At 46.2% G+C, this 71,481-nt stretch overlaps 2 protein-coding genes across 7 annotated transcripts; one reads left to right on the forward strand and one right to left on the reverse strand.

Annotated features, from left to right (window-relative positions):
* Positions 1–8,678: 8,678 nt before the first annotated feature.
* Positions 8,679–13,726, reverse strand: DRD1 (dopamine receptor D1). 4 transcript variants are annotated; one of them, XR_012489889.1, is made up of 2 exons: positions 9,964–12,758; positions 8,679–9,312 (listed from the first exon to the last, which is right to left on the reverse strand). XR_012489889.1 is itself a non-coding variant. In XM_074313907.1 (2 exons), the coding sequence occupies exon 2, from the start codon at positions 11,716–11,718 to the stop codon at positions 10,378–10,380; it is 1,341 nt and encodes a 446-aa protein (XP_074170008.1). In that variant the 5' UTR covers positions 11,719–12,167; positions 13,179–13,726; the 3' UTR covers positions 8,679–10,377. The 4 variants fall into 4 exon arrangements, 3 of the variants coding, with proteins under 3 accessions (XP_074170008.1, XP_074170009.1, XP_019571776.2); XM_074313907.1 differs by adding an exon at positions 13,179–13,726 and having other exon boundaries at positions 8,679–12,167; XM_074313908.1 differs by adding an exon at positions 13,074–13,171 and having other exon boundaries at positions 8,679–12,167.
* Positions 13,727–29,416: 15,690 nt separating this feature from the next.
* SFXN1 (sideroflexin 1) lies at positions 29,417–54,454 on the forward strand. 3 transcript variants are annotated; one of them, XM_019716208.2, is made up of 11 exons: positions 29,417–29,576; positions 36,248–36,420; positions 41,189–41,359; positions 42,206–42,304; positions 43,484–43,559; positions 44,418–44,503; positions 45,439–45,566; positions 48,112–48,161; positions 50,881–50,930; positions 51,343–51,390; positions 52,318–54,454. In XM_019716208.2, the coding sequence occupies exons 2-11, from the start codon at positions 36,257–36,259 to the stop codon at positions 52,412–52,414; spliced, it is 969 nt and encodes a 322-aa protein (XP_019571767.1). In that variant the 5' UTR covers positions 29,417–29,576; positions 36,248–36,256; the 3' UTR covers positions 52,415–54,454. The 3 variants fall into 3 exon arrangements, with proteins under 3 accessions (XP_019571767.1, XP_019571770.2, XP_019571768.1); XM_019716211.2 differs by having other exon boundaries at positions 29,460–29,576; positions 41,209–41,359; XM_019716209.2 differs by lacking the exon at positions 29,417–29,576 and adding an exon at positions 31,399–31,513.
* The last annotated feature ends 17,027 nt before the right edge of the window (positions 54,455–71,481 follow it).

The following is a 71,481-nucleotide window of genomic DNA, read 5'->3' on the forward strand; positions in this document are numbered from 1 at the left end:
TGACGATACTGTAATGCTGGATATACGGCATCATGCATTTCTCAAATCCCCTTGAACTTTACAGCACAAAGTATAGAAATTTTAAAAAATCACTTGAGAGGTCAGAGGATTCCAGGATGGAATGCAGACTGTGGTAAAGAAATCAAACTGTATTATGAATGTGTGACATAACCTCACAGAAAGGGGTAGAGGTAAAAAGGGCTGACCTAAGTAACTTTGGCAAACAGTGGGGACAAACAGACAAATCCCAATGGAATTTGGGATACAAAGCACCTGAGCAGTCCCCCTCAAAACTTCCAAGTCACCGAGTGTCACAGCCAAGGGAGTCTAAGGAGACACGACGACTAAACGTAACATGGGACCCTGGATGGGATCCTGGAAGAGAAAAGGGACATTAGGTAAATACTGATGAAATCTGAGTCCACTATGGATTTTAGTAAATAAGAATATATCGATACTAACTCATGAACTGTGACCATACTAATGTAAGAGGTCAACAACAGGGCAGCTCTCTGTACTATCTTGGCAATTTCTCTGTTCATCTAAAACAATTCTAAAATAAAATTTTTACTTTGACCAAGTGAGATGCCAGTTCTTATTTCCTGACAACTCACACGCTCTTTCCTCGGCCAGCTCTCCGTCCTCCTCCACGGCCCTCCAGCCACCCCCACCTCCTTCTCTGCTGACTCTGGACTCTACCAAATGCACATCTCTAGTTGATTAACCATCAGGGTGAAAAACAAGAGAAATAAAGCTGGCCACCTACTTCTCACTGTTTGTCACTGTGAAGCCAGAGGGTGTCTAAGCAGAGGTCCTGGGACATGTCACCTCCATCTCCCCACAGTGGTCAGCCATTACCGTGAACTGGTGCTCTGAGCAGGTCCCCCAAAGAGCTTGTGTCATACAAGTGTGTGTCTGAAGTAGCTTAGCATTGCGACTGAACAACCTGTATCTACCTGTGATGATTATCCACCTTTCCTCATCCATGTGTGACCTCAGCATCCCCCTGCACGGGACACACTGTGCTGGTCTCTTGTAGAACCCCAGGCTTCACACTCAAATTTCTTCTGAATAAGAGCAGAAATAAGGAAGCCGCTTCCCTTCAGTCCTGCCCTAAGGGCTTTCATCCTCACACTCGGAATTTACCACCTGAACCCTTCACCTCTATTCTCTGGGAACGTCTAAAATGAGCCTGCCGGAGTATTTTACATAAAAATATCACTAAAACATGTAATATCTATGACAATGACGAGAAAAATAGAATGTGAAAAACTCCCCAAAGGTTAAACCTAAGAACAAACACGAGGGTGTTTTTGGTTTTGAAGAGTGGTTTGTATCGCTTGTAGATTGCGTTTTAGAAAAGGTCCTACTACCTGTGACAGCAGTCTCGACAGAGAGTAAGACCTGGACAGGGAGACGACAGTGGCCTCTCCTGCCCCGCCTCCTAGCACACGGCATTTCTGGCCTCAAAACTTGGAGAAAACGCTCACTGTAGTTTGTTCGAGGCCCAGGGACTAGAGGTCCCCAGGGCTCTGAGCTTTACTTTACAGGAGCACCCCAGAATATTTGAGACCGGAGGGGGAAATTCATTGGTTCCAAAATATGACAAAGAAACTGCAAAACTGAAATGACGAATGATTTCAAAACAACATTTACAAATCCTTACTTTTGCAGCAATAAAATTATATTTACAAGGGTTGTGAGAGCATTTTAATACGTCAGATGGATGTGCTGTGGGACCCCACAGTTAAGAGTAGGTAGGTCTAGCGAGGTCATAACTCAGTCCAGGGCCCTGCGAAGAGTTGCTTCCTGTCCCCTGGGAGGACGTCAGATGGGCTCTCACTAGTGACCTGGGATCCCCAAGGAACACCCTGTGAGTGCTTTTCATCATGTCCCAAAAGCCGAACAGATAAAAATGCTGTAAACTGTCACAAGGCTACACGGCCTATTATTTACTAAATAGATGCATTTGATCAACAAAATTATTTGAAATGTGGATTCTGTGGAAACTCAGTAATAAAGGACCTTTAGTGTGAGGAAACTAAGACCCCATGTAGTGGGGGAGGAGGGTCCCATCCAGGGGCAAGGGGGAGGGGCTTCGGAGCAAGCAGCCAGGAGTTCCCATGGTGCACCGGTGTATGGGCTCACCCTCTGAGCTCCACAGCCAGTCCCCACCTCCCCCAGCCTCAGCCAGGCCGGCCTCTGACATCCAGCCAGAGACGGGCAACCTGAGCACCTGGTCCACACAAGGTGTCCAATCACTGCTCATTCATTCAAGGACATGCTCAAGACCCCCACCCCACAGCAACCACAACTACAGCTCTATTTGCCTAACGCCCAGTTCAGCACTCTTCCTTAAAACAAGTTTTTTAATGACATGTGTGACGTATATAAACACAAGCTGCTTGTAAAAACCAAGAATTATATAAAGCCAAAAGTGAAAGCGGCCTCCTTTGCTCTCCCCAAAGCTCACCCATCTCCCCAGAGCTACCAGTGTTTGCAGGGAGGTGGACATTTTCCCACATCTTTTTCTATGTATTTACATTAAAAAGATATACTTCTTACATTCTTTCAAATAAAAGGGACGGTTTAGTCCATATTGTTGTGTAACAATGTGCCTTTGCACTTCACGAAAATCCTTCCATAACAAGGCACATGCACTTACCTCGCTTTTTAACTTCTCGTACCATAGTCACCCTACATTTTAATTATTCGCTCCCGTTACTGGACACTTGGTTGTCTCTGGCCAGCTTTTACAAGCAAGGCTGCATCCTTCCCAGGCATCTCTGAGCACACAGGTGACGGCGTATGGAAGCCAGACTCCAACATGTGGGACGGCTGGCTGAACTGTGTGCACGTTTTCAAGTTTGGTCGTTACCACCAAACTTCCCTCCCTGCTGGCTATATCAGCTCACGCTCCTGTGAGGGGGGCAGGAAAGCATATGTTTCCAGCCCCCAACCCAGAAGATCTGCTACTGTACTTGATAGAGTGTCACCGAAGTACATGCATTCCAAATTGTAGGGTCCCAAGAGCAAGCAAGGACGCTTTAATTTCAATATGGGTGCAAATGACATTACAATTTGCACTTGACAGTATTATGACCAGGCTTCTTAAAGGTAGTGTCCCCGTATTGCCCCTGTCTGTTCTCAGGGTACATCCTCTTTAATCTTTATAACACTCAGGAGCACGCTGCTTTATAGCCACCAGACCATCAGGCTGGGAAAAACCCACATCTGTTTCCACAGAATTAGGATGGCGCTACCTCTCCCCCCCCCCCGACCCCCCAGTTTAACAGCAAACATCAGTGTGTGGTAATGCAGCATCTTACCAATGGGGCTGGACATTATCTTAATTACAGGCAACATGTTTGTAATGCAAAATACATCTGACCTAAAAACTCAGTCTCAAAACAGCGTGCACATGGCTAGATAATCTCAGAACACATTGGTGACATTTGGTTGACATTTCCTCTCTCTCCTGTGTGAAAGGGTTCATCACTCGCTGTCCATGCACGTCCATAAGAGAGACAGCCTGAGTTTGCCATTTACGGACCGTTCCAATCATTTTCTTGCAATTGTGTCAGTGATGGAGAAACAGAACTTAGCAGAGAAATCAGCCTTTATAACCTCAGCAGAGTCGACCCCTCAGCGAAAATTAAGGTGCACAAGCAGCTACTTAAACCTTTCATAAAGTTAGTAAGTCACCCATTCACTTAAAAACTGTATTAACTGGGCACCTCCTGTGTGCCAGGTGATGCTAGGCACAGGGAACAGTGTTGTAACAGCCCCTTCCCCCCCAAACAGGAGACAGGACGGCAGAGGACAGGATGCCGGCCCTTGCAAGTGGCGCCACTCCAGCCTGGGGAAGGAAGGTCCTGGAAGGTTTCTCCGTGAGGCTGACACCTGGGATGAGGCTCAAACAGATGAAGATGACAGGAGGGAGGTGTCCCAATGGGAAGAAGAGCAAAGGACACCACCAGTAAACAGGGGCAGGGGCTGCAGGGAGGGTGTGAGGCAGGGATCATCACCTTACCGGCTGATTAATTATCCAGATGCACCGAAAGGGGCCCCTGCAGAGGTGACATCATCCCCAAAGGAATGAATCTGACAGCCTGTTGGACCTCATGTGGACCAAACTTTCAACTGAGTTTAAATTCATCGCAGCTCCATGTCCTGCATCCAGAAAACCCATCCAGCGCCCGTTCCCCAGCCCCACCTTTGCAGGTGCTGCATTTCCTACCTCAACTGTTCTCACTTCTGGTCTGTTTCTGCCAAACTCCAGGCCATCCCTCAAAACCACGTCCATGCCACCTCCTTCCCAACCCCTGCCCCATTCCCACACCCCTCCTGGGGAAGCATCTTCCCCATCCTGCCACATCTCATCCCCCCGCCCTCCACCCATCCCAAAGCAGCGGCTGAGCACCAGGCGGGTGTAGATAAATGTTGGCTGAATTAAACTGAGGACGTGTGCCCTGATCAAATTGATCCCCAAATACAGACCATTTCAACTATTGAACAAGCCATCTCCCCATTCTCTTCTCTGAACCCCATAGCGTCATGTTTTGGAAAAATAAGTGTCTTCTTGGCTCTATCCAAAGATCAGACCTGCCACTGTCATTGCTCAAAGACTATCAACTTTAGTCTTGCTGATGTTTGAAACTGGGTCATGGGATGGATACACGAGCGTTTATTGTCTACTTCTGTATACAATTGAACATTTCAATAATAAAGAGTATTTTTAATCCGCCAATATTTGAGGTGATCTACACCCCCCCCCCAATGAGTTACTCACTTACTTGGTTAGGACTAGTTCCTGGTAAACACAACAGGTCATGACCAAAGGAATAAGCTTTGAAGTCAGACAGGCCTAGATGCAAACCTGCTCCATCGTTCACTAGCTGTGGACACATTACATGTTCTCTCTGAAATTCACGAGTTTGATATGTCAAATGGGTCTGATACTAACGGCGCTCGCTTCACAGAATGGCTGTGAAAACGGAATGAGATCATGAGTAGACAGCACTCGGCACGATGGCAAGTAGAGAGTTACTGGGACTCAACAGAATGGAACTCTTGGCATCACCTGGAAGGAAACGTTTTCTTTCTTCATCCACTTTACTTTCGAAACCTGCTTTGGTGATGGTTTATTTGCATATATAGCTCCTGTTTAAGCTCCTCAAACATTGGGATAATGTTTGATTCCTTTCTAGCATCCAGCACATGGCCTGAATCACAGAACAGGCTCACGAGAGGTTACTGATTGCAAATGACATCGATGACATACATGAGCACACACGTGTGTGTGTGTGCCCGCACACAATGACCTCTGCACAAGCATGTCTGACCCCAGGGAACAGCAGGCACCACGTGGAGATCGTGCCCAAAGAGGTCAGCGGGAACCTCGCAGACCTACACATACACACCTCCCACCCCAGAAATAAACGTCACTAAAACTGTGGCTCCAGCCTTCCCTGTTTTGACTTTTTCATTCTTTCATTCACGGAACAAAGGTTTAACGAGCAACTCCTATAAGTCCAGCCTTGTGCTGGATGTTTAGGAATATAGAGAGAGGGAAACAAAAGAGATGGCTTTTGCTCTCAACGTGCCCATAATCTAGGGAGAAAGGTCACAGGGCCTGATCACGAAGGACCCGGCAGGAACTTGGTTTTTTTCATTCCTGAAAGTAACTGGGAGTCACTGCAGAGTGTTACACAAGGGCCTAATACAGTCCTATTGGCATTTTATAAATATCACTCTGTTCGCTTTCTAACAACAAAGAGAACGGAGACTGGAAACTCTCAGGGGAAACCATCAGGTTCTTGTTTTGCCCATAATGGATCTCATACTAGCACTGTCAAGCCAAAAAAAAAAATTAAAAATCATCTCTTCTAACCCCCTTGTTGTAGAGATGAAAAAACTTATTTTCAAGCAATGTGGTTTCTCCAAGCTATCTATCTTTTAGAAAACAAAGTTTTCATGAAATAAGAAACTCTGCCCTACAATTGAGCCCTCCTAGGACTGCCACCTGCCACGTCGCTGGCTGGCATTTCTGCTGGTGGAGGCATGGAAGCTGGGCTCACTTCTCAGGACACAGCTCAGGGAAGGTCCTTTCCAACGGCTGAAAACATTCACCAATTTTGAGAGCTGGTATACTATGAGCATGAGAAAAAATTTAACTGGTTTTATACATTTTCTCATAGTGATTAAAAAGTTAAACCCTTTTAAATCAGAGATTATTCTTGAGCCTCTAATCCTATTTAAATTACAACTCCCAAATCTTGAATGATGTAACAGACTCAAGACCAAATGCTGCTTTTTAAAATTCTGTACATCACGTGGAAGTTACTTCACCTGACAGACGGCGACATGACCCGATTGGCCTGGTAACCAAATCTTAGAGGGGTTCTCTGTGCTGTAACGCTTGTGAATCCCTCTGTCCTCTATAAAAACAAACAGGTGGGTGTTTCTCTCCAGGAAATCTCAGAGACTTCCCAGAGGTACATCTAACCTAGATAAGACTACAATCTCATCATCCACTGGGCCAGTTCCTTCAAATGACCACAGTAAGCAGTGGGGCTCCAGGTCCCAGGTTGAACAACGCAGAGCTGGCCAGCCATTAACTCATTATTCCTGAAACAAATTCTGCAAGGTACGTAGATTTCATAGATGAAAGCACTGTGGACAGATTTATTTAGTCTGTCTCTAGTGCTCAATTAAGTCAATTGTCATAACCATGCAGACATAAAAAGCCACTTGCTTCTGGGATACCAGGTAACCACAGCCACCGAATATGGTGTCTGGGAGAATCCTAAACTCTCAAAGTCCTTTCCATGCGCTTCAGGTAAATGTGTGAGAAAGCACACGCACAGCAGTGTCATTGGGACTAAGGCAACAGATATTAAGTCATCAACCCCTTCCAAGGAGAGATCTGGCCAAGAATCAGCGAGCCCAGCAGCTCAGCTTCATTTAAACCCTCGCACAAACCCTCATGTTTCTTTCCATTTCGCAAACGGGTACACAGGCTCAGAGAGGTACAGACATTTGTGGACTCTCACACAGCTTGAAAGCGGTAGCTGCATGGTGAACCCATGACTGTCTAAAACAAAGCCTGTTTTGCTTTCTGCGTTCCAGGCCCCCCCCACATAGACTGGCTCCTGGGCGTGGAAAGATCAAGCTGAAAGGCTGCTGGTGCAAATCTAGGGGGGACATGATGATGGAGGGAGAATTCAGCAAGTCCCTGAGGTTGGACGCCCTGTGCTTTCCGTTTTGGAGTGACGCCTCACTGAAGAAGTTAATCCAGAGGTTTTGCTCCTCCCATTCAATGGAGCTGAACAGCTGAGCCTCAGAGGCTGGTACTTACTTAGATACCAAGAGAAACCAGTGACGAAGAGACCCCAAGTCTACGGATTGAAGCCCAGCGCTCAGTCTCCCTATTGTGCCGTCACCAATAATAGTTCTGCATCTATTTGACCAGGAAAGATATCCTCTTCCATGGAGAGAGAAAAAGAACACCTCTTTTAAACTGTCTCCGTCTTACTCAAGTGTTCTACAGATATGTAGCATTATGAAGGCTCGTCACTCAAGTTAAAAATGAAATGAAAGTCATATTGTCATTCTGCTTTTATGGTTGTAAATGAAATTCTCTGAAAGATTCTTTCAGTAAGGTTAACATTTTGTCGCAATCCAACATGTTGGGAACCCAAAGCATAGCCCTATCCACGGCATACTGAATTTTATGAGTATTTGATATAATTTCCAGATGTATCATTTATTTTTCACTCTTTGCCAGCAAGGTAAAGGGTGAACGCTTTTGTGCCGTGTGTCACTGGTTGGACAATGACACCCCTGAAATTATAGCTGGTGTTGCTGGACTTCCAATTAAAGAATAAAATGCAACTGCAAAGAATAAAGATATCCAGAAAGTTATGAAGCAGAAAGAAGAGATATCGTGCTTCATGGGTATTCATTCTAGATATGTTCACTACATACCAAAGCCTGGGGATGGCAAATACGGAATTTAAAAAGACACCATCTGTTGTGTGACGTTCCAAATTATAAACTTAACCCTTAATTTCTACGTTACCTGATGTTCAGACATTCTTCCAGATAAATACAGGGGGTGGGGTGGGGGTAGCATAGTAAGCAAGCAGGTTCGATGGATGTGCCTGGAAGACATTTTCATAAGCCTAGCATTACAGCCTGTAATTTTCTCCAGAAAAAAATTCCTGTTCTGTTTTACTCTCAAAACAAACACTACACACACACACACAGTGGCTGCCCTAAACTGAGTCCAAAACAACCCCATAGTGAGCCACAGCATTTTCTGTAATGTTTACAGTATTTAAAGTCCCTGGGCTCTCTGAACTAAAAAGCAGAGAGTTGAGGAATCTTTCAAATCTGTGAAAGGGAAAGTAGAGTAATTCCTCCAGTAAAGAAGGGTTTCTTAAAAAAAAAAAAAAAGTCTTTAAGACAGAAGGAAAATGAGAGTGCATAGCCCAAATCAAAACCATTTTCCTGTTTCAATATTCAAAGGCAACACGTGGCACCCATCACAGGAGAAATTTCCACTAAAAGGAAGAAAAGTGACATAGCCTTGAAAATGGCCACGTTTTCTTACTTGTGGGTCTGAAATACCTTCGCTTTTTAAAACAAATGCAACACGGCTCATTCAGGGTGGATTCGAGTTCACAAAATAATTTTATTATTTGTAAGAAAGCGTACAGGCAATCAAATCAATGAAACATTCAAAGGCAGCAATAACACAGCCGGGACCCAGGAGAGACACTGTTCAGCAGATGTCTTTCCGGTGACCCATTTCATCTAAATGTTGAGTAAACTGCTCCCCCACATGAAAACTTCGTCAACATTTCAAAGGAATTCTCTTGCAATGCCCCCCATGAATTAGTATCTCGCAGGGGGAGATTATGGTACTTTTCACAGTCCGGGTGATGATGCAGAAAGGAGATTCCAAAGCACAGACACAAGGTCTGCATTTGTCAAAGAATACTGATGGCTCTGGGGTGCCTACCACACTCACAGAGAAGGGGTCTCCTGTTTTTCCCAACAGAAGTGCCTTCCTCAAGGACGAGAAGGAGGCACTGTTCATTAGTCAGTACACCACTAACATTTAGACTTCTATAAAAATCAGTTCTAAGTTCAGATGGAAGCACTACAAAAGTAGCTTGGTTTGACCTAGTAAGATGGAGGCGCAGGATTTGACCTCTGTCCGTTGGTGAGACTGTTGTGACGTAAGAATTAAGGAAAGCCACTGTCTTCACCAGGACAGCCGTTTGTCTGGTTCCGAAAAGCTATCTGATGTGTGAAATGAGAAAAGACACAGAGGGCCAGTTATTTCACATAAATACAAAGTGGCATATACTTGTTATTACCGCCTAAGAGCACACATTTCAATTGGTGTTTTCTTAAGCTGGCTTTTATTTAAGATATTTACAGAACTGCCAGTCAATCTCCGAGGAAGTGGCGGTCATTTAAAACATTCGAAATGCAACAGTAGCTATGCTTTTTAAAGTTTTCCAATATCATTTTAGAAAAAATAAAACACAAAAAACATTCACAGCATTTGTCAGTTCTCACCTCGTCTTTATTTATGCCAATGAATTTTAAGGAATGATCACAGCTTCATTTCCTATCCATCTCAGCTGCATATCTAGAAGCCATACATGAGCATTTAGAATCTCAGAGACTGCATGTTTGTTTCATTGGCTTATAAAGTGCTAGTTACACGGACGAAAATGTGACCGTGAAGTCACAGATAACTCATTGGTTTATCCTATTAAATATGATAAATATAGATTCATTATAATAAATTAAAAATAGCCATATAATACAATAGATAAATAAACCTAATATCCTCAATCATCTCTCGATTCTGAGAAAGCAACCCCACCCGTACTGTAAGGCTCAATTATTTTTCAGAAATAATTTATGAAGGCATGCACCTACCTTTACAATCTGAAAACTTTGCTTGGACCAGTGTTAGCACCTGTTTGTACACAGCAAACTCAACCCTTCTCACTTCCTTCCCAGAAAGGTTTAATTTTTAAGTGAAGCTGTTCATGGTTGATTCTTTGCCCTATTTTTTAAGTCCTAAGAATCGGTTTCTAAAAATAATCTTGGAGCCAAAGACAAGTCCCTTGTCACACTCGCTTGATGTGTGTCTCTCTGATTCACTGCACAACACAGAAAACACACTGGAATGGGTTTTCAAATAGAGTTAGTTGTGTGTTCAGGGAAAGCAGCAGAGCACGGCTTGCCTGACACCTCGGCGTCTCCCCACACCTTGGTTTCCTAACAGCAAGCCCTGGGGAGATCTCTAGCTTTGGGGGTGAGCGTGGCTGGCAGGATGCACCTTGGAGTTCAGGTTGGGTGCTGTCCATTTTGTGTGATGGGCTGGATCTTTTCTAGAGAGACATCAGTGTCATGGTCCAAAATGACAGACAGGGCCGGGGACAGCTTCTCCAAGGGTTTGGCTATTGCGCCTGCCTCCTCCTTCTTCAGGTCCTCGGAGGAGCCCACAGCGTGCGGGATCAGGTACAGCAGATTGCAGTCCTTGGAGACGGAGCCCCGTGGCTCGTGATGGCTGGAAAACACGACGCCCCCGTTATTATTGATGCTCACCGTCTCTATGGCGTTATTCGACGTCGGGCAAATTCTGTAGCATCCTAAGAGGGTTGAAAATGCCTTCCGAAAATCAGCATTAAAGGCATAAATGATGGGGTTCAAGGAGGAATTAGCCCACCCAAACCACACGAACACGTCAAAGGTGATGGAATCTATGCAGAAAGGCTTCGTCTCCCCGGACCCACAAAAGGGCACCATACAGTTCAAGATGAAGAAAGGGAGCCAGCAGCACACAAACACCCCCATGATCACCGACAGCGTCTTCAGAACCTTAGTTTCTCTTTTGAAGGACATCTTAAAGGAGCTTTCCGGTTGAGAACACTCCACGGGGTTCCCATTCCCTGCAGTGGTCTGGCAATTCTTGGCGTGGACGGCTGCCCTCTCCAGGGCCGAAATGCGCCGGATCTGTTTCTGGGCGATCCTGTAGATCCGGGTGTAGGTGACAATCATGATGGCCACGGGGATGTAAAAGCTGATCAGGGAGGATGAAATGGCGTATGTCCTGCTCAAGCTGGAATCACAGTTGTCCGTGGCGTCGCCCAGGGAAGTGGCATTTCCGTCAGAGGGGCTTGTGGGTTTCGCCTTGTGCCAGCTGAGCTGCACAGGGATGAAGGAGATAAGAACAGACAGAGTCCAGGCCACGCTGATCAGAATGCACGCGGCCTTGGGGGTCATCTTCCTCTCGTACCGGAAGGGGCTCGAGATGGCCCAGTACCTGTCTACGCTGATCACACAGAGGTTCAGGATGGACGCGGTGGAGCACATGATGTCGAAGGCCACCCAGATGTTACAGAAAGACCCAAAGGGCCAGAAGCCAGCGATCTCGGCCACCGCTTTCCAGGGCATGACCAACACGGCCACCAAGAGGTCGGAGACAGCCAGGGAGATGACGAAGAAGTTGGTCACCTTGGAACGCAGGTGTCGGAACCTGATGACGGCGGCACAGACCAGCGTGTTCCCCAGGAGGGTGGACAGGATGAGCAGTGACAGGAAACAGGCTGTGAGGACACGGAAGGAGAAGTCCCTTTCCACCACCAGCCCGGCCCTGTCCATGGTGGAGGTGTTCAGAGTCCTCATCTTCCCGAGGGAGGGTGCATAGGGGGCTCGGACAGCCCTCAAGTTCCTAAGCAGAGGTCAGGGGTCAGTCCTCACTCACCAGCAGCCCTTCGCACAGCCCCCTGGCCCACTGGGTGGAGGCCCTCACCAGCACGCCATCGGAGGGCTGCAGCAATTGTGTGGCAGGAGCCTGGCCGCAGCGATCCAAGTCAGCCCCTTGGAAGGTCCCTCTGGCTTTCTACCACTGTCTTCCAACTCCCTCGCTCCAGGTCACGGTCACTGCGACCAGCTGGCCCTTCGATTCCCCATGGAAAGCATCGGCTCTTTAGCATATTCTAAAGTATCAATCCAGAGACTGGAGGCCTCTGCCGAGCTAGTCAATTGGAGTCACATTTCAGAGCTGAGGCGCAGCTGAAAATACATGCCTCGCTCCTCCAAACCCCTGGCGCCACAGCAGCTCCCCAAACACCCTAAAAGCAAAGAGAAAGCAAAGGTCGCCAAGACGAGCAGATTGCAGTTTTACTCAGGTCAAGCCCGATGCGACTCCGTCCGAGCCACCTACCTTGCCTTGGCGTTGTCTCTCTTAAAGCCCCTGGAGCTCGGAGAGCGGGCTTCGCGAGGCGCCGCAGCTCCACAACGCCCAGGCGGCGCGCCTGAGTCCTGCCCCGCGCGCGCACCCGGGGTTCGGTTCTCGATGAGCAAAAATAGCTCGGGCGGGTTTGGGGGAGAAATCCCGGGCCAGGCCCCCAGAGAGCCGGCGCTGCCCCACTGCCTCGAAGGGTTAGAGATGGTTCAAGGCGGAGACTCGGGAAAAGGGCTCCCGGCAGCTTGGCGCCGCCTTGGGAGAGGGCACCTCCATAACTAGTCACTTGGGCAGCGTCTTTCCTTTGCTTCCCTACTCCCTAGAGCACAGTGCCCGGGCGCCCCTTGGGCGGCCTCTGGCCCCTCCCGGCAGGGCCCTGCGCCTTCCTGCGGCAATGCCCGCTACCTCCCAAGAGCCCCTGGGGACACGAAGCAGAGAGAGCCGAGATGGCCCGTGGGGCACAGCCCACCCCACTCCCGAGTCCCCTCCCCTGCCCTGGGGGCGGGCTTCGCTTGACAGGAAGAGTTGCGGGTGACAGCCGCACGTGGTTCCCCTGGATGGTGCCGCTGGTGAAAGGGGTGGGGGACGCCCAGGTGAGCGCTCGCTGGCCCTGGGTTACTCTGCCACCCCAGGGCCCCCAGACAAATGGACAGCACGCGGCGGGTCCCGCGAGACAAATCCCGACGTTAGAACCTCAAGTTCCTGAAAGCAAAGCTCGTCCCGACATCCAGAGCCTCTTGGGGTTGACCCCAAGCCCTTCCCAAAGACCAACGCGAACGGGGACCATGCTCACCTTCCCACGCACACCAACCACTAGACCAGCCCGCCTCCGTCCGACCTGCGTGCCTCCAGGTGCCCCCAACTAGGGTGAGAAGTCCCGGCGGGCGCCTGTACTCACCGCACGCGGGCAGGGCTCGGCGCAGAGGCGCGCCTGGCCCCTGCGCTCCACCGGGCGGCGAGTGCGCTCCCTTCGCGCTCCGCGGGGATCGCGGGCACGTCCAGGGCTGCGGTCAATGCTGGACTGCTGCAGGTGCCCCGCGCCCTGCGAACGCCCCAACCCCAGCGCCACACGCTCAGCGGTCCCCGGGCGCCCTCTGCCGGCGGCTGCGACTTCCTGAGCCCCAGCTTTGCCCTGACAGGTACAGACCTCACCTGCACCCGCGCCGGCATCCACGCGGGACCTGCTCCTGGACCCGCTCTTTCCTGACCATGACTGCCAGAAAGGGGACTCCTCTGCTTAAAATACCCTTAAAAACTGACCGGGGCGAAAAATCCCTTTTGCTGGCACTGCATTCAGTGAACCAATATATTTTCCTGAGAGCTCACTATGTTCCAAGAGCAGGGGCGACAGGGAAAGCAAGAGGCGTGCCTTAAAGACCAGAGAGAACCGGCATTTACTGAGCGGCCTGTGTGTCATTCAGCCCTTAGAACCCCTCGTCCTAGACCTGCTCATCTCCGCTGCGCCTGAGTGGAAAACCAGGTTCAGAAAGGTGCTCAAAATCGCGGGGCAAATGAGGGTGCTGGCTGCCTGCCCCCTGCCTGCGTGTTCTTGTGCTCTTTTCATTTACACGTGACTGCGTACCGGGAGCTCCAGGTCCATCTCGGAAGCCACAGGGCTGAAACAGAGGGAAGGGCAAGATGGAGGCCAGAGGGCCTGGTGGAGAAGGATGGCCCTGAGCCCTTCCCCAGCTGCCCTAGGCAGTGACTCACAGGTCAGATTTCACACTGTGTCTAAATGGCAACATCACTGCCTTCCTCTGCCCTCCTGAGTGTAGGGAGGATACCTAAGGCGTTTCCATGGCAGATTGCCGGACTTCCGGTCCCTCCCCTCCCTTGCGGGGCCCTCTCCCCTCCCCAAGCTTGGCTTCCTCTGTAAAATAGTGATGATACAACAGGCTGGTTAGAATTAAATGAGATGGTGTTTGCTGAGGGCCTGCGGCTGAGCAGAGGACCTAGTCAGCCCTCCCTGGGCAGGAAGCCCTGAGGGCTCCTTAAAAAAACCCACAGCCTTGGGCCGGCCAGTGGCTCAGGCAGTTGGAGCTCCGTGCTCCTAACTCCAAAGGCTGCTGGTTCCATTCCCACATGGGCCAGTGGGCTCTCAACCACAAGGTTGCTGGTTGGAGTCCGGCAAGGGATGGTGGGCTGCGCCCCCTGCAACTGGCAACTGGACCTGGAGCTGAGCTGCGCCCTCCACAACTAAGATTGAAAGGACAACTTGACTTGGAAAAAAAGTCCTGGAAGTACACATTGTTCCCCAATAAAGTCCTATTCCCCTTCCCCAATAAAATCTTAAAAAAAAAAAAAAAAGAAAAAAGAAAAGAAACCCCCACAGCCTTATCTCCATGAGAACCATGCATCACAATGGACCTCCAGTTATCGGTAAGGATCAATCTTGAACCTAAATAGGAATTCTAGTCAATTAGCCAGTACTAACCCCACCTTGGTTGGCAGTGAAAGGACTGCATTACTGATGCAGCCCCTCCTGTGCCTCTGCTCCCAGCTTTGTCCTCCCCCAGCCTCACTGTCACACACAGGGACTCCAGGAGTCATGAGCTGTGGTCACAGACACAATTTCTGCCACACACATACCCAAAGTACCACATTCTTGTAGAGTCTCGAGGCAAACTTGACATACGCTTCCAGATCACCCGCCTAAGACAGCCCCTCCGCAGGCTTCCTGACTTTGTTTCACCGTTGTTTCCTTGGTACTAACCAACACAAATGAGAAGACAGGCTCCTGGTTCAAAGCGGTTACCAGAGCCTGGATGTTTCACTCCGCTTTCTAACCACACTATCCGGAAAGGTTGCCACTGCAATTATCCAGAAATACACTGGGAGGGACATTCAGCGTTAACCTGAGGAGGCAGGAAAGGGTGGGGACCTTTTGTCCAGGATAAAGGGCAGATGGGATTAGCCTCCAGGATGGAGGGCTCCCTAGGATTTCCCATATGGAAAGAAATCCCAAAAGAACACACTGCCAAGACTGAAGGAAAGGGGCTGGAGGTCAGGATGAGGCCCCTGAGAGGGGTAAAATTTTTGTCTGCTGCCTGCTGTGACCAGTGCCCCCAAGCCAATACCCTGGCAGTGACCACTGCTCTTTACATGAAAATGAAGACCACGGCCACACCACCCAGGCCTCAAGGGGCCCATCGATGTAAAGCCCGGTGGCAACTGGTCTGGTCTCTGTTGCCATCACATTCAATGAAACACCAGTTCTACAGCCAAAAAAAAAAAATTTGGTGTGAAATCGAAATCTGAACCAAAAACTTGTTGCAAACAAATGACATTCACAACATTCTTCTTTATATCCTCATTTCTCTCAAGCTCGGCAGCTGCTCCCAAAGAACCTTTCTTCCTTCGCTTGAAAAATCCCCTACATGCTTTCCAACCTACCCCCATGTGACCCATGTCTTTTTCCCAGCTCATTCACCAGACAGGTCTAGGTGAGCCAATCAACATATGTGACTTTTATAGTGGTGGAGAGGATATTTCTCGCTCACGAGGCAACTTGTGCCATTTTCACTATCACAGCATCAAATCTCCTTACTCACAAAACAGAAAGGCTCAGGTGGAGAGGAAGGAAGAACCTGTGAACACCTAAGGGGGGAGTATTGTTTCCTGTCACCAGGAAAACAAGAGAGTTGAACAATTTCTCATGATTCTAAGATAGACATCTGAGATTCCTTTCTAGCAGATTTAGGTCACTGATTTTTGAGCACCCGTTGCTGAGGGAACAGGGAAGAGTAAAATGTAGCCTGAATCTCAGGGTTCTTTACACTTTGCACAGAGTGTGAATTTCAGAGGCACTTACCATTTGGCTAGGGGTCTGGGTTTTTTGTTTTTTTCCTTCTGTTTTTTCCCCTCTTGAAGCCAAGGTGAAACGAAGGCTTCAGTTTTATTCTATAAAAGTTTCCCCCCAAAACAGTAAGAATGTGAATATAAATGCAAGCAGGTATTAGAATAATTAGATACTGCTGGAAATGTAAATCTAAACACAAAAGTACCTTTGTTTCCCACGTGGGCATGTCTTTTAAGCTCCACTGTGATTTATGCCCTGCAGGGAGGAAGAGGTAAAATGATGCTTTTCAACAAATTTTTATTTGGAGCTTGTAAAAGTAAATGAATACAAAAGGCACCCTATCATGGGGGTACTTAATCTCATAATAAATAAAACAACTGAACTGTCAAGTATAACAAATGATATACATTTGGCAAGCTCTAGGATTATTAAATCTGATTTTATACCCACAACAATTGCTTATAATGTCAGTGAAAAGAGGTAAAGCGTGGCTGATTTTGACTAAGTAACTAGGATGCTTGTTTTAGACCATAAAATACAGCTTCTCTGAAATTCCTAATCCCGTGTCATATTGTCTTCACCCACAGTTATTATGCATTTCAAAAATCAACACTAAAAATTTAAAGATCAACAAATATCACTTTGGGTAGTGGTTGAGAGGTAGTTCAGTGCACATAACATGTTTTCTATTGTTACATGTGGTCTTGGTTTCCTTTTCTTCTTTTTCTGCCATCTACAGACTTAACTGAATCATTTTTAAGATTCCATTTTATCTCCTTTATTATCTTATTTTCTGTAATTTTGTGATTTGTTATTTTCATAGTTGTTTTGGGGTTTACATCATATATGTGATAAGATGAATGATAGATGATGTAGCTATAGATATATCTGATGTCTATATCTTGTATAGTATATGATATATATTATATATCAATGTAAGATACAGGTATGTCTTATATCTATATCTTATGCAACTTTGCATAGCCTATCTTCAAGGGATATTATACCATTTCATGTGCAGTTAAGAACCTGCCATGTCTTCCCTCCCAATCTGTAGGCTGTTCTCATACATTTTATTTCTATACACGATATAAATCCCACAGCACATTGTTATAATTTTTCTGTAAACAGCCAATGATCTTGTAAATAATAAGTATTTAAATAATAAGAGGAAAATATTAAATATCTACCCATACATTTATACATGTACTATTTCTGATGCTCTTCATTTTTGTGTGAAAATCCATATTTTCATCAGGTAGCATCTTGCTGCTTGAAGGATGACCTTTAACTTTTTTTACAGTGCAGGTCTGCTGGTGACTTACTCTTTCAGCTTTTGTGTCTCTGAAAAGACTTCATTTTGCCTTCATTTTTTTGAAAGACATTTTGCTAGGGATAGAATTCTAGATTGACAGATTTTTTCCTTTTAGTGCTTTAAGAGGTTGGTCCACTGGCATCTTACTTGCATTGTTTCCACTGAGAAATCTACCATCACCTTTATCTTTGTCCCTCTGCACGTAACATGATGTCCTTTTTACCTTGGGCTGCTTTTTAAAAGATTTTTTTTCTTTATCACTGGTTTCGATTAATTTAATCAAGATATACCTTAGTGTAGTTTTCTTCAAACACTTGGTGTGCTTGGGATTCGTTGAGTTTCTTGGATATGTGGGTTTATAGTTTTTGCCAAATTTGGAAGAAATTTAGCTATTTTTTTCAAAAAATTTTGTCTCCCTCTTTCTTTTTCACTTCAGGTTCTTCACTTACATGTATACATTAGGCTTCTTGGGGTTAACCTACAACTCGCTGATTCTATTCTCTTTTATTTACTCTCTTTTCTCTCTGTTATCTCATTTTGGATAGTTTCTATTGTGCTATCTAATATTTAATATCTAATTCACTAATATTTTTCTTCTTCAAGGTCTAATCTGTTGTTAATCACATCCAGTGTATTTTTCATTTCACATTTTGTAGTTTTTATCTCTAGAAGTTCATTTTTTGTCTGTTTTACATCTCACATGTCTCCACTTAAGATTTTGAATGTATGAAATATAGTTAAATAACTGTTTTAATGTCTCTCTTTGCTAGTCCCAACCTGTGTCAGTTTAATTGATTGCATTTTCTCCCCATTATGGGTTGTATTTTTCTCATTCTTTTCATGCCTGATAATTTTTGATTGGATGCCACACATTGTAAATTTTATCTTGTTGGGTACTGAATGTTTTTATATTCCTAAAAATATTCTTGAGCTTTGTTCAAGAACACAGTTAAATTATGTAAAAATAGTTGATCCTTTCAGATATTGCTATGGGGACTTCTTACGTAAAACCATAGTGTTGAGCAGTATTTAATTATTTTCCATGACTGAGGCAAGATTCTTCTGTGTACTGTGCCCAGTGCCCTGTGAATTAGGAGCATTCTGGCTGGTGACAACAAGCACTGTTCTCAGCTCTGTTCACACAGGTTCTAGATACTTTTCCAGATGCCATTTCCTATATAATCTTTAGTTCCTTACATCATACAATGATTAGTATGCTGAATACTCAAAGGGACTCTGAAGATCTCTGGAGTTCCCTCCCTCTCTCTCCAGATCTATCAATTTAAACATTTTTTGTACATCAGAGGACACTATCAACAGAATGTAAAGGCAACCCACAGAATGGGAGAAAATAAATGCAAATCATAATCTGATAAGGGATTAATATCTAGACTATATAAAGAACTCCTACAACTCAAAAAAAATGGACAAAAAAACTTGATTAGACATTTTTCCAAAAATGATATATAAATGGCCTGTAATCACATGAAAGGAAGCCCATTACTAATCTTTAGGAAAATATAAATCAAAACCACAATGAGACACCAATTCACACCTGTTAGGATGGCTTTTTTTTTTTAAATCAGAAAATGAGAAGTGTTGGCAAAGATGTGGAAAGAAATTGGATCTCTGTGTATTGCTAGAAATGTCAAATGGTGCAGCCACTGTGAAAAATAGTATGGCAGTTCCTCAAAAAATTAAAAATAGAATTACCATATGACCCAACAATTTCAGTTTGGGGTATATACCCCTCCAAAATTGAAAACATGGACTCAGATATTTCCATTATCATAATTACATTATTCACAACAGGCAAAAGGTGGAAGCAACCCAAGTGTCCACAGACAGATGAACGGATAAACACAGTGTGGTCCATACACGCAATGGAATATTAGTCAGCCTTAAAAAGGAAGGAAATTCTGACACGGGCTACAACATGGATAAACCTTGAGGACATTATGTTGAGTGAAGTAAGCTGGGCACAAAAGGACCAACACTATGGTTTCACTTACACGAGGTACCAAGAGTAGTCAGATACATACAGACAGAAAGTAGAAGGGTGGTTGCCAGAGGCTGTGGGGAGAGGGGAATGGGGAGTGAGTGTTGAATAGGGACAGAGTTTCAGGTGAGGAAGAGGAGATGGATGGTGGTGATGGTTGCACAACAATGTGAGTGTACTTAATGCCACTAAACTACACATTTAAAAATGGCTAAGACGGCAAATTTTACATTATTTGTATTTTACCACAACAAAAAGGAAAGGAGGGCAGAGCTGAGCCATCAGATAGTAGCCTTGGTGTGTGTGTGTGGGGGGGGGCGGTTTGTAAGTCTCTGCAGTTCAAGACCCAGTGCTCCCCTGAACCTCCCCTGGCAAGGTAGACCAGCCCTCCTTTCCAGGCTGCGAACTCCCCATTATCCTTACAGCGAAGCCGTCTTTGGGCCTAAGTCAGCCAGGGCAGGTTTCTTTTGGTCAAAGGACATTAGCCGAAATGCTAGCATTCTACAGGAAGTAAGCGTAGCTATCTGCCTGAGGCAGCTTCCCTCGTTTACCCTGCAGACGGAGGAACATTGGCCCTTCACTGAGCATCTGTCATGCACTGTTTTCACCAGTGCCTGACACTTGACCCCGGGGTCCCCTTGCTCATCCAGGCTCTGCAGACTAGAGTGTAAGTCCCCAGGTCACTCCGGTTTTTGTTTTGGTTTCTCTCCAATATTCTACCCCCCACCCCGCCCCTTGCACATGTGACTCACACCACAGCCCACGTGCCAGAAAAAACTCACCCGAACTGCCTTACTCTTGGGCATGACATTGAGCGGGAGCAGAGTTTGCCACCCCAACATGTGCCTTTTTGGGATACTGACTATTTTAAGCTGGTTATTTTTAAGTAATGAAAGACTCAGGAAAAAACCTTTAGCTAGAGGCCTTGCTCTAGGAAGGAGCTGTCATCATAGGTAACTACAGTTTAACATGAAGTGAGTGTGACAGACAGGGAGGAACTGAGCAAGGCTCATTGGTTCTAAGTCCTCTCTGTGTCCCACTATTAGAGAGGGCCCAGCAAACACTCATTGACCAAACATTTGCTTTTCTAGCTCCACGTGAATTGCCTTCCAGCCCCTGAAGTCCCAAACCACCCTTCTCCTTAGCTCAAGATGGCTTCTAAGCCTGGACTGGCCATCTGTCTTCAGGCCTCATTCTTATGGAACCCCCACATGTACATACGTATTAACTTTGGTCATTTTCTTACGTGTCATGTTGTTGCGATTCTAAGTCCAGCCAGAAGAACTTTCTGAGGGGAGAAGAAAAACTATTGTTTCCTTCCCCCACAACGTAATAGTCATCATCCATCCTGCCTGCGAGAGGAGACGGTTCAGACATGAACCTCCATTTTACTCCTTTAACCTCCATTTTACTCAACAGACCTGGAGGCTCAGAGAGGGGCAGTGATTATCCAAAGCTGCATAATGAGTAAGATGGTGGAACAAGAGGCTTGTAAGGCCTGTCTGATTCTAAAGGCCATCATCTCTATCTGTTGGGTGGAGGACAGCTGCTGTTCTGTATATCGGAGATAATTATTGCATCAGGAACAAAGAGCCAAGGACAGCTCTCTACCTCACTTTTATTGGTTTCAGATGAGGACTCATTATCACTATAAAAAATTAGATTTCTTTAACCACTTCAAGGCATGAGAAACAAATACATAAATTGAAACAAAGCAGACAACATATATTAACAGATGTCACTTTTTAAAAGTCAGAGCTAGCGGCTAACCCCCAAATATGAGATGCAATGGCGGATCACTGAAGTCCACTTGGGTTAAATTACCATAAAACGCAGCCAATGCCGAGGAGTGAGGGTTCTGAGTCAGAGCCAGTGTAGACATGTTGTTTTGTGTTTGTTGCAATACAGTCACGGTCATGTTGATGCTCTAGGTACTAAAATGAAACACACACCAAGTGTGTGCTTTAGCTACTAAAGCAACCAAGGGGGAATGAAACTAATGCTTTTTAGTGCCATCTATGGGCCAACTCTGGTGAAAGTTTTATGAGGCTTATTTTAGCTCGGAAGAACCGGAAGCTGCGTTCTAGTCGTTCATTTGCCCCAGATCGCAGACTAAAAAGGGGCAGATAGGACGAAACCAATCACCTCGGAGCTGACATCTGGCTCGATCCCATCTAAACCAAATGGCTGCTATGCAACGGGGCAGAGGTGACGGCTCCAAGTCTGGGTGTTCTCGGCAGAGGGAGGATAATGGATCTTGAGAGACCATCCATGAACGTCCACTACACACATTCTGTCAGTTAGGGTGTCAGTCAGGAAAACGGAAAGGACACAACTTATTTTAACAGAGAGGATTTCATCTTAAGAATTGTTTACACGGGTATTGGAACACTGGATGGACCAAAGCTACTTCCCGTCCTTTGTTCAGGTCTGTGCTCCAATGTCACCTCCACAGAGAAACCTTCCCTAAACATGCCCTCTAAACTACCGCCCCGCCCCCATGCTTACTTTGCTCTATCGTTTTATCCAGCTTTCTTCATTCCACTTCCCATCCCCTGAAATCCTGTACTGATTGGTTTATTGCCGACTCCCCCATGGGAATGTAAGCTCTGGGGTGGAGGTAAAGGGGTGGCGGGGTGGGGGCGACGTGGTCACTCACTGGTGATGTGTGAGCCGGCACAAGTAGACACTCAGTAGGTAGATGCTGGATGAATGGATGGATTGGCCCTGGAGAGCCCGCTGGGTATCACATTCTTAACAGGAGAGTTAAAAGACAGCAAGTGCTCAACCGGAGCAAAAAAAAATAAAAGGTGAAGTTTTATTTTTTCTTCCTTATTTCTGCCCTATCCTATTATGTTAGGATTAATTTGACTAACGAGCCAGTTCCTTACACCCAGGATGTGTGACTCAGCTCTCGCAGAGGCATCAGCATTGTGTTTAGTCACCAGGACCTATGCAAGAGGGAACTGGCTTAGCGGTACTTCGTGTTGCTTTATTTTTAGACAAAGAGCCAATTCATGTGGTTTATGGATGTCTTGTATGTGAGACACACGGAGTTTTTGCTCCCAAACAAGAATGTTTTTAGGTTTATGGTCTGCAGTTGAAAGCAGGCCCTAACACTGAAACCAGACCCTAGTAGTATTGGGGTATTTTTTCCTAGTTTTTAAGTGTCTTTCAGGAGCTAATCGCAGGCCTCCTCGCAGCACTCGGGAGGCCAGCAGGCCAAGCCGGATCAGGCTGGCCCCAGAGGCTGGAGCAGGCACAGTTAGCAGCAAAACCCCCTAAGCTGACCTCGAAAGCATAATGGAACCAAGATCTGCGGAACTCAAGTACCACCCGAGCCCATTAAGGAGCGAGGGGTCCCTCATTCAGGAAGGTTGGCGCAGGGACCAAATTGGGACACACAGAGGACTAATTGATCAAACTCTGCCAGGTTGGACGTTCTCTGTTCTCTGTCGCCCCTTCCACAACCCTATCCTTAGTTGGCTTGGCTCTAAGACCAGCCAATCAGACCCCCTGAATTAGAATTTCTAGATATTTATAAGCTCTCCCCACCCTCACCTCTTGAAATTGATCCCAAGATTTTGTTTGGGGAGCCTAACGGGAGCCTTGTCTGGTCTCCTCGTTGGACTGGCCTGATGAATACACCTCCTTTTGCTCTTGAAAAACCTGCTGCCCCAGACTTGTGACTTCTCTGTCAGCCGCGGGCATCGAACTCACGGCGTTTGTTTGTAACACCACCATGAAACCCCAGTGCCACCTGCACTCTGCCTGGAGAGATACCCTAGGTTGCGAGGGGCAACAGAGTTTGTCACCCCAATATATGCTCTTTTGGGGGGATATTAGTTATTCTAAGCTGGGTATTTTTAAGAAACAGAAGACTGAGGAAAATAAACCTTTGAACTCGTCCCTCACCGCCTGAAAGAATTTGGGCAGAAGACTTAATCCAAGGAAGGAACTATCCCCAGAGATGACCATATTTTAATATGAACTGGCTGTGATGGATGGGTGACCCAGCAAGGGCCATCTGGCTGTGTCTCGTTGTTTCAAGACGGTCTCTTTCACATTTGTTTTGTAAGCAATGGCTCTTTTCATCTCTCTGTGAATAGCCTTCCTTCCCCCTCCTTAGTCCAAAATGACATATATACCTCATTTTGCCTTCCTGTTTTCGGGATTTTCATGCTGATGTGAATTCCCCATGTGCACATATTAAAATCTGATCTTCTGTTCACCTGCTGAACGGCTTTTGAATTATTCAACCAGCCAGAAGAACTTATAAGGGCAAAAGGAACATTATTTTTCCTTCCCTACAGTTGCACATTTGTCTCTTAGCTTTGCTGGTGTCTAGCCCTGGCCGGTTCTCTCCCTAACCTCTTCAGTGAAGGACCCCGTGAGGACACCATCCAGCTTGGACCTCAGCCCCTGTCCCAGATGGATTTCCTGCATACACACCCTGTCTGGGTGGGAGAGGCCCACCCCTGGCCCTTCTCCACCCTTCACACCCCTTGAGAGCCACCTCCAGGCTCACCAGACGCCCTCCACTCCCCACGTGAGCCGCAGCTCCCCCCACCCACCCAACTAGCTGGGCCTCTGCTGCCGCACATACTGCTCCCTCTGCAAAGAATGTCCTGTCCCACTTCGTCACTTGGCTTTCTCCTACTTGTCTCTTAAGCCTTGGTTCATCTATCACCTCTGCCAGGAACTGCTCCCAGACACGCACCCAGAATGGGTCAATTGGTCCCTCCTCTGGGGTCCGTGTCTGCTGCTTAGACTCCCTGGCTCTGCCTGTGTTGTGCTTGCTGCTCCCTGGGCCCTGAGTGTCTTGCCAATAGGACTACATAACTCGCGGCAGTGGCCGCAGGGCCCTTCTGTGCCCTAACCCACGTGGCATCAGAGAATGTGGGGACAGAACCAGCACACTGTCCAACAAGAAAGGAACTGAGGCTGCCAAATAAAGCAAAGGCTTATTTGGGCCAGTGTGAGCCAATTCCTTCCCAGACAGCTCTCTCTATAGATGACAGATGACAGACAGAGATGATAGATAGATAGGAAGACAGACAAACAGACAGACAGATAGAGATAGAGAGATACTCTTCCTATTGGCCTGTTTTTCTAGTGAACCCTAATTAATACAAGTAGTTAAGCTCTCAGGGTTTCCGTGGGGACCAGAGAAGATGTTTGTGAAAGTGACTACTCTGTGCCAGCACACAGTAGGCAGTCAGTTACTGGTATTCCCCTACCTCCCTTTTTCTATAAGGCTCTGCTGAGTTGCTAGACCAGAATCTGCAGTCTTGCCCTGGCCTGAGAAAACACACACACACACACACACACACACACACACACACACACAATGTATCTGAGTGGACAGAGTCCCAATACAGGTTGATTGGATGGTGACAGAGCTCAGTGGAATGTTCCACAGTCATTCAAATGAGAAAGACCCATTTCCCCCAGAGGTCTGCCCTGACCACACTTCCTTCCACCCCTCTGCTCGTATCACCACTATATACTCCTTCACAGGGTTCACTGTCTGTCTCCTCCTAGGATGCCCATTGCATGGGGACAGGGGGTTACATTTGTGCCTTTCAATACAGAATCCCCAGCACCTACAATAATTACTAATGTGTAATTGGTGTGCAATAGCATTTATTGAATAAAAGCATGAATGTGCGAATTATGCTAATGCAAACTGAGAAAACGTTTATGAAATGTAACTTTCGGTGAAGAAGGCATATCGTAAAGTATGTGTATCACAGTTCTCACCACATAGTTAGCAAAAACTTACATACGTATATTTGTATCTATATAAAGTGTACCAAAAAATGTAGACACATTTTAAGAAAGGAAAACTGTATTAAAATTGTAATGCTCAACATATACCAATAACAAAAGATGAATACAAGTCACGTTTGACTTCTGCAATTACAGGAGGTGCTCAAAGTGGTTCCCATCAGCGTCCAGACACTTCTGGTTACGGTGAACTACTGCTTGAGCAACGTTAACCAAAGTGTTAACATCTCTTAAAATGTGTGTGCATTTTTTTGGCACCCCGGTATATAATCCACCATGTGTCCTGCATTGTGCCAGACACAGGGGTACAAAGTTGAATAAGACCTCATTCCATATTTTAAAGTGTTCACAGTTTAGAGAAGACAGGACTGTAAAACTAAAGTTAAATGCCACGAGGTGAGAGCTCGCAGAGAGATGTATAAAGCGCTGTGGGAGCCATGAAGCTGCAACCCTAATAACAACAGCTGTCAATCACAGACGCTCACTGTGGGCCAGGTGTCCTGTGAATCTGGAACATACATCATTTCAGGTAATCTTCCTCACAGCCCCCATGAGGCAGGTGTGAGCCTTATCTCTACCTTATAGATAGAGAAGCCAAGGCACAGAGGGGCTAAGGAATCATTTGCTTAGGGTCTCATAGCCAATCAGAGGCTAAGGAATCATTTGTTTAGGGTCTCCTAGCCAATCAGAGGCTAAGGAATCATTTGTTTAGTGTCTCCTAGCCAATCAGAGGCCCAGTGGGTCTGCCTCCAGAAATTCTGTCCTTAAGCCCTGGGCCACATGCTTGTGGGTCATACAGACAGACAGCTGAAACCCAAGCACAAGACAAACAGAAGTGTGATGGGTCAGAAAAGAAAAGAAAATACTGGAAGAAAACATTAAAACTCTGTGAGGGAGAGTGCTGGGGAATAGCATGGAGTGTGTACATGAGCTTCCCATACTTTTCAAATTCATGTGACTATATATTTCTTTTGTCACTATAAATGACTTTGCTAATATAACCAGCAACTTAAAGTTTTCATTTAAACGTTCATTTTAGAGAAAAACGCTGATTCTCAATGAACTCCCTATTACACCAGGAGGAAGCCTTCATTTTGTGATATACTCAGCAAGGTCTCTCTTCAGTCCGCTGACTTTCAACCAGCTCAGAAACGCCCCGTCTTGCTGACTGAAGCTCTGTCCTGTTTCTGCCATGCCCTGATCGAACGGTTCAAAGTCCGAATTAAAATGCCAAGGTTTTGCAACCTTTGTCCATGCAAGCATAGCAAGAATTCCGCAGCACAGTTTCATTATGAAAAATGCTGAAAAACACATTTTAGCTTCCATGGAGACTGTTTCTGAAAGCTGTTTCTTTAAAAACAATGGTGGGAACACAAGCAGACAGTTGCTTTTTATTCTTAAAATACCTCAGCTCATTTCTTCTTCGTCTGCCTCTTTTTTCCCTACGTTTTCAAATGTAGGTGCATTTAGCTCAGGTGTCACCACCTCTGTGACACCCCTCCTCCACCCTTCACCCCACAGTCAGTTAGGGATAGACATGCAACTCAAAAGAGCTATGGTTAAAAAAAAAAAAGGTGTATGTGGATGAATTTATTGCCTCCTGTCACTGGAAGCCCAGGAGGCAGGTCTAGCTTCTTAATTGGCTGAGCCCAGGGCCTGAAATGATGTCATCTGATCTCTGTCTCTCTTGGGGCTTTCAGCTTAGTTTCACTTCTAAAGAGCCGCCCTTGCATCCCCTGACCCCCATTCTCCCAGCTTGGCAGTTTAGCAACCCTCAGGGCCAGGACAGGGATGGCTTCTCCTTGCCAGCGTCTACATACCAATTCAGGACAGGATTCTATTTGGCCCAGCTTGGGTCACTAGCCATGAGAAGATAAACTCCCATTATTGACAATCTGAACAGGAGCAAATGAAGTGGGCGAGGGGAGCTCCGCAAAAGAAAACTGAGATGCTGGGAAAGCAAACAAACAAACAACAACAACAAAAACATAGAAATTTTGAAAAATGACGTCTTCAATTTTCCACCTATAGGTATATCTATACCTATTTACTTGATGTCACTTGGCAGCCCTGCCATCTAGATACAAAGTCTATTTCTCCTTGAATCTGGACTGGTCTTGAGACTTGGTTTGAGCAACGGAATAAAGCAGAAGTCAACGCTTGCCAGTTCCAAGCCTTGACCTCCAGAGGCCTTGAGTTTCTCTCTCTCCCTCTCCACCCCACCCCACCCCCATGAGAACACGCCCATGTTAGACAGCTGGAGAAATGAGACGTGGAACAGAACCAAGTCAGTTGTCCCAGCTGAGTCCCCCACACATGAGAAAGCCCTGCGAAGATCAGTAAAGCCACCAACAGCCCAAGCTGACTATGGACACATGAGTAACCCGAGAGCTCAGCTCAGGCTGGGGAACAAAATCAATGTCACTGTTTCATACACCTGAGGTTTTGTGGTTGTGCTTTGGCATTATTGGGGCAACAGATAACTGATACACTCTGTATCTACTACATCTCTCTTGCATCTCCATTCTGCAGGGAGAGCTAGTCAACCCCCCCCCACCTCCCACTTCCACAGCAGTTAGTTATATAGCCCACATTATACTGTAGCAATTTTTATATTAAATTGCAATTACTTGTTTATATGTCTATCTCTTTGTCAATAAGCTCTCTGAGGGAGGAACTTTCTTTTCTTTAATCTTTTTGAGCCCAACACTTGGCAAGGGTATAATAAAGACCAGAAAATGACTAAACTTATTCATAGGAATTCTGAGGATGAGGTATGCCACCAAAAAGCTATCTGTGAGATCCATGTCAAGTGCCTGAATTGCCAGCCAAGTTGAATATCTTTTCTTATGTATCGGGCCATTTGTGTTTTTCTTTCTCTGTGAATTGAATGTATTTATGTTTTTGTATGTTTTTCTATAGTGTTGTTTTTATTTCTTATTAATTTGCGAATGTTTTTTATATTTCCTAGATTATGTATTCTTTGCCAGATCTATGTGTTGAAAATATTTCCTCTCAGTCTGTGAAATGTTTCACTTCTATCATGGTGTCATTAATGAGCATGAATTTTTGAATTTTAATGAGGCTTAACTTTTTGATCTTTCCTTTATATTTTTCTTTTTGTGTTTATTTCACAATGCCTCCTTATCCCAGGGTCATAAATATACCCTTCTAGAATGTCTGCTAAAATTTTGGGAGTTTTGTTTTTCATATTTGGGTCTTGAATCAGTCTGGGGTTAAATGCATACATGGGGACACACTGCGTATGTGGTATAGAGATTCAGTTTCCCAGTATCACTTAACAAATATGTAACCTTCCCCCTGACCTGGAATGCCAGCTCATAGCAGGTTTCTTTCTGTATGTGCAGGGTCCGTGTCTCGTATGTCTGGCTGCACTAAGCTATCTGTTGATCTTTACACAAACACACTGCCTCTCTGTATTTATAGGGTGAGTCACTCTATTTTGCTTTTTCTTCAAAATTGTTTTGGCTATTTGTGGCTCGTTGTTTTTCCATATACATTTTTCCAACCACTTTGTCTAGTTACACACACACACACTAGAGTCGTCAGAATTTTGTTTGGAATTGCATTATATTTATAGGCTAATTTGGGGAGAATGTACGACTTTAACAATGGAATCTGCCTATCCATGAGCATGATGTAATTCATCACTTACTTGATTTCATCTGCCCCTGAAATATACCCAGAGTCCAATAATCCTCGCCACCTCCCCTGTTACAAACCTGGTCCAAGCCACCATGGGCCCTGCCTGCCGGCCCCTGTCTCCAGTCAACCCCTGTGGCCTATTCTCCACACAGCAGCCGGAGGGATGCTTTTCAAGACACAAATCAAGTCGTGGCACGTCTACCACCTAAAACTGCCCTGTCGCACGGGTGGTGGAAAAGCCACCCTTTAGGAAACTGGCTTAAATGAATAAATGAGTGGATGAGTGAATGGATACTGAATCTGCAAGACCCTAGGAATAAAGAAATGGACGTAAGAGGTAGTCCCTCAGGGAAACCCGAGTAGAAACCACAGCGTCGGCCTGAGCAGAGCCCACACCCCGTGAGGATGAACGTGGGAGACCACGATGCAGACCGGGAGCTGGGCGAGGAGCCAGAAGCAAAGGCGCCGGCATCGGGGATCGAGCCGGGACTCCGGGAAGCCGCCGAGGGCTGCCCGGCGACTCGGGGGCGGGTCCGGGGCCTCCCGCGCGCGGCCGCGTACCGCCCAGCCCGGCCTCGGGGCTCCGCGCGGGGACGCGCTCCGAGGGCGCGCTCCGGGCGGCGGCGGCGCGCGGGACCGCCGTGGCGGGAGAAGCTCTTCCGGTGGCGGCAGAGGCGGTGCCAAGTTTGTCCTGCGAGCAGCGGCGCGCGGCGGCCCGGGGGGAGCGGTGAGTCGCGGCTGGCGGGCGCGGACGCGATGGGTGGGAAACGCGCGGAGAGCCTGGTGGAGGGGCGCGGGCTCGGGCGGGGACGCGCGCAGCGTGCCGGCTGCAGGGACACCCCGGGTTTCGGAGATCAGAAGTCCCCTCGCCGTGCCCAGGACCTTGGGGGCCTTGCCACCCCGCTGCCTGACAGTTCCGCAACTCCAGCAGCCTGAGCTCCCGCTGAGCTCCCCAATGGGAGGGGGCGCACCCATCCGCGCCCGCACGCGCCCTGCCACGCTGTCCCCCGCGGCAGCGTGACGAAACTCGCCGCAGCGAGGACACCCAAGATGGCTGCCGCGGGGTCAGGCCACCGCACACACGGGCGCGAGCGAATGCTAACGTGACCAGGTGGCACCGACCCCACGCCCCTCACGCTCCTGCTAGCTCTTGGCCTCTCCTGGCGCAGAGCAGGGCTGGGGGTCAGAAGCCACGTGGACCGGTCCCAGAACGCGCTGTCTATAACAGATGGGCAATGGTCGTGGCCCTGGGCGGACCTCGCATTTCTGTGCTCTCCTGCACTTTCCCTCGTGTCACAGGTCTCCAACTTTGCCAGAAGGACACTAACCACATTATCTGCTAAGTATGTGCGGGTGATTTAGGTGCCTCTTCTTCACAGTCTTCCAGCCTAGGAGGTACTTGGCATTGCCTTCATAATCCAGATGAGAAAGCTGGGGTTCAGAGAGGCTGAGTGATCTGCCCAAGGTCACACAGCTGGCCATGTGTAGAGCAAGACCATCTGAAGCTCAGTTTAAATGTTCCCTCACAGATGCTTTCCCTTGGCTGTGTTGTCTAAAATTGCCCCCTTCATGTACACATCCTTTGTTAGATTTCCCCTTTTTCCTTTAATAGCCTGTATTAGCAATTGAAATGGAGAGTGTGTTTACTTGCTTGCTTTATTCCCTCCTTCTGATCAGGCCTGTTTGTCTTGCCCACTCATCTATCCTGTGCACCCAGCATTGCCTGCACCAGGTGGACCCTCACTGAATATTTGTTGAGTGTCTGAAAGAGAAAGCCTAGCTCAGAGTGACTTCAGACCCAGGCACTTAACCACTCCACGGGCAGCTGCCTTCTGAGCCCCCTGGCATTTTGTCTGTGCTTTTCTCAAAGTCCTGATCTCTCCTCTGCCTCGCCTTCTAGATTTTGACTTGGGGGCCTCTCATTTTTCTCTTCCTTTGTCCGCCCCCAGTTTACCGAGCTTCTTCCTTCCGTGTGCCAGGCATTGTAATAACGGGTGCAAGGGGGGTATGTGGATAAGTAAGGGGGCTTTGCAGCTCTTACGGTGCTGGACTGACTTGACATATGAAACATACAAGATGAGAGGGAACTCTGGGAGCGTGAGGAAGTTCCACAAGTTCTGGGATCTCCCGCAAGTCCCTTCTCTCCTCAGGACTGCAGGTGTCTAGCTTTGCAAAAGTGATGGTTTTGGAGAGAAGATCTGTCCGTTCCTACCCAGCTCTCTACCATATATAATTGCTCTAAGTATGTATGCAAAGGTTAGATGGAGTGTGCAGGCTTTTGGGCCCCATGGGCCTTCAGGAAAGGGACAGCTTCTGTGGTTGCAGTTGTCAGAGAGGAACCTGTATAGCACAGGCTGGCTATAATTCCACGTCAGTGAACTATTTAGAATGCTCTTAATATTCTGTAAAAATCTTCTGAAATCCCATGTGGATGAGTATGGAAAGGTGCCAGCTGGGAGGGGACGTCCCTTCCCCCTCCTCACTTCCGCTAAAGGAAGCGGAGAGGACAACCAGAGCACAGTGACCTTTAGATCCACCGTCCACCCTCTTTGCTCTCTGATGCCTTAGAATGAAATATGACATCTACATCCTCCTGTGCACACAGTGACTGATGCACTTAATTGGAGTATAATCACGGGTGGAACCCTTCACTTGGGGTTAAAGGTAAGAAATCAGCAGCAGTAAGTAAAAAAAGAAAAAAAAAACTGACTAGGAAAGTTAGCCTAGGAAGTGAAAAATTAAGTTAGAATATAGAACATATAATCTGTGAGTTGATTCTTCGAAGTGGGTAAATTACTTAACTGAATATGTCTGACATATTACAGATTGTTAGTATTTCATCATTTTTATAGGCTGATGCCACCACCTCAAGTAGAAACCAACAGGATTTTTGTTTTTTTTAATGGAAGACCTTCACCCATCCTAAGACATTGATTAAGAAACCCAAACCCAAAGTTGGTCTTAGGACTGGACCATGAATAAGGATCGTGTTGTCACTGGCTGTGGCTGGGAAGGGGTGGGGGGAGACGGGCAGAAGGCAGTGCTTCTCCACATCTTCCTGATTAGGGGACAGGACCCACGTCCCCATACAGACCTAGCCCTGGAACAGAGGTGCGGCTGCAACAGAAAGCCATGCTGAGTGCAAATGCCTTTTGAAAGATCATAATAATTTACACAGGGTTCAACTTTCTGGTCTATAACTTGACCTCCTGGGTAGCGATGCCCATAAGAAGGAATGCTGAGTGCGGCTCAAAGGCAGACAGAGAAGTGAATTTGCTGTTCAGACTTCCTGAGTTAGTGAGACTGCCTTACAGACACGTCACCTCTGGCCCCCAAGGGTGAGGATTGTGGAATAAAGAACCGCCACTTCCAGCCTTTGTTGTCTGGGGCATGGCGTTGATTTCTCTGAGGAACTCTACAAAATAGGGGAAATTTTGTGAAACGCTGAAATGAGGATTGAGCAGTCTAATAACGCATGGCAAACCCAGGGTCTGGCATGTAAGGGGTCCTCAGTCATGTCCTGCCTGGCCCTAACTAAATCACCAGGGCAACCGGACTCCTTAGCTCCAAAACCACAGTGGTTTGAACTAACAAGTATCCAGTTTAATTCCTTAATTATCGTTGTTAATCGTTAGCCAGGATGGAAGGTCTTTGTTATGAGGCGCCTGATGAAGCACATTCCATGCTAACTTGTTTTCTATGAAATTTGGGACAATTCTTTTTTTCTGGTGGTAAGCGGTTTCTTGGCATGTAGCTAAAAGTTTGAAATAAAGTTTATCTTAGAGAAAAGGTCTTTTTCGTAGACACTTCTGATCGTCTTTTTGGGGGCTGCCCAGCGGCAAAGCTCCTTTATATTCTCCCCTCACCCCTCCCACCCCCACCCCCACTCCCACCAGTAGCCACTGCCTCATGGAGACCTGGCCTGTTAGCAATGATCCTACTTTTGTTTGGCCCCTCACAATGACTCAGGGTTCATAAAGCCTGGTGTACACTTCAGCTTGCTGTTCCCACCACCTCTGCGAGCCAACTCTGATCCCATCTTCCAGATAAGAAAATAGAGACTCAGAGATGGGAGTGACTCACCCAGTGACATGCCAGCGGGGAATCAGGACTCCAGTCCAGATTGTGGTAGTTACAGTCCAGTTCTGATGCCGTGGGGCATCAGGGCAGGCACTCAGGGCACAGGGCCAAGGGCCGGGAGCCCTCAATGGAAACTGGGAACCTTACAGAAGGAGAAGGCCCAGCCGCCAACGTGAATCGCCATGGAGTCACCTAAATATGTATGTTGCCCCCGCAAGGGCGTAAGACTCTTCCCTTAACTAGCAGGGCATTTGGTTATTATTTATTTGGTTATTATTTAGAATTTTTATATTCTTCCAAGCATAGCATTCCCCAAACTTAACTAATCATGGGGTACCCCTGGTAGACTTCTTAAAAATCAGATTCCTAGGCCCCATCTCGGCTCTATTGAATCAGGATTTCTAGGGAGATGCTTTTCTGGTCACAACCACCTCTCCAGGGAGCCGACCTTCTGGAGCGAGACAACTTAGGTTCACCTTCTGGCACCCACTGACTCGAGCCAGTTAGCTAACCGCCCTTGTAAAGGGACTGTTAGGAGGGATGGATGGGCTCCTACGGGGCAAGCTCCTAGAATAGTGGTCATTAAACGTCAGTGGTTATTGTCAGGCTGTCTCGTAACTTTGCTGATAAAGACACAGGAACTTGGAGCAGTGGGACAATGTATTCGAGGTCACAGAGTTGTGGGTGGGGCTGGGATTTGAACTCAGATGTGTCGGCTCCATTGTACACCCCTTCCCTCATCACCTCCATCCAAGACTCCGAATTATGGGGCAGTGAGGGAGGTGCGGCGTGGAGCAGGAATGCCAGTTCCGCTCACCAGCTGGTTCCGGAAACTTGTTTGGAAACTAAACAGATCACCGTTGCCTGATTGGAGCAGACTGCTAAGCAGCCCCCAAGGCTTCTGTGTGGTGGGAGGTGGCGCCGGCGGCGAAGTCAGCGGGTGGGCCTCACCCTGCAACGGCTGCACACTGACGGTGTGACCTCTAAACTGACAGGGAGGCGCTCGAGCCCTCCCAGAATGGCTCGTGAAGATTGTGATATAATTTAAATACTGACTGGGGAAAAGTCCCAGCTCACTCACAACTCTTAAACCAGTCGGTTAAGCTATCATTTCTAGCTTTTGAGTTAAAGTGAGAGACCTTCTACTCTTCCTTTCACTTGAACACTTAGAGGACATTGTAAGTTACCAATGGATCCAATTTCAGTCTTGTTGTGTCTCAGGGAATAGGGAGGCCGGAGGAGAGGGACAGCAGAGGGACAGCGGGGGCCGGCCAGTCTGCAGAGCCGTCAGCACACACACATTTATTAAGTTCGCAATCCTGTGTGGTTTGTGGCGCCCCAAAATAGTTACGATAATAATAGCAAAGATCACTGATCACAGCTCTTCATAACAAATACCATAAGAATGAGAAAGTTTGAAATAGTGCGAGAATTACCAAAATGTGACACAGACACAAAGTGAGCAGATGCTGTTGGAAAAATGGTGCCCCCAGACTTGCTCCATGCAAGGTTGCCACAAACCTTCAATTTGTAATTTAAAAAAAAAATAAATATCTAAGTATCTATATAGAGGTCTGCCTTACTTAATTATCAGAGAGACTTCCTTCCACCACTCATTTCCTTCTAATGTCTCTGATCTGGAATCTCACCGCCTCTTTGGCTCCTGTACACCCCCATTCCATCATTTCTTCAGATCATGAAAACTGAACTTGTTGAAAATCAGAAATTGGCCCATATGCTGTGTAAACCATAACGTTTTGCTGTTGACCATGTGCAATGATTAAACCCTTTGGTAACCGAGCAGTAAGCTGCTCTGGGGACGCTCTTCACTTCGTCCATCGCTGGCTGTGTGTTCCTGGCTCTCTTTCGCAGCCTCTCTGAATTTCTGAAGCTGTCTCCGGTCCTGCACAGCTGTCAGAGCATCGGGTAAACGCGGCCGAGAGAACAGCCTCCCCCCTGATGTTTCTGACTCCCTCGGTGGCACCTTCCACTTGCTTCTGGAATTGTAAAGCTAATGAGCTCGCTTGCCCTTTCCTGACCACATTCTTTGGTGTCCTGTACAGTCTGTCCCTTTGAGTTATGGCATTGTTCCTTAACCCTGCCACATCTGCCTGGGAACATAGATAGCCGCTTCTCTGAAACTTTCCGTTGACCTACTGTGGCTTCACGATTATTCATGTTGTCCCCAGTAACACTGTGAAGCTGGGCCACAGTACCACTTCCCCGGCCGACTAGGCAGAAATTCCTAGTTGAGAAACACCTGCTGTAAAACTGTGTTGGAAAGAAGCAGCGGGTCCAAAATGAAATCCCTTGGGCTAAGCCCAGGACACCAGACCAAAACTTGATATCGGACCTAATTGCTGGTTTGACCTTCCCCAGGAATGTGATCCTAGCTGGTCAGGCTGGAATTTTCTGGTTAGCACATAGGTCATCTGCTACACAGCGTCCTTTCCAGCCCCCAGAGAAGGTGGGTTGATCCTTTCTTTCCTCACCCCCCACCGTTCTGCCTATAAATGTCTTTGGCTTTGTACCGCTCCTTGGAGCTGCTCTACCCTTGCCAGATGGGATGCTACTGGGTTCATGAATGGTTTACTAAAGCCAATTAGATCTTCACATTTACTCAACTGACTTGTTACTTAACAACGGTCACCATTCAATATCATGAAATACTGTCAGAAGTACGAGGTACTTAAGACCACCTCTCTAGAAAAGGATCTGATCTTTGACCAATTTCAACCTTTGTTGAGGCGTGGCCGGCAGGTCGGGGCAAGTCCGGGACTCCAAGCCGGGGACCGCTGTGCTCTTTCCGCGGAAAGCTGTCTGCAAGGGCACCACATCCCTTCCTTTGCCCCCCCTCCACCCCAGGGACTTCACTCCCTGCCTATGACGGTGATTTAATCTCTTTACTGGTAGAAATAAATTGAGTTCGACCGGAATGCAGTGGTTGGTTGACGTTGATTGTTTCACCCAGGACCAAAGTTTCAAACATGAAACCTTATTACTGTTGATATTATTTTTAACTTTTTCTATTTCTGTTTTCTCTAGAGTATTTCTAGGTTTCCAAGAGTAAGGAATGATGAAATACCATGGACATAAAGAGAACTATGTGGGAAATTATTGAAAGTTGGTTAAGATCAATTGAGATTTATGGGCAAAGTTAGCTTTGGATTTAGAGCTTTCTGCTACTTAGGGCAAAATTATTTTGGTGAATAGGACTATACATACATCTCTACTTGCAGATTAGTGAGACGATACAGTGTCTGAATGGGTAGCGTCACTGTAAGTCTTAACTGGACCTGTCTTTTGGACCCTCCCTAGTCCAAGACGATGTCTGGAGAACTCCCACCAAACATCAACATCAGAGAACCTCGATGGGATCAGAGCACTTTTGTTGGACGAGCCAATCATTTCTTCACTGTGACTGATCCCAGGAATATCCTATTAACCAACGAACAACTAGAGAATGCAAGAAAAATCGTGCACGATTACAGGTAACATTAGTGATTGTGCTTTTTGGCTTAACCACAGGGCATTGTGTTCGCCTGTTGTCGCTAAACCCTCACTTAGTGATTTTACAACTGGTTTTTGCAATGGATTCCTTTTTACAAGAAAAAAAAAAAATAGAACTAGAAAGACGTGTTTTATCCGCCATTGCTGGCCCTTAACACAGATGTCCACGGTTCAGAATAACCTGAAAATAAGACAGCCCTTCCTCCAACTCAGACATACCAACTTGTGAGTTCCCCTTTGCATGGCGCCCTGCCTTCCTCTCCAATACAGTCACCGCCTGCATCCATAGCCACCCCAGCACCTTTCTGCCCAGATGGAGACGGCATCATGCAGAAGGCAAATTGCCAAGAAGGAGGGTAGGCTGGTTGCTTATGAGATAAAGCCCCAGTGAATGAGCACCAGCAGTGGAGCTCAGGCAGGAAGGATGCTGTGGTAGGGTTTGCAGGTTTGGGGTGCTCTCCATCAGATGGGAGAGCCAGGCAGGAGGTGAGAGAAGACAGATAGTCCCCAGCTGTGGTCACAGCTTTCTCCATAAAAGACCATGAGAGAACCATTTCAGGCTTTGTGGATCACGAAGGGTTTCTGCACCATATTTTTCTTAGTTTTGGAGGTTTGGGTTTTGTTTTTTTATTAATAATCCTTTAAAAAAGGTAAACATGTAACACATGTAAAAGAGTTATTTGCTGCCAGGAAGGTAGTTAGGAAGGAAACCAAGGGCAGTCTATAATCTTTGTTGTCGAACACTGGGTCTGGCCACATCAACCCCGTGCCAGCAAGCAGGGCCCGATGGAGCCTGAGAGAGAGAAAGGAAGGATGAGGCAGAGGAAGACAGCAGAAATTCACGAAAGTAAATGTTCCGTGAATATGGAACAAAAGCCGTAAAAAGAGGAGAGGTTGATGTGAAAAGACAGCTAGAAGAGCTGAAAAGAAGATACCGGGAAGACTGCAAAGAACCGAAACCTGAAAGAGTAAAGTAAAACCCTCACTGGACGCAGTGGTAGCTGTGAAACCAACGACAGCAACCACATGGTGAAAGGGGAGAAACAGATGCAGAGAATAAGCCTGAGACGCTCTCCAAGGAAGGGGATCAGAGCTGGGCAACCTTTTACTGCAAAGGGCCAGAAGGTAAATATATGAGGCTTTGCAGGCCAGGCCATGCATTCTGTCTCCTTTTTGGTTGCTTTTTATTTTTAATGACCCTTTAAAAGTGTGAAAACTATTCTGAGTTCACAGACCATTCAGAAACAGGCCATGGGCTGTAGTTTGTCATCTCCTGATAATACGAGAAATGGTTAAAAATTATATGTGAAAGTGAAAAAATTATATGAGAATGTGAAAAAATATATACTATTTAAGGGGAATAGAGAATGGAGAGCAAATTGATGCTTCTAAAGAAGAAACAGAAAAATGCAAAAGAAGTTATACTAAGTATATAAAAGAAAGGAATCCCCCTGAGGAAAAACACACCTACAAATTAAAGAGACTTGCACTTGCATTTTTTTTTTCTGCAAAGAAACTTTAAAAAATTCCATCAGCATCCAAGAACAGGGGGAAAAGTTATTAAAAAAGAAAAAATGTCAAAGAGTTCTCAGTCTTTTCATCTGTACACTGAATGCCAGAAGACAGTGAAACAAAGATTTCAGGAGAAAGCACTGTGACCCAGGAATCTATACCAGATTATCTTATTTACAAAGGCAACAGAAAAATATGTAATAGCATCAAAAGTAAGTTTCTAATAAATCCTTCTTGAGTGATTGAGAGATATAGCAAAATTGAGTTAAAAAATAAGAAACCCATAGTATGTGGAGGTTCCTCAAACAATTAAAAATAGAACGACCATATGATTCAGAAATTCTGCTTCTGGGTATTTACCCCAAAGAATTGAAAACATGGTCTTAAACAGATATTTGTACACCCTTACTCATAGCACCATTATTCACTATAGCCGAAAGGTAGAAGCAACCCAAGGGTTCATGGACCAATGAAGATGAATGGATAAGCAAAATGTGGTCTCTACATATAACAGAACACTATTCAGCCTTGAAAAGGAAGGAAATTCATCAGAATAGACGCATGCCACAACGTGGATGAACCTTGAAAACACGATGCTAAGTGAGTAAGCCAGTCACAAAAGGACAAATAGTGTACGATTCCACTTATACAAGGTCCCTAGAGTAGACAAATCCATAGAGACAGAAAACAGAATTGTGGTTGCCAGGGGCTGGGGGAGGAGAGAATGAGGAGTTTCCATTTGGGGAAGATGAGAAAGTTCTGGAGATGACAGTGGTGATGGTGGCACAGCAGTGTGAATGTACTTAATGCCACGGAACTGGACGCTTAAAAATGGTTAAAATGGTAACTTTTGTGTTACCCAGATTCTACCACAACTTAAAAAATAAAAAATAAGGAAGCCACAATGTAAACAGACTAGGGATGAATATTGAAACCTGTTAAAGTAGAAATATTTGGTGCATTTCTAGTTATAAAACATTGTGTAGGCGTAAAGAAAAATAAAGAGCAACACAAAATAATTAAAAAGAAAAATAGCAACCGCTGCATAGCACTTGCTTGTTCCAGTACTGCTTTAAGCACTTTAAATGGAGAGAGAGATACAGTTCATGGATTGGAGGACCCAATCATTTTAAAATGTTATCTCTTCCCAAATTGATATGTAGATTGAATGTAATCATCTAAATCTCAGCAGAGATTTTTGTAGAAATTGCCAAGCTAAATCTAAGATGTATATGGGAATAGAAGAGAGCTGGACTATTCAAAACAATTTGGAAAAAAGAACAAGTTGAAGGACTCACACTACCTGATTTCAAGACTTACTAGAAAGCTCTAGAGATCAAGATTGTATAGCATTGGTGTAAGGATTGACATAGATCAGTGGGACAGAATAGAGAATCCTGAAATAGACTCGAACAGACTCAGTTGATTTTATATAAAGGTGCCAAAATAATTCAACTGACAAAGGATATTCTGTTCAATGAATTGTTCTGGAATAATTGGACCTTCATATGAAAAATGAATATCGATCCTTATCTCACACCATAGACAAAGTTTAACTTGAAATGAATGCTAGACCTAAATATACAAACTAACCCTACAAAACCTCTACAAAAAAACAGGAGAAAATCTTTATGATTTTGGCATAGGCAAAGATTTCTTAGGTAGGACCTAAGCATGAACAATCAAGTCGCCACCATGGTTTAGAAAACAAAAATGCAATTCACAGACTGGAAGAAAATATTTTCAAAATGGTATCTCCTCAAGGATTTATGTCCAGAAGATGTAAAAGACCTCTCAATTCCCACCCAATTTTTTTAAATGGTCTAAAGACTTGAGTAGAGTGACGGCACTTTACCAAAGAAAACACGGGAATAGCAAGTAAGCACATGGGAAGATGGTCAGTATCAGTAGTTGCTAAGGAAATGCAAATGAAAGCCACGTGAGATAGCACTTGGTACCTACTCGCGTAGCTGAAGAGAGAACTGATCAGTAACGGAGGTTCATTCCTGGAATGGAATGCGACACAGCGATTAACCAGCTACGGAGACAGCGACAAAGATGCCTCCCAAAGTGTTACGTGACGTGGAGATGGCCATGAAGTGGTGCTCACCGTGTGACTGCATGTGCCTGACATTCTCAGAGGGCACTGTCGTGCTAGAAAGCAGTACGCAGGGTGCCCGGAAGTGGAATGACTCCCAACGCATTGCCTGAGGGAATCACTGGGGAGATGAAAACGTTCTATAACGTGACTCTGGAGATGGTTACACCACTGTGTCCATTTTTCAAAACTCATCAAATTGTATACTTACTGGCTTTTATTGTATTTACATTATACCATAATAAAGCATATTCCATTGTTTTTTAATGTTATGGGAGTGTAGGAGAAAAGGAGATGTCTCCTAATTCATCTGCAACCCTGATACTCTACATGACAAAGTTACACTTGAAAGAAAGCAATGGCCCATCTCACAAATTATCCATGCCGAGATCCAAAATAAAATACCAGCACATCGAATCCAACCTTATGTTAAAACATGAATGAGTAGCATTTGTTCTAAGAATACAAAGGTGATGTGATTTTAGGACATCTGTCAATGTAATTTATCACATCAAAGCAGGAAAGCCACATCCTGATAGGTGCCCAAAGGAAGGCAAAATTATACATCTATTTCTCAGAAAATAATTAGTCAGTTAGGAATAATGTAAAGGCTTGAACGATTCTAATTACTCTAATGAATTTCTGTATTGTCTACATTTCTAGACATGAGTATGTGTTTCTTTGATAAGGAGAAAAAAGAATGAGACTTTCTATTAATAACCTGGGTTTTTAAACTGTCGATATAAAAATGAATTAATATTCCTGATTGCCACCGTTTTTGCTTAATTGGTTAAAAATATTTTAGAGTTTGCCGAGTTCAAAATACATTTTTAAATATGTCATTTAAAACAAAGACTTTCAAAGTTGACTTCTTCCATAGTCTACAAGGTAAGTTTTTGTTGTTCCAAATTATAGGTAATTTGAGGTATGTGGCTTTGAAGTGTTCATTTTAAGTGTCATTGTCCTTTGCATTATTGACATTTCACTGACTCTATGTAAGAGCCAGACTTGCCACCCTGTCCGGGTACAGTTGTTTGAGGTAAGTGTGAACTAGAAAACCTTCCCGCTACCTGTCTCTAGAGTGCTGGTGAGGTATTTGAAATGAGCAATTGTTGTGTTATTTGTTGTTGTTTTCCTAGACAAGGAATTGTTCCTCCAGGTCTTACAGAAAATGAATTATGGAGAGCGAAGTACGTCTACGATTCAGCTTTTCACCCCGACACTGGTGAAAAGATGATTTTGATAGGAAGAATGTCCGCTCAGGTTCCCATGAACATGACCATCACAGGTTGTATGATGACCTTTTACAGGTAAGTTATGGAACTGTAACAACAGTTGGTTTTGTATTACAGAAGCTTAGAGTAGACTTTTGTATGCAAATAATATTACTGAAATAAAGGTGACTCCACGTTGAGTTCCATTCTGTATAGATGTGAGTCTACGGGGCTGTTGTACCTTTTCCCTCTGCTGAAGAGTTCTCTTTATTGTTTAAAAGAAGGTTGAACTTTCCCTCCATCTTAGGCCCAAAAGAAAATGAGATGGAGAAGGAACATAACTAAGAGTAAGCAGATTCCGTTTGTAATCCATTCGTACAATAGACGTGTAAGTCTAGGTGGGTGGAGGTGGAGGTGACAGAGACATTTAGGTTACACGTGACGTTAGGAGAGACCAGAACTGCTCAGCCTACAAGTGGCTGCATTTCCCCCTAAGAAATGGGACCCAACATTTATTGTCTACTCAGTGCCAAGCTCTCTACAAATTTAAGGTAAAGTTAACTCCATCCTGACCGTTGCCCAATGAGCGTGGTGTCACCCACATCTAATGAATGAAGACACTGAGAGCAGGGAGGACAGAAACCTGCCCAGCCACCTAGGTCCTGAGCCTTTGGCCCAGCATCCCTGTCTCCAGCCTTTCTCCTCCCCAGTTAACTGCTGTCCACACTTTCTGCCCCGCACAGTGGCTGGGCCACACGTGATGGCGGGTGTGTGACCATAGTGGGTGTGTGACCATGGTGGTGTGATGATGGCGGGTGTGTGATGACGGCGGGGGTGTGACCATGGCGGGTGTGTGACTACAGCGGGCGTGTGACCATGGCGGGCGTGTGACCATGGCGGGCGTGTGACCATGGTGGGTGTGTGACGGTCGCTCTGTTTCAGGACCACGCCGGCGGTGCTGTTCTGGCAGTGGGTTAACCAGTCTTTCAATGCCGTGGTCAATTACACCAACAGAAGTGGAGACGCTCCCCTCACTGTCAAGTAAGATGAGGACGTAGCGGCCCTCGGTACTTCTCCAGGGTTCATTCGACCCAGTGGTGATGCTCTCCTAGTTAAAAAAGTGTATTTGTGCAAATTGTTTATATCACTGAGAATATTAGGGAGCAGCTTTCCCAGGAATGGTCCTTTCCTTTCTATCAAGACAACTGTTTCGTCCAGCCTGCCTTCTTACACATCATTCACGCTGTTCGTGGCTCTGCTAGGAAGATAGGTCTTCCATGCCCTCGGGCTCAGACCCCGGAAAACACAGCAGCAGCTCAGGGCTGACCTGTCATAGTGACAAGCTGTACCTCCATCTGCCCTGCATGTGCAAACAGATACCAACGTCGAAAGTAGTGGCGTCAACAGTGTGATCTCTGCAGAGGTCGAGGGGACTTTTATATTTGATTTGTCTTGAAAATAGGTCCTCTTTGGAGCCAAAAAGCAAGTGAATGGGTTTTTAATTTTTCGGAAAAAAATTTTTAGATAGACCCAAGCGATGAGCTAACCAAAACTTTGAGCATAACTTGGATGACGCTTCACTGTTTTCTTTTTTGTTTTATCATTTAAATTGCTGTTGACAGTCCATATTCTTCTACTGTCATCATGCGGAACAAAGGTGTGAAGTCTACAGCCAGCGTGGTTTGCACCTTCCTTCATTCCCTCCTTGAATTAAAATGTATTTTCAAATAAGAGAGAATTGCTTGGACCTAGTTAGTTGTATTTCGAAGATGAGACTTCCAGAATTTTTATACTGTGAGATACCGTTTTAGGAACGGTAGCATTGCATTTTTACTTTTAGTATGTATGTTAATACTTTGAAAAGTAGTTTTCTTTTATTTAAGAAAATGTGCCCCAAACGTTTAGCCTCTTATGTATTTTCCCACACTTGTCACTTCTGCATTCTCAGCTCCCTTCCTTCCCCACCCCACCCCGACTGGTACCTATTCTATGTATGTGTTGGCTTGTTTGGGTTGCAGTTAGGTTCTATGTGAAGAATCGCATTACGGGTCTACTTGCCTTCTCCCGAGATTTCTCTACATGTAGGGTGTGAGGAAGGTTGTTCTGTGGACTCTCCGACCTTAATCACAGCCTTTCACATTTCCCCCTCATTTTTTAAAAAAAGTAACGGAGTGTTCTGACATACAACGTTATTACATGTACTGTTCTTTTTCTTTTCAGTGAACTGGGAACAGCTTATGTGTCAGCAACAACTGGTGCTGTGGCGACAGCTCTGGGACTCAATGCACTAACAAAGGTACAGGTTTTTATTTCCATAGCCAAGCTTTTGAATTTGTTCTCACCTGCCTGGCTCTGAGTCGCTCTGTTATTTCTCAAAACAGTTCAAGTCCTAAGACTTTCTTATTATGCTTGTTCTCATTGGCTGCATTTTAATTATATCTCCCGATAAGCTTGGGAAGGGATGTCACCCATAACATCTGCCACGCCCCTGGTCTGTGCCTGACACTGTAGTTTTTTTCTTTTTTTAATTTTAGTAAATTTAATGGAGTGACATGGATTAATAAAATTACGTTTCAAGTGTACAATTCTATAATACATCATCTGTATATTGCATTGTGTTCACCACCCAAAGTCAAATCTTCTGTCACCATATGTGACCCCACCCCCCACCCCCGGTTTTATCCTTTTCTACCATCTTCCCTCCCCCCTTTCCCTCTGGTAATCACCACATTGTTGTCTATGTCTATGAGTTTTTGTTTGTTTGTTTGTTGCTTTCAGTTTTATATCCCACGTATAAGTGAAGTCGTATTTTAAGGACTAAATTAAGTGCTAAAAGCTTACCCACCAAAACAGCCCACCAGAGGCTGTGTGTGGCAGGGGCCTCAGGCCACACCTCTGAGGAGGGGGAGGAGCCAGGCTTTGGGATTCCAGAGGCCCTGTCGTCAGCCACACCAAGCTGTCAAAGTCTCGCTGTCCCAGTGAGACGCCGCCCAGGCGGGAGATACAAAATACCACCAGGAAACAGGCTTTGAAAGTCCTCTCGGCCTGAGTTTCTATACAAGTAGGACTGTGCAGTGTTCAGGAAGAAAGAACTGCTCCCATTCAGGGATACAGGCAAAAGGAAGGTGATGGTTTGGAATTCTCTCTTCCGCAGCACGTCTCGCCGCTCATAGGCCGCTTCGTGCCCTTTGCAGCCGTAGCTGCTGCCAACTGCATCAACATCCCGCTCATGCGACAACGGTGAGTCACGCGAGCTTTCAGGCAGGACTCTGCTGGAACGTTTACAAACTTACTCTGACATTTACAGATGAAGTTGGATGAGATCTGGGGTCTGCTTAGAATACTTAGGATAATCCGGAGTGGGGTGGGGTGAGGACGGAGCCACTGACGACACCAGCTTCCCACCGAGTTGCTAATTGCTGAGGACATGGGGGTCCGAACTCTTCCTACTTCTGTATAACGAAAACTTTAAGAGAATATGTCTCGACCTCAGATTTAGCTGCGCCAGGGCTGGGCGAAGGTCTACGCACAGACAGTGCATCCTTTGAAACAGGTCCTTTTTCCCCCAGAATTTTCTTTTTCAGTTTAAAATAACATTAATCGATGTGTTTGGAAGTATTTTTTAGAACTGGCAAAAATTAAAGGAGAAGAACGAACGAAAGAAAGCATTTTGGAATGGATAACGAAACACAGTGTAATGCTAGGAGTTACAATGGTGGCATTAGTGACCGTAGTTACCAAGTATCCAGTGTGGCCATATGCTGGTGACACCTGTGTCACTACCATGTGCTGGCGACGCCTGTGTCAGCGTCAGCTTATTCGTGACGCCGTGTATCATACCTGTCTCTCACTTGGAAGGTTGCTCAGATTTGCACATAGGCACAGAAATTACCCTCATCTCTCACGTTAGCACAGTTACCCTTTGAGGCATATTTTTATTAAAAATGTTACACCCCCCCTTTTTTTTTTTTTTTTACAAAGTTTACTGTTATTTTGCTTTTGTGCTTATCACACAAGGATTAAACATGTTCATGACATTTAAAAATAGACTTGTTTGTGCCAAAATGACACTTGAGTCGGTGCTGGGCTTAAGTGGAGACTTGACCGACAGATCGTCCTCTTTCTAGCCATTTCATGAAAGCAGCTGTGAACTGTGCATGTGTTTTGCTCTCTAGGGAACTCAAAGTTGGCATTCCTGTCACAGATGAGAACGGGAACCGCTTGGGCGAGTCGGCACATGCCGCGAAACAAGCCATCACACAGGTGGTCGTCTCCAGGATCCTCATGGCAGCCCCCGGCATGGGTTAGTAGAGCTTCGCTTTCCATTCGTTTAGTCAACAAATATAGATCGAATAAGCGTTTATGCATCAGTGAACCCAAAAAACGCTTCCGTTGGTGGAACTGGCTTTCTGAGGGGGGAGGCAGAGAATAAACTAAACAAATATATATACTATGTGAGATGGTGATAAGGGCTAACGGCAAAAGAGGATCGGAGGTCTTGGGGGGACGCAGCCTGGACGGCGAGGGACGAGGCCCGGGCAGAGGTGAGGGAGACAGCCAAGTGGGTATCAGGGTTGAATGTTCCGGGCGGACGGAACAGCAGGAGCTTCCAGGGGAGCTGGAAGCACCCAGGAGGCAGGTGCAGCTGGAGGAGAGGGAGGTGGAACAGTGGGATGGAATGAGCGAGGCCCCAGAGGACAGAACGTGGATGGGCCCCGGGCGTTTGAAGCCCAGGCTTGCAGCCTGTGGGGTATGAAGCCGTGGAGGGTGTTGAGCAGGGGGTGGCGTCATTCACGCATGCTCGACTGAAGCGGGGACAGACTGATGGTTGGAGACTGGTCAGGAAGCTGTCCCAGTACTCCAGCAAGAGATGGCGGCGGGCGGGACTCAGAAAGTGCCAGAGAGGTAAGGAGAACTGAAGGGAACGAATGTGATCTTTGTGAATCTTGAAAGGAAACTTCCAAGAGTCCTTGAGTAGGAATAATTTCAGCTGAAGATTTATTTGTATCAGCTGGAGCCCCTGGGAACATGGACCCAGCTGGGTTCTCCCAGCAGCTATGAAGACGTGTGCAGAGCTACTAGTCAGTCGTCCACAGGTCTCAGAGTCAACGTGACCAAAAGCAGAAAAGCCACGTATTTGATTCCTTTGAGAATCTCTGGTCTACTCCTAAGGCTTTTTAGAGCTACCCTCAGCCTATGGAAGGTTCGCAGACTTACTCAGAAACCCGAGGGCCTGGGATAGATACATAGTGCTCTTTGCAGAAACAAAACAGAAATGACTAGGCTACATTTCAGCATCGAACCTAAATGCACACAGCACCTGGCCATGCACACAGCACCTGGCCATTAACTCAGCTCCCAAAGGAAGCGTGCGTCATCAACTGCTGTCAAGTTTCCCCACCAACGTTTTTTGCTGACTTTAAATTCCGCTTGTCCCTGGGAATGCACATCAGCAGACAAGTAGAGTGGGCAGCAAGAGCTGGAGGAAAGTACACGAGGGAAAGCTTTGGGGAGCATCACAGGTAGACGTCAGAGAGTGGCGGATTCGGCTCCAGACCGACGCAATAAAGCGAATGGCAGTAAAGCGAGGCACGTGAATTTTGGGGGTTCCCAGTGCACATTATGATTATGTCGACACTAGAATCCATTAGCGCGCAATAGCATTAAGTCTGAAAAAAACAAAACAAAACAATGCACATACCTTAACTAAAAATACATTATTGCTAAAAAATGCGAACCGTCACCTGAGCCTCCAGCGAGCCGTAAACCTTTTGCGGGTGGAAGGTCTTACCTTCAGTTTGTGAAAAACTCACTATCTGCGAAGAGCAGAAAAACGGGGTGTTCGCATCCCAGCTAACTGGGATGGTCTGAATTAACCACCGCTAACTGATCTCACAAAGGAGCCCCTCAGTGCCCTCGTGAGACGGTGGGGAGTACCGCGGGGTAGGGTGCGCTGGAAACGAGACATGAAATGTAGGCTGAGCCCCCTGAGTCTGGGACCGGCACGCTGTCACTAATCTGCTGGAGGCTGGGGAGCCCCCTCCCAAAACACCTGCTGAACCCAGATTTCCAGATTTGCCACAGTCAAGGTGGCCAGTCCTGCCTCTACCCTGGGTTTGTTCTTTCCCATTTTGAAATACGAGCTTCCCCCCCCCTTGGAGTTCAGCCAGCCCAACAAATCTGTTTCCAGATTTTTTCTAATATTCAAAGTATTTTAAACATTATTCGGTCCACAGAGAAGAAACAATCTTCCTATCCCAGTGAGATCTATGAAGGTAATTGACACACTGAAGTAGTTGACATGACAGTTTAGTAAATGAACTAATGCTATCCAACGTTTTATGGGCATTATTGCATCTAAGCATCGCAGCCTGTTGGTGCATTTCTGCCCATTTCATAGATGAGAAAAACAGAAAACTGAGGCTCAGAGAAGTGAAGTGACTTGTCCAGGATCACCCAGTGAGCAAGTGGTCTGCCTGACTGAAGGCAGGAGCCTTTATTCTACACGGAGGGGCCCCTGGGGCAGGCTGGATTTATCTTACGATACAGGAGGCAAAGGTTCCTGATGCCAGTGCTGTTGGATATTTAAAGTGAAAAGTTAAATCTCTTCAAGATTTTAGAATTTTCTGGCTGGCAAAGAGCATTACATTCTTTTTCAAAAATCTAGAGAATGGAACAGTGGATTGTTTTCAGTACACAGTATTTCAAGAAATTATTACAAACAGTTTCACTCTGCCAGTGAGAAAATAGCCTAAAAGTGATATAAGCCTTTTGTCAAATTGTTGGGGGTGGTGGTGGTAAAAATAGACATGAAATAAAGATGTAAATGGGTCTGTCTTTACTTCCAGCCATCCCTCCGTTTATCATGAACACGTTGGAAAAGAAAGCCTTTCTAAAGGTAAGCAAGTCCCAGTTCTGTATGTCCTTCTTTCTGTGCTTTCCGTTCCCTTTCAGACTTCCAGTGATACAGAATATTTCCTCCATAAACAGTGAGTAAAGACATGGAAGGCCAGGGCCACACGGGCACTTCTGTCAGTAGAAGGATGTTTCCAGGAACATTTGATGTCTCACCTCAGACATTTGAAAAAGCTCTTGTAAACGAAGACCCTGTCTCTCGAGAGGTTATAAATCAATTATACAGTTCGTCTTAGTGGTCGAGTGGATGCCGAGCGAGGCAGCAGTGAGCACGAGATGGTGTGCCTTTGGAATGATACATTCACGTTTCCATGCCCCGACTGCCAAGCAGACATGGAAAAGATAATCTGACGAGGTAGCTTCATGAAACACTGTATTGAGAGCCCAGGTTTAGTTTCCTTTGGAGATCGTATCTAATAATTTATTAATCTGTCAGCTGCCTCCATCCGGGTCTGAAACTAAGCAAGAAATCTCAGCATGCCTCACGCAGTCTCTGTAGCTTCCTGATTCAGTGCCGTGATGCTCTGCTGCTCCTTCCTTGCCCGTTCTTACAAGTAGGAGACAGTGGAACAGGGTGACCTATTTGGCTCATGCTGTGTGGACAGGGACCCCATTAAATCCGCCAGGACTGGGTCAGGCTCCACACTGGAGGAGCAGATGTGTTGGGGTGAATTATTCTGGGTCTTAGAAACAGAACTGGAACATTGGGGGGGCCCTTACACAGCTCTGAAGAAACGACACAGTTCGCAGACCGAACACTCCCTGAACGATTTCAGGGATTGGGAGAATTCTGAAGGTCCCACAGGAACGTTCATTGACCTGTGTGCTCCCTGGGTGCCCCAGACGGAAAGCCATGGTCCACACCACGGGAACACTTCTTACACTTTGACTATAGTACGTCCTTAGGAGAATAAGCCAAGAAAGTGCTATGAAGAAACAGTAATGGTGAGCGCCTCCTCTGACCGACTTACGGTGCTTGTTACCCGTTGAGGTGCCGACCCTGTGTGAGGGAAAGGGGACCCTCACTGCAGCACCCACTCTCATATTCCATCCTGGGAGCACTGGGCATATGGAAGAATGATGTTCCCTGGGCTTCTTCCTCTGGCAGTCTTATATGTTGATACGAAATGTGACGCAGTGGCACTGTGGTGATTGAGCACTCCCAGGGGAAATCCAGTCGCCTGACCCCTGACCCCTAGAAGCTGTGTCATCAAAAGCCCTTGGAAGTTCTGTTTAAGAAGCAGGGGTGAATTAGACAGGATGGGGTTCCTGAGAAGGAGTCGGAAGAAGGGGTGACACGCAGGTCACCCAAGAAGAACCCAACGCAGGTTGGGTTTCACGGGCGAAGTCAGAAACCTCCAGGATCCTGGTCGTTAGCAACAGCCTTTCCATCAGGACCGTCCGCCTTTAATTGGTACCTGTTCCCCCTGAGATAACAGGTTGGCCAGCGTGCTGCAGACAGAGTCCATTGGAAATGACTCTCATGGGCTCGTAAGGGCCTGAGGTCATCTTTCACAAGATCCCATTCAGTACTTAGCTTGTCTTCCCGTCACCCAGACATGCGCAGATGTCTGGGAAGCGTGTGGGGGAGGATTTGCCATCTCATGAAAATCCTTCACCATCAGACAGCCAATTGCCCAAGATCCCGGATTTCCTTTTCCTGCTGTTCTGTGAGGGGCGGGCTGCCCGCGTCAGCTCCTTGGGTCTGTCCCCTCCTGACGACATCTCTCCCTTCCTCTCTAGCCCACGCCTCTCCCTGCACGTTAACCTGTGGGATGTACCCTTTCACCAGAGGAGTCTTCTCGGGGACCAGGGTACGCCTCGCACATGAGCCTCTGGGATCGCTCTTTTCACAGCTTGCATTGACTCTTAACTACGTTGGCTGATCTCATTCCAACCAGTTCACAACTTGGTTGCAGCTATTTCTGTGGCCTTGTTTCTATAACCATACATCTCATTGCTCTCTATATTGTGTATTCTGGAAACTAAAAATCTAACTACTTATTCTGCAAAACACCAACCAACTCATTCGTTCCCATTAAAAAAAAAAACAGGCAAAACCGTTTCATGCCAGCCAGTTTTAACCACACTGACAGTAACTAAAACCAAGAACGGAAAGATGTGGGGAAGGGGTGGGGGGGAGCGGGTGTTGGGTTTCTGCTCCATTCCAGGCACTTCGTAGGTGCTTTAGGAATGTTACCTGGTGTATCCTCACCCACATGCTTTTAGGAAGCTGTTCTGATTATTTGGCATACACGGAAACCAAAGCTTGGAGAAGCTGGGCTCTGCCTGCCCTTCCCCCACAGTGGGGAGCCACCAGGAAGGGCAGACACCTGAGAGCAGGTTTGCCTGTCTCCCAACCTTGGCTCCAGGTTCTAGAGCCTCCCAGCCAAGAGATAAACTGGAACTAAACAATAGCAATTTCTCCACCTCCCGTACCCAGCCAAGCATCACTGAGATTCTATGTGCAAGGGGGGAAATGAGGGGCCACTGGTCTCTGCACGTGCATGTACTGAGAGCTCAAGGGGGGCTGCAGGAAGTCAGGACAAACACGCTTCTTGCAGCGTCCCCCGCAGATTTCACTAATCACAGTCCATCTGGATCTTGTAATGCGGAGAGCTTCCTTCCAGCTAATCTGCAGAAGAAATGGTCTCCAAGAGCTTTTATGAAAAGTATTCAAAATAATTTCTTTCTCAACACAGAGGTTCCCGTGGATGAACGCACCTATCCAAGTTGGCTTGGTCGGCTTCTGGTGAGTGGAATTCCTTTGAGATCATTAACTTGTTTTTTATAGATAAATGTGCAGCGTATGCAAGGGGAGCGGTGGGGTGGATCAGATGGGACGGTTTTGAAATTGAGACCATCCCAGCACACCTGGAGCTTACCGTCAATAATTAGCTAGAAGTAAATTGTCTTTAGAAAAGCCTACTTTTGGGGCTCTTTGCAGGATCCTTTTTAAATTCCTGTTATCTGTTTGATTTTAAAATATATATATTTTGGCAATCCCTGGCATAATAAAAATGATACAAACGGCATATGTTTGTGAGGCGAGACAATGCTCGACAGAAAGAAAGGGGATTGTTAGAAAAGTATAATAGAAAAAGCATCTGAAAGGTTGACTGTTTCAAAATGATCTGATTTGTCTTTTCTCTCTGTTTTTTAAGTTTGGTATTTGCTACACCTCTGTGTTGCGCCCTTTTTCCTCAGAAAAGGTATGTATTTGTCATTCCTTGGAATGGTCATGAGTTTTAATCCTAAAAACCAGACGCAGGGGCTGTTTCCCCACTTCATTTGTAGAAAAGTTGAGACTCAGAAACATGAAGAAAGCCCAAGTCTCCAAAGAGCTAGAGGCAGAACTCGCACACTCATCAGTTTCATTTCAAAACTCTCTTTACCCACCTTTCTTCCACCCACTGCCTTTACATTTGAAAATGCTTGATTCTTTTGTAAGTCAGGTTAACTAGTGCAAAGTTACTTTTATAAAAATTTAAATACGGTTCACCGCCATCCAATCCATTGGTGAATGCATCCATAATACAGACATATTAAAATTTAAGTTCCATCCGCAGGGACAGCAATTATATGCACTTAGCTTCGGTGGCTGGTGTATTTGTTTCCCTTCTTCCTACTTAGTTTTCTGCCTTAAAAGCCTTATTGTGCATTTTCATCCCAAGCTGCCCGTGAATCCTGCTTTTGATGTAAGAACTGGATTGATAGGCATTGAATCAGCTTTGTATAAATCTCGGTCTTCAGCTGCCTCCTGGTCTCACATCAAGGCATAGGGACGCAGTGTTCTGTTGTTTTGCTTTCGTGTTAAGTGTTACTAGGCTTCTGCCTTGGTGATGCCCTTCATGGGCCAACAGGTCCCAAACATCTAGTCTCTAACACCCTCGGCCCGCAAAGTAGGTTTTGGATAAAGTGTTCTGTTCTGGAATGAAGTTTATCAGGTCCCGCCAACTCCACCCTTTACCCATCCTTGCAATGTCTTGGACCCCCACCATTCTTAAACGGGGAATTAAGCCGTATGGAGTGGGAACCTTCCGTCACCTTGATGCTTGTTGCCAAGCCCCCCTTGGGGAGGGCAGAACCTAGTTCCCACCTCTGCCTGTGGAATAACTGTCCCTTCTCCCTTCTCCCAGCTCCATGTCAGTGACAAGCTTGGAGCCCGAGTTGCAAGCCGAGATCCGCAAGACCCATCCTGAATTACAACGTGTGTACTTCAACAAGGGACTGTGATGTAGGGAAAGAGCCCTCTGCCCCACCAGCCTCAAACCCGGGGTAGCCTTGGTGAGGAAAATCCTGTTCCACATGGTTCTCCCAATTACAGAAACCTCTGAAAGATCCACATTAGCCGTTTAGAGTCAGGCTGCTGCGTCCAGCACAGGTACCTGACACCTGTTGGCTCCCTCACATTTGAATCATGGTATAATTGACAGAAATAGCCTTCCTGTAGCTTTTATAGTAATTGTTTTCTCAAAGACAATGTCCCAGCCCTCACCTAGAGTTTTAAAAAGCACTGCTAGGCAGAGAGTAGATGTTCCGAATATGCTTGATAAGTATTGATTATCAGTCAGTGAAAAGGAAATCCGGTTAAGATATTGACTGTTTATCCTATTGTTATTTCAAATCAAGGAGCTCTCAGTAGTGATTTGGCCAAACACAACAACTCTAAGGCTAAACTATAAAAAAATGACCCATAAATATTAAAGGTAGTTTGCCTCCAGTTTGGGCAGTGGGCAATGCAAAGTAGATGATGAATTCTGGGGATTTGTAGTTGATTAAAACGCAATGATATACCTCCCGAAAGTGACCGAAACTCACAAGCGTGACGACCGTCCCTGCTCTCAGCAACTCTGTGCCCTCGTATTGCTGGTGGATTTCTTTGGTTGACTTTTAAATTTATTCTGATTCAGATTCTTAGGAAGATGTTATATTTACTGACTTCACATTCCATTATTTACATAAAATAATCAAATAATTGAAATGTACAAGTGTCAAGTTTTAGAAGTATATTCAATGCCGGTGCTGTATTACTGGGTTGAATCTGGTTCATTTGGGTATTTTTTAGAAATGAAAGCAGTTTTAGCTACCTACACGTCTTTTTTCGACGTCTTTATAGATCTCTTTGGCTTTTCGGAAAGATCTAGAAACAACGTGTTTGTGAATCAGTGACTAAATGAATTTTACTTGAATGCTGTATATTACATTCCACCCCGTTTGAAAATTAGGAATCCATGGACCACTGTTTACATCGTCTGTAATAGTTTCACATTTCATATATTTAATGTAACAGATTATGTTTCAAGTCTGTAGATGTTCAAAGGCATGTGCAAGGCGGTTGTAGACCACTCTAGTCTGCTGTAATCCAGAGACTTGTACGTGAAAAAAATATAGAAACAAGTTTTGGCAGATTTTTTCCTGACCATGTGACCAGACTGAATTTCCTCATAAAGAAAAACTGGTGTGGCTTGTGTGTGTGTGTGTGTTTCTCTTTTCTCTGAAAGGATTGATGGGTCTGAAGCTTTGGGCCACTCCGAGCCTTCCTTTATGACACCAAAATTTTCCCATTTAGATTTCCTGTCTCAAACCGTTTGAAGCAAAATAACTTCCCCATAATGCATTCTGGCCTCAGATGTGTTTTGTTGCCATAGACACTTCTCTCTAAAAAGGGATAAAAGCCTGAAATTCGAGACAGATCTCTACGGGGTGTTTAAAAGGTGCTTTAACAAGGAAACCAGAGCATTTGGGACCCACCCCATCTGCCCCAAGAATCTCAGAATTCTCACCCCAGTTCCCTGCTAGTTCCAAGTCAGACTCTTCACCTTCACTAAAAAATTAATGAGTGTTGGAAGACTGACGAACTAACAAATTTTTATGTGCCAGAAGCTATGGCCAAAGCGTTGTATAAAAGGGGCATGGACATGGAGATGTGTCTTTTGAAAGATTATTTGTGGAAGCTTCCGACTCTTGATGCTTTTATAAAGAAATTTTAACTATGATTTCATCGTGGTTGATAAAAAGGAACAAATGAACCAATCTTTGCTGATCTCTTAGAAATACCTTTTCTAGAGAAAAGTTCACATGAAGTGCAATAAGCTTGTAAAGGTAAATAGTTATTCATAGTTCTACTGACATGATATAATGAATTATGACTGTACGTATTTACTGACTGGCAGTTTTTTTTTCAGTATTAGCTCTGTCTTGCCAGTGTTGGAATCAATGTGCTATTTCAATTCACCTGGATGAAATGTTAAATAAACTCAGAATGAAAATAAATTCTCTCTTTTATTTGTATGTACAGGATAATGCAGTTTTTATGACACAGTCGAATGGTACCTTCCATTCAAACTTCGTAACTAGGGTACCATTAGTATCTGCGAATGGAGAGGTATTTCTGTGTTATGCCTTGAGCCGGAACTATATTTCTAGTTTTGGCTCCCAGCCTTCCACCTTCGGAAACACCCTTCGGCACAGAGGCAACCGCCCACCCCAGCCCCACAGAGGATAATTCCAGGAACATTAATTATGAGCACGTGGCGGGGTGGGGGTTGGGGGGATGGTGCTGCTTTCGGCCCTGATGACAAACATTGTGGTACCTGGTGCTGAGGAAAATTTGCTTTTATACCGTTTGTCATATTCTCCCGGGGAACTAGCATTTGCCATAGTTCATAGAGAAAAATCTAAGTAACCCAAGATTGGGGAGTGCCTTATTAACAGACTTGATAAGAAATGTTGATAAACCATTTTCAGCTTCTCAGTCATGTATCTGCATGTTTTGATACCATAACTCTGTTCGTCACTTAAATGATTTAAATACACTCAAGAATTTGGGTCGAGGCATCAGCCAGCACGATCTTGGGTGTGCTTACTTATAAAATAGACGCACTGGGGCTACTGACCTTGTCTGTGACCTTCAGTTTTGTTTGTGTGGAGAGGACCATTGAATTTCACGCGCGGAGATAATCCCTGCACAGCAGCTCGCTCATTGGCCGGCTCATAGTAAACATCAAATGGATGGTTGCACATCGGATATGTATTTGTCTTGGAGACACTGGACGAGTACTCAAAATGCTAGTAGACCAATGTCATTGGTAAGATTTCAGGACCCCGGCAACCTCCCCAGCGATGACTTACAACCTCACTAAAAGTATCAGATTAAAACGTTAAATGGAGTTGCTTGAATCCATTCCTTTACATTGTCTAACAATGAAGGTTTTACCTAAATGGGGCAGGTAGGGAAAGGCTCACAGATGAGAAAGCTGGGGCTTCTGGTAGCTGCTCAAGGCTGCTCCCGGTCCCTGGAAAACCAGAGCGGGAGCCAAGACCTGACACCCAAACCGACAGCACTGTCCAAAAATGTCAACAACTCTAATGAAAGCAAGTTTTTCCTCTGTAATACAGAATTTCACTGTAAGCTGAAGGAAACCAAGGTTATATCTGGTGGTACTGATGGCTAAAAGGTATCATTTAAACCTTCAGTTTTCACCATGTGGTCCTAGACCAGCAGCATCCAAGCTTGTGAGGCGTGCAAGTCCTCGGGCCCCACCCCACACCTGAGACACGGCGGAGCTTAAGAATTGCTGGCTACACAGCCCATGTCAGGTGTTCTCAGAGATCTGAGCTTCGCTGGGTCTATTTCAGATCCACTTGTAACTTTCCATGGAGCTGCATATTCCCCCCTCAGCAGATTCCAAGAAAGCACCCAGGTTCAGGGCTGACATGCGTAGGGACATAGCATCTACATCTGGAACCGTTGGCACCAGCTTAGGGGCCAATGGTCTTTGGGTTCAACCTGGGCTCTTCCCAGGAATCTGCAAAAGTGTCCTCATGTTTCCAATTTCCTTTCATGGAAAAGAATCCATTTTGTATCACAAAGAGGTCATCGCCAGGATGTGGAAGGAACACGGAATATGAGATTTTCTGGGAACAGAGCTGGAAATGAGTACGATCTCTGCTAATTGCAAGGGGAAATGGCTGTGAGCAACAAAGTCACAGCCATTGTCCAGAGCCAGCACTTTGTCACCAAGGCCACCACTGCCCTAGGGGCCTTGAGCTGGAGGAGCACCCAGAAAAATACAGGGGCTCATTTAATCCTTAAGGAGCCTATAATATCCCCATTTTAAAAAAGAAGGAATTTGAGTCTCAGAAGTGGACGGACCTGTCCATGTCACACGGTGGCCCAGCCACCAGCTCAGTCCAGGCTTGTCCAGCGCCAGGGTGTTTCCCACTGCATTTCACAGCGTCCCATCAACAGCAACAATAAGAACTAGCTTTGAAAGTGCATAAAGTTGTTTTTTTCATACATCACTCCTTGCAGTGCCGCCAAGGGTTCCTCTGTACGTCATCTCCATTAAAAAGGTGGGCGAGAGCCGTGAAGAAGTGAAATCACTTGCCACAAACTGGACTATGGAAAGGACTACGAGATCGATTCTCTTTCTTTCTCTCTGTCTCTCTCTCTCTCACACTCACACACACACGGTCTGTAGGACACATACAGTTCAAATGAGCATCCAACAACGGTCCAAGTTAGGTCAGTGAGGTCATGTCCACAGAGGGTCCCCTATTAGAATAATAGGATCAAAGGTTTTCAAAGTGTGGCCTCCAGACCAGCAGCTACCGCACCACAGGAACTAGAAATGCACGTACCCAGGCCCTTTCCACACCTACTGAATCAGAAAGCCCGAAGGTTTTCAACAAGCCGTCTGAGCGATCCTGATACATTCGAGAATAAGAACCACTGCAGTAATGCTGGTGTTGGGCTCAGCGTGAACTGAGGCAGGTGATGCTTCCTAAACCTGTTTCCTCGTCTGTAAAATGAAGCTAACTCTACTTCCCTCGGGGTCATTGTAAGAATCCAGTATCAGTAAGTAGACAGCACGTGGCCCGCTGCTTGGCACAGGGCACACTCGGGACATCGTGGCTAAACTTCAGATGTGGGATCCCAGGGCCAGCAGCTTGACAGGACCCCTGGTGATCCTACTGGGAAACAGCCTCTGGGGACCGCTGGTGGGCGTGTACATTGCTATGATTTGTCTGCAAGACAGTTCGGCGGTATCTAGCAAAACTTATAAAGCCACATAACCTTCTTTTAAGCCATTGCACTCTAAGAATTAATCCCACAGATGGATACACTCAGGTTTACAGAAGGCCTGGCTACTCCCTTGGGAGCATATGGATGGATGGATGGAATGTGACAGGGAAGGGGGAAGAAGAGGGAGGTTGGAAGGTGTTTCCAGAGCAATCGCCAGGCAGGGAAACAGAAGGGGCACACGACTATGGGTAATCCAAGATAGAAAAATAATTTTTTCCCTTGGGAATTTTGTTTTTAAATTTCTGATTTAGATTCTTGCAAGATAGGTAGATATGGATAAATATATGCCAAAATGTTAACAGTTGCTATCCCTGGGTTTACAGGTGGTCTTTATTTTCTTTACAGTTTTCTGGGTCTCAGATTTTCTGGAATGCACTTGTACTCATTTTATAATCAGAAAAACGTCAAGTTCAGGCTGTTGAGGAACGTCATAGCTTTATCTGCTTCATAGGATCACTGTTAGACCTGCAGCCAGCTCTGTGATTTGGGAGCCGCAGCCGGGCAGAGAGCAGCAGCGCCGAGAGGTGCCACCAGGGGACAGCATTGCCTGCAAGATCGCGCCACTGGACCCGCGCTCCCAGGAGCTAACAGCAGGTGGCCCAAGGCCACCGCCTGCGGCCTGTCGGTAGTCCAGGGGAGTTGTCCCCGCTGGTTTCCAGGCGGTAGGACATCGGCTCATCACGTGTGATTGCAATCAAAAACAGGTTCAGCTCTCTTATTCCCGTTGAGAATGAAAATGTATTTTAATCATGTGCGGCCTCCAGAAAAGATGGTAGCATGAGAGAACAGTTAAAAAAAAAAAAAGGCTAAAATTACAGATGAAAAACGTCAACTCCATTTTGAAATAGGAAAGGCTGGAACCTCGTGATACAAACTCTGAGTAATAATTTCCATCCAGAATGTGGGAGGAGGTGCCGGGAACCATTTCCCCAGTGGGGGTCGTCAGGTGACGCAGGGGACAGCCGGGCACAGGGTGCTGGCGGCCTTCCCACCGGGCATGCGTGCAGGTGCTGACGACGCAGGAAGCACAGGAAGAGGGAGCAGAACGTTTTCACCCAACCCGGCCTCCCCCCCAGGGGGTGAGTCACATCGCCAAGTCCAGTGATGACAATCTGATGAAGAGGGAAAGGACGCTGTCACCAGAGAGAGAAGCGGGGGACTGCCAGCTTCCCAGCGCTTCTTGGGAAGGCAAAATCTGGACAATGGGGAACAAAACAAAGAACCCCCAAGCTGCTACGCAGATTCTGACAAAAAATGGAGGGAGGACGAGGAGGCGGTGGGCAGAAAAGCTGCCTGATGGTGGGGAGGTCTGGGGCCTGGGAGTGGGGTAGAGACAGTTTGGGGAGAGGGGGCACAGAGAGGGGCAGCAGTGAGGAGATGCCACCCTTAAAAGTCAGCTGGGCATTAGATGGCACGCCGTGGTGGCCTAGAGCAGGGTTTCTCCTGCCTGGCTTCACTCCACAATCTCCCAAGGAGTGTCCCACAATTCCTACTGCTCAGGCCCGGTTAAACCAGTTACACCCCGATACCTGGGGGTGGCGTGGGAATTGGCATGTTAAGCTCCCCAGACCGTTGTGAGGTGCAGCCAGATGGAGGAAAACCCCGAAGTGATTTACTGACTGGCGTTGCTGGGTGGGGTTTTTAATCACTGCAGTGACATGACTGTCCAGTAGAGCTAAGAGAACCGACTGGTAGTATCTCATGGAAAGCCACCCAAGCACTGGTGATACCACAACGACACACTGTGATGATAAATGTTCGCTGAGACATTATTTTGCCCTGTCATCACCTTGTTTTCTCTCACAGCACTCTGGTTATTCCCACTTGCCCCCTAGCAGCCAGCTAATACACAGCAGAGGCAGAACTGAGCCCGGGCCCCTCCTGGGCAGCTCTCCCGCTGCCCAACTCACCCTGCCCAGGCCCTCTCCTCAGCCAGCCTTCCATCTGAGGGAGAAGGTGGAGCCAGCCTCTGACCCCCAGGGAACCACAACCCGACTCCATGCAGACCGACCTGGCACAAGGAGCCTGGACTGGCCCTGAAAGCAAATGGCCGATGTCCCCAAGACCACAGCTCCTGAGTTCTGCAGAACGCAGCTCTGAAGATTCCTGTGTGAGCGGCGTTGGCGATTTGCAAGATGACGCTTCTGGAGCCCTACAGGGCGCAGCGGCGTCCTCCACGCAGGCCCACCCCAGCGCGCCTGCTCACCATGCACTCACTCCTCACTCGGCCTGCTTTCGTGCCTCAACCTCTCCGACCAAAAAGCTCTTCGCTTTGGCACCAAACATAATGCCTGCTCATAAGAACAAACTAAGACAACACAGCAGCATACAAAGGGATCACGTCCCTCTTCCCCTCTCCTAATCCCAACCCCCACACCACCAACTCCCCATAGCTGCTGTGTAATTTGGTTTGTTACCCGGACCTTGTATCTGGTCCTGCAAACATATATATATATATGCTCACTAGTAAATGTATTTGGTTTGGCTTTAGCTATAAAAATGCAATCCTATTACACATACTGTGCTACAATCTCAATCTTTCCCCTTAAGAAATAAACCATGGATATTTTTCAAGGAGATATATATATATATATATATATATATATATATCTTCCTCATTCTCGTTAAGAGATGCTATAGATTAAAGGAAGAGCGGGGTTTGTTGATCCCTGCACAATTACTGTTATTATTACGAGCAGTGACAAGTATGTGTAACAGGTATTTTTTCTTGCACTACCTGCTGAAATATAACAGACTATGACAACCAACTCAATCTAATTTTCATTGTCGTCTGTGATGCTTGAATATCAATAAATTCTGGAACAGGCTCCATGGTTCACGTAGAGGGAAGAAGGCACACTGCCAGTTACTGAGGGTTTCCGTGTGCCAGGGGCTGTGCTCAGCACCCAACCCTCACACAGCTCACCAACTTGGGCACAACTAGCCCCATTTTACAGGGAACAAGACTGAGGCACAGAGAGGTTATGTCTTCCCAAGATCATACAGCCTATAAGAGACACGATAGGATTCAAATGCACAAAATAAGACTTCAGAGACAATCTCAACCTCTGCAGAATGCCACTGAAAACGGACACTTCCACGAAGCATCTGGAGACTTGGTGAGTGCGTAGGACACAGCCACGTACTCCAAGTCAGGTGCTAGAAGGCTGAGTTAAGGACCTTGTTAGACACTTCGCAGGGTCCTCCTCCTGAAGGACTTCTGTTCTGTCCTTGGGGAAGCCCAACTAACAATTTGCAGTTAGAAGGACAATGGGTTGACTAGGTGTCATTGTTAATAGCACTCCCTTCCGTTCTCAATTGCCCTGGTTTGGACAATAAACTGTGTGTCTCCTTCTACCAAACACTATCAAGTTAACAGAGAGCTTCCCCGTTTTATTTTATTTTATCCTCCCCACAATGTTGAGAAGGAGCTGTTTCTGGCACCTTTTGACAGATGAGCAAAGAGAGACTCAGAGAAGCAAGACAGCTTGTACAGGCCACACCGCAGGCCCCTGGGAAGGCTGAGACTGGGACCCAGCTGTCCGATTCCAAACCCACGTTCTTTCTGCTCTACCTTCCTGCATGGTTCTTAGACTAGCATCCATCCCTTCATTCTCTCATTCACTCTTTCATTTTCTTTGGAGCACATTATGCGAGACCTCCTGTTTGGCTCTGCTTCTGGAAGCTCACTGACTAGGACACAAAAGCTAGGTGTCATGGGGGCGGCCTGCAGGGTCTCAGCTCCCACTCCCCACACAAGAACACCGGATATGGTGAGGCCAAAAGAGAACAGCCACGGAGCCATAAGTAGGGGAGTCATACCACGATAGTCACTGGAGGCTGGATTCACATGACGTGCGACCCGCTGTCCACTTTTCTGCCAACCGACCGACTCTCCTTGCTAGCTGCACTCCGCCATGTTAACTGCAATCCGCGCTTGCCAGCCACCATCTTCTTGCTAGCCCCCATTTTCTCCTATAACGGCAGTTATATTAGTGGCCAACGGCTCACTGGTTACAGCTGACAGCCAACTAGCCACAGCTGATGGCCATCCAATCACAGTTGATGGCCATTTACTACCTGAGCCAGCACCTTTCCACGTGAGGCCGAGAGCCTGGAAACTGCTCTCCTGGCTCTGTCCCCACACCAGGCGTGGGCCCCTGCCCCAAAGCCCGTAGGAGTCTATGCGTGTTGTGTAGTGGTGCCAACGCTTTGCACTTGCCTCTGGGTTTCAATCCTGCCTTTGGTGCTTCCTAGCTGACTGACTTCACCTGGGTAAGTCTGGGGCTCTTCATCAGCATGATAAGATGAGAACAAGTGCCCACCTGGAGCAGCTGCTGGGCGGATGAAAGGAGATAAGGGAGGGACAGAATGCCTGGCACAGTGCTGGCACAGGGAGCGCCCAGGAAAAATGGGAGCCGTTATTTCCTCCGGCGGGCAGGAAACACCACCCAGCTCTGAATCTGGATGATGGTGGCAGCTCTAGAAAACCGGAGGATTGGGGCTTGGTTTTTGTGTTTAGCTCTTAGTCGGGAACAATAATTCAAATTTATTTTCCCCCAGGAAACATGGAGCTCGTCCTAAACAAAACAACTGGGGCTTTGGAGAGGAGAGTTATTTGGCTTCTGAGGAAAAGGGACTGAGAGACGTAACCTTTCCTCCTGCGTCTGTGCCCCCTGCTCCTCAGAGAGGCTCCGTTTCATCCCACGGGGAAGGCAGAATCAAAGGGGTGCATTTGCATAATAAAAGGGGTGATTGAATGCAAACTCGTGGAGTCCTAACCGTTCAGACTCCCCAGTCCTTTTGTTCTCTATTCTAATCGGTTCTGGCAGTTTTTTAAAAGGCTAAAAAATGTGGCACAGGGAGATATCAATGCAGAGGGAAAACATGTCATAAAAGGGGTTAATTTGAATCATGGTGGAAAGCCTTTTTCTTTTTCTTTTCCTGTGAGGGGCCCTGACCCGGAGTGGGGAATCAGTGACTGACAAGGGCAGAGGGAAAAGAACTGAACTCCTGGTTTCCTTTTTCTTCCCAACCCCTCGCTCCCAACAGGGGGTATTTCTTCAAAGAGGAATTTTAAAACATTCTGAGTACACATCTGTTTTCAAAAACAAAACAAACTGTAAAACTGTTTCATAAATGCAAACAAAACAGTTGACACGTACTTGAGTTCGAATGTTATAACCAGTTGGAGAGGTGGAAAGGCACTGATTGAGGACCTACCATACACTTAATCTTCTCAAAGTTTTTGCATTTATATTGTGTCCATTTCACAGATGAGGAAAGTGAGGTTCGGTGAGTTCAAGAAAGTCCCTGGGAAGTGCCTGATGGAGGGGCTGAATTGAATCTCATTTTTTTTTCCAGTACAAAGCAAAGAAAATAATATAGAAAAAGACAAAAAGGAATACTTAAAAAAGAGAAACAAACAAAGAAATGGTGGGGACAACGTCTTAGGTATAAAGAGAAAAATATAAAATACAAAGAAAATATAAAGAAAAATATAAGCAGAGGTTCTGAGACACACACTGAACGAGAAACAGTATGAAAAAGAGACCCAGAAAAACAAAGGCTGTGTGGAAAGGGACCTCCAGGGGCCAGGGGGGTAGAATGTCGTGAGTAAGGAAGTGAAGCCACCTGGGGGTGGGGGGGCGCCTGGAGAACCTGTGTCCATCTGAAAGGACGCAGCCAAAGATGGTGGAGAGCGTCGTTTCTTGATCTCCCCAATTCTTCTTACGCGTACAGAATAAGTAGACTAGCAAAAGAAGACACAGATGACATATTTAACAAAACCAGGTGACTGAGGATCCCCGAACACAGGAGACTAGAGTGAAACCACTGATGGCGGCAAGGTCACCTGGGTCGCTGCAGTGTGAGAGCAGGTGGAGGGAAGAGGAGGGCATCCAGAGGTTCTAGGAGCCGCAACTGCAGCAGCCAACTGTCAGTCACCTCGAGAAAGTGGTCTGAGCACCGAACTGGGAGGGGCCGGCACAGGCTCGGATTTGCAGGTGAGTGCAAGGGGCAGGGGGGGCCTGGGTGCTGGACCCCCTGGACCCTCGGGGCTCTCCAAAACGCAGAGGGGACAGAAAAACAACCAGGCAGGATGTGTGTGCGTCCCTGTGGAAGAGGCAGCCAGAGGAGACAGTGCTTTGAAAGGCCTGGCTGCACATATTTTTTAATACTTTATGGAAGCAACAGAAAACAGGATCCTAGAACCATGAAGTGACAAAGAAAAATAGCAGCGGACAATCCTTCAGGCGACAAGACAGATTTTATTCAGACTAGGGCATTAAGGCAGACAGACTCTGGTGTCAAATGAGCTCACCTCCGGGCTGAGACAAAAGTGACTGAGGGTTTTCAAGGGAGGGCAAAGAGGGAACAAAGAGGGGCCATGACGAAACAGAGAAGTACAGAGGGAGGTAAGTGGAGAATCACAGGAAAAGGTTTGGCAGTGTGGGTTGGGACAATGCACATTGTGTGGTCGCCGTGTTGTGTTTTCTTGAGCAAAGACTCAACACGGGGGCTGAGGGCACCTTTGGAGACATGGTCCAGTGCAGGTGGAAGCCAGGTTACCGTTTGGTCACATCTCTTAGCCCAGTGCGGGCGAGTCCTTTGTGCCGTGGGGGAGTCCACAGTCACGGGAGCCAGGAGAGCTGGCTCACGTCCACCTCCAGGCAGGTAGAAAGAAGGCTTGTACCTCAGTAACTGCGCCATGTCTAGAGCACACCCTACGCCTTAACTCATTCTGATTCTGGGGGAGCGCTTTACTAGTCTGGACGGGTTACGCAGCTGATGGACAGGAACAGTCTGTCCAGTTTCACAGAGGTTTCCTTGACTTCACACACACACACACACACACACACACACACACACACGTACGTTTGCCTTCATTTGCAATTCAACACTCCTTTATTCCATCTGAATTTGTGCTTTTCTGACTTTTCCCTTGAACTTGTTCCCCTGCTGATTAACTAACAGAATACAACGTTTAACAAGTGTTCATATTTATATCTGTATGAGAGTCGTGATTTTACCTGTTTCCGAAAATTACCTGTAACAAGAGGAATTTCTTCGGAAAAGTATGAAAAACCCATCTCACTTAAATACGAGCAAACAGAAAAAGATTGTGGTCAAGAAATAAGAAAAAACAGGATAATTATCACAGTAACACATCTATGAAAAATAGTAGCACATTAGAAATATATATATATAATCACTACAAGAAGAAAAATATAATCTAGTATTTCAAAATGAACTAGAAAACTGAAAAAACAACTGAAAATAAAAAGACAACAAGTAAGAAAGAACATAAACCAGAATTAGAGAAGCACAGGAATGACCATTACAATGAAAATACAAAACTTTCTAAGTACTAAAAGAAATAGGAATATAAGCTGGACCTCTCTGAATGTGCCATGTTTTATAGTTTTTATTCTGTAACCATGTAGATGTTTTACTTTTTTTTTTTCAAATCAAAGCAAAAGGGAAAAAATCTCTGAAAGGAAAAGCAAACAGAGAAAACCTAGCTGTGTAGAAAGTTGGTGGCATAACTAGACACAGAAGAATTATCTCAAGTTACTTTTTAAAAGTAACAACAAAAAAAAGATTTTAAACTGTGTTCAGTAGTCAAATATTTAGTAAAAAGATTAGTATTGTTATGTTAAACCTGTATGTGTATGTGTGTATAATTATATATGTATATAGTAGGATAAAGCAAATACTTATATTAATTTCATTAGAAGCCAAGATAATTCACATATTAGAAAAATGAAAATATATAAAAACTGTTAAATATAAACTCCGATTTTGCATTTGAATTGGAAATAGCTGCATGAATTCATTATTTTTTCCCTTTCTAACAAATTTTTTCCTACTCCTGTCCACTGAAAACAACTAGAAACACTGACAACCAAGTAGCAGTGAACACTCAGCATTCAGAGTATGGTCTGTAACTACCATTTCCCTCTAAAAGGAACCAGTGCTCTTCAGAAAAATGGGTGTTTGAAGGTCTGGTGAAGAAACGTGAAAGAGAAATCTGGGACGTTTTGTCATGACGGAAAGCAAGAATCGTCCAGACGTTTGCCGGGGCTGCCAATGGCCAAAGCAAGACGAATTTGAGCATCAAGAAGACGATTCACTTACACAGACTGAAAAATCACACACACTATGTAACATCTGCAAATTCAAAATGATACAAGAGAAAAATCTCCTTGGTTTCTTTGGAAGTCGCTAGGCATCCGCTCATGGTGCTGAAAACTGATAAAGGGTAAGAGTCAAGCGTATATCTCACCTTCTCTGTATGGACTGGGGTTCAAGAAAATCAAATAGTTGATAAAGAAAAGTTCTTTTTCATGGAAGAACTATAGCGAAGGAATGAGAGCATGAGAAAATCACCAACTGGCAATCCCCAATGAGAGAATACGTCCATGGCAGTGTTTCTCAACCTTCTTTTCACTCCACACACCCTGCCTCCCAGGAGCCATTGGAGACTGTTTTCTCTTGACTCACACCTCCCATGAAATTTTAATACCACAGATATACTCTACATATACATATGCTTATGTATTATATGCATAGCTATGCTTTATATATTAGAAGAATAAGATTTTTTCTATCCCCCCTCTAAGAACCAGCCTTTGCCTCCTTGGCGGCATTGTCGCCCCAGTTGAGAATACATAATCTGGACAATAACCTCAGTGCTTTGAGGGCCAACTTTATCACGGCGAGATCTACTGACACCATCTGAACTCGGGAATCATTCATTAAAAATGTGGATCTTCGGACATCACAGGCCTCCTGACCTAAGGCAATAGAAAGTAAGCAGCACTACCGATGAGTAAGACATGCAAAAAAAACCAAAAGAATGAATCTGAATCTACTCAAGCCTCCAGCTCTAACTGGGTTACAGGAAATACAAGGGGGGAGAAGCATGATAAACACAGAAGAAGGAAACCAGCAGTTAAATCCCAAATACGCAAAGTTCTACCAGACAAATGACCCAGTTTCCTCAACAAATGCCGGGGGAGGAAAAGGAGAGGGAGAAGGGACTCTTACAGATTAAAAGAAATTTAGAGGCCACATCAACAAAAGGCAATGTGTGAGTGTCCTGAACATAGTTGGGATATTAGATAATATTAAGGAATTACCATTAATTTTGTTGAGTGTGACAACGGCATGTGGTTATCATTTTTAAAAGTCTTCGTCTCTTAGAAAGTCATACTGTTGTATTTATGGGTGGAATCATATGATCTCTTGACTTTGACGTAAAATACTTCAGCCACTACCCCCACCCCACCCCCCCAAAAAAAAGTTTAGGCTAGAGATTGAGGAAACAAGAAAGGCACAATGTTAATTGTTGAAGCTGCGTGATAATACAAAGGGTATCCTTAAATGAATGTCATCTCTACTTCTTAGTATGTTTGACATTTTTCATAATGAAAGGGTTTTTGAAAATTATTTGCTTAACCAAACATCCCTACTAAACATAAAATAAAGAGGGCAGCTAGCTAACTAATGCCGAGAGGGAGTCAGGGCCGCTCTTTCCAGAGATTCCAGTTTTTCAAAGACACTTGAAATTGTGTTTTTATGTGAACTCTCCCAGTGTTTAAACTCTAGCAAAAAAAACAATTTTTTTAAAATCTGCATTTTAAAAGAAGCCAGCAGGGCCCCCCTGTGGATCCAGTCTAACTGGTGAGTCCCCAGTCTGGGACATTGAGGACAAATGCCCAACCCCATTGCTCTGACTGAAAGCCGTCCTTAGTGCTCTGGGACTAACTCATCTGCTTTTAGTTTTAAACCTTGTGGCTCTTTTTGAAATGCCAGTTTATTTTCCCAAGGACGACTGAAACAATGATTGACTTCGGAAATGTATTTCCAGGGCTCTTTGTCTCGCTGTCCCCGAAAGCGCTACCATTGCTCAGGCCTCTGCTTCCTCTGTGTCCCTGTGACACCTGCCACTGGGCCTCTTGGGTTCTCCCCCCCCAGGAATGGCCGTTTCAGGGCTCTTTCCTCACCCCTCTTCTCCCCGCCTCAGTCCACACTGGACAGGCCCCCTTTCTCCTCCGCCTTGCACACCCTCCCATAGGCAGGTCCCACGATTTGTGTTATCGTCTCTGTGCCAATGACTCCAAAGCCCCCTCTCCAGCCCAGCCCAGCCTGCTCTCCTGCTGATTCCACGTGGCCGGCAGGATGCCTCGGGGCTGCCTCAGCCTCACAGCGCTCCCACCGGGAGCGCCATCTTTCTTCTCCTGCCACTCCTCCCTCCTGAAGTCACCGTGGACAGGGTCACTGTGCTCAGAAACTGTAAGTGGGGAACTGAAATAGCTGTATGATCTCAAACTCGGGTCTACATTCTTTCATGTTGTCATTTAACAAATACTTACTGAGAGTCTACCATGTGCCAGGAGTGGTCTGGGAGCTGGCGACACACAGACAGGCAAGTCCGTGGTATAGCAGGGCAAGAGGACAGTGAGTGTGAGGAGGTGACTTTGGCGCAGAGCCCTGGCTGAAGTGAGAAGTGAGTCATGTGGATATCTGGGGAATAGGAGTCCAGGCGGAGGGAGCAGCACGTGCAAAGGCCCTGAGGCAGGTGTGCTGTGGCAGATTCCAGGAACAGCAAGGGCCAGGAGGGCTAGGACTGAGTGAGTGAGAGGGGAGGGGTGAGAGACGGACTCAGACAGACAACAAGGAGCTGGATGGCGTAGGATTTCCCCAGTCACGGAAAGGGCTCTCTCTGGGTTAAGTCCTAGTGCAATGGGAAGCCATGGGTGGTACTTGAGCAAAGGAATGACGTTATCTCATTTACATTTTTGTAATATTTCTCTGGTTTCTGGTTGGAGTATAAACTGTTGGGGGGTATGAGCAGAAGCGAGGTGACTGGTGAACTTACGTTTCCAAGAGACACTATTCTCACAGATCCCTTGCTCTCACCAGGCTGTTCACTGCACTCGAGAAATGTTTGTTATCATTCAGACGTTAACGCAGTGGACCTCCTGGATGGCCCATTTAGAACTGGGTACCTGCACCAGACTTCAGCATCGTGGATGTGTGTTGTCCGTGACGGTCCCTAGTGGCACCACTTCCGTTGTCACAAGCTGAGAAGCTGAGCTCCTCCTGGGTCAGGCCCTTGCATGTGCTGGTTTAAATGTCTGATCTCTCTTCCCACAGCCATTCTCACGTCTGGCTCCTCCTCTTACTTCGGGTCTGAGCCGTGATGTGAACATTCAGCGACATCTCCTCTGGCATCCTATGTAAGTAGACCCCCCCTTATTCTCTGTCACTGGGCTGTGTCCATTTTCATGGCACTTAGTCCACGTCACATCCATCCTGTGCTTGCTTTCCAGTCTGTGGCCTGTCTCCCCCCACTAGGCTGGAGAACCATGGCTGCCATCTCACAGCCACGAGGAGAAGAAAAGAGATCCCAGAGTGACACCCGGAAATCCTGACCATCAAGTCTGAAACCATCGACCTCCAGGCTTTTTGTCAAGAAAGGAGGTAATAAATCCCAGTGTTGTTGGTGTTTTGTTAGTTGCAGCCAAAAGCACCTCAATGGACACACCCCATTTTACAGAAGAGGAAACTGAGTCTTAGACTAGTGACGTATCTGGAAGAACCATCTCTGCCTTCCCCCTTGCTGTTCTCCCCACCAACAGGCCTTCCCCTTTCTCTTCTTGGCAAGCACAGCGTTGTCTACACCCTCTCTTCCAGGAAGCCTTTGATGCCACCACTGACTGGGCCTCTCCCTTCCCTAAGGGATGTTTGTGAGTGGCCAGTAGCACCAGCCATGCCAAGGCCTGAGGGTGGGGTGAGGGGGTGTAGGGAGTGCTGGGAGGGAGAGCTGCTTCCAACTCCTAGAGAGAGAGGACTTAAACATTTGCATTGCTAAAAGCCATGATTATTTTTCATGTTGCAATTAGTGTTTAATTATTCTGTTTCCTGCTGAGTGTATGCCAAAGAAGCAGCTCTTTCTCTAGAGTCTTTAGAGGTAGCCCCATGACCTAGGGACACTCTGGGTCTGCAGGGGATCAGTGCTACTTAGAGAGCACAACCTGAGGGCTGCAGAAATTGCTCTGGGCCCAGCTACGCTAACTGGCTGTGACCTTGGGCAAATCACCTCTCTCTGAGCCTCGATGCTTCCCCAGTGAAGTGAGGCTGTTGGACTTGGCAGATCTTCCTGTCCCCCCAGTCTTTGGGGACATCATTCTGGGGCCCTGAGGAATCAAGGAACTTTCTGTGGAATCTTGAGTCCATTTCTCTAGTCAACTGTACTCTCCCCAGGAACTGAGAGAGACCAGGAGGGTGCAAGACGATGGACGTGGAGCTTCCTGAGATGGGCTATCCTGGGGAACCTCCATTTGTGCCCCATTTTCCTCTCTTGTTTTTTCACCAGGTCCTCTCAAGGACCCTGGGATATAGGGAAAGAATAGTCTTTTCAACAGATTGTGCTGGGACAACTAGATGTCCATACGGAAAAGAATCAAGTTGGACCCCTACCTCACACCATACACAAAATCAACCCCAAAACAGATCAAAGACCTAAATAAAAGAGCTAAAACTATAAAACTCTCAGAAGAAAACATAGGGATAAATATCTGTGATGTTGGCTATGACACAACAACACAGGCAACAAAAACAAAATAGATAAAACGGACTTCATTAAAAGTATAAACTTTTATGCTTCAAAGGATATTATCCAAGCTTGGAGAAAACATCTGCAAGTCTTATATCTGATAAGGGACTTGTATCTAGGGACTTGTATATAAAGAACTCTTACAACTCAATAATAAAAATACAAGTAACCCTATTAAAACATGGGCAAAGGACTTGAATAGACATTTCTCCAAAGAAGACATACAAGCGGTTAATAAGCACACGAAAGGATGCCCAGCGTCATCAGTCCGAGAAACACAAACCAAAACCCCAGCGAAATACCACTTGATACCCACTAGGATGGCCAGAATGAAAACAATGGACAATGAGTGTTGGCTCGTGAGGATGTGGACGCTTGGAACTCTCACACTGCTGGTGAGCGTGTAAAATGGTGCAGCTGCTTCAGGAAACAGTCTGGTGGTTTCTCAAAAATTTAAATATAGAGTCACCACATGCCCCAGCAATCCTCCTCCTACGAGTATGCTCAGGACTGAAAACATATGTCCACACAAAGCCCTGAACATGAATGTTCACAGCGATATTATTTATGGTCGCCAAGAAGTGGAAACAACCCAAGTATCTATCAACAGGTGAACAGATAAACAAAATGTGGTCCAGCCATCCAGTGGGTTATGATTTGGCAATAAAAAGAAACCAAGTGCTGACTCACGCGACCACATGGAAGAACTGAAAACATGACGCTCGGCGAAAGAAGCCAGACACAAAAGGCCACATACCGTATGATGTCATTTACATGGAATATCCAGAATGGACAAGTCTCTGGTGATTAGTGATTACCGGAGGGTAGGGGGAAGGAGGAATTGGGAGTGACTGCTAATGGGTGAGAAGTTTCTTTTGGGGACCATGGAAAGTTTCTGGAATTAGCGGTGATAGTTACATAATCTTTGACTATACTAAAAGTCAACTGGTGACTATACTAAAAGTCATCTTGTGAATATACTAAAAATCTATTTTAAAAAAAAAGAACATGGGCGATACCGGAGCTCTCTCTCTCTCTCTCTCTCTCTCTCCACTTCCACTGCCCCCCTCTAGTGCTGGCTCTCACCCCTGCACTGAAGGCATGCCCATGGACGAGGCTGCTGCTCCCTCTGTGCCCCACAGAGCTCCCGGGGTGCTCCTGCCAAAGTGCCAATCCCGCTGTGTCCGCCCTAAGACAGAGCATTCCAGAGGCTTCCCGGTGCACTTGGAATCCAATCCAACCCTCGATGGCCTACCTCTGACCTCACCTCACCCCACTTCCCCATCACTGTGGTCCAGGCAAACTCTCTGCTCCTCCAGCTCCCAGGATTGTTCCCCTTTGGGTCCTTTCACGTGCTGTTCTCTCTGCCAAGGTGACCGTTCCCACAGAGCTCGCGTGGCCGGCCCCTCCTTCAGGCCTCAGCTCCCATTTCACCTCCTCAGACACGTCCCCTGAGCAGCCTGTCTGAGTGGACGTCCTCGCCCTCCCATCTCCTCCATGGCACCGTCACAGCCTGCATTTACCTTGTGCACCGCGTGTACTTGTTACGTACCTCTCTCCACCTCTAGAACCTACGCTCCCTGAGAA

The sequence above is a fragment of the Rhinolophus sinicus genome, linkage group LG10 (genome assembly GCF_036562045.2).
Source record: "Rhinolophus sinicus isolate RSC01 linkage group LG10, ASM3656204v1, whole genome shotgun sequence".
In the NCBI taxonomy this organism is placed as follows: Eukaryota; Metazoa; Chordata; class Mammalia; order Chiroptera; family Rhinolophidae; genus Rhinolophus; species Rhinolophus sinicus.

Bases quoted from the DNA above. Each gene is read 5' to 3' on its own strand.
- DRD1 (XM_074313907.1), bottom strand. From the start codon at position 11,718: ATGAGGACTCTGAACACCTCCACCATGGACAGGGCCGGGCTGGTGGTG.
- SFXN1 (XM_019716208.2), top strand. From the start codon at position 36,257: ATGTCTGGAGAACTCCCACCAAACATCAACATCAGAGAACCTCGATGG. The intron at 36,421-41,188 runs GTAACATTAGTG...TTGTTTTCCTAG, and splicing joins AAAATCGTGCACGATTACAG to ACAAGGAATTGTTCCTCCAG. The intron at 51,391-52,317 runs GTATGTATTTGT...CCCTTCTCCCAG, and splicing joins GCCCTTTTTCCTCAGAAAAG to CTCCATGTCAGTGACAAGCT.